At 40.7% G+C, this 71,149-nt stretch overlaps 3 protein-coding genes across 5 annotated transcripts in view; all 3 read left to right on the top strand.

Annotated features, from left to right (window-relative positions):
- The first annotated feature begins 3,796 nt into the window (after positions 1 to 3,796).
- On the top strand, positions 3,797 to 22,810 carry VPS4B (vacuolar protein sorting 4 homolog B). Its single transcript, XM_082044241.1, has 11 exons — positions 3,797 to 3,988; positions 6,732 to 6,843; positions 8,134 to 8,284; positions 9,562 to 9,629; positions 12,558 to 12,677; positions 12,919 to 13,075; positions 14,208 to 14,356; positions 14,532 to 14,613; positions 16,636 to 16,855; positions 19,552 to 19,689; positions 21,253 to 22,810. The coding sequence occupies exons 1-11, from the start codon at positions 3,962 to 3,964 to the stop codon at positions 21,352 to 21,354; spliced, it is 1,326 nt and encodes a 441-aa protein (XP_081900367.1). The 5' UTR covers positions 3,797 to 3,961; the 3' UTR covers positions 21,355 to 22,810.
- An 11,321-nt stretch (positions 22,811 to 34,131) lies between these two features.
- KDSR (3-ketodihydrosphingosine reductase) lies at positions 34,132 to 59,510 on the top strand. 3 transcript variants are annotated; one of them, XM_082046640.1, is made up of 10 exons: positions 34,132 to 34,431; positions 42,828 to 42,917; positions 44,009 to 44,065; positions 47,908 to 47,973; positions 48,129 to 48,224; positions 49,295 to 49,486; positions 51,257 to 51,340; positions 53,970 to 54,053; positions 55,710 to 55,811; positions 56,146 to 59,510. In XM_082046640.1, the coding sequence occupies exons 1-10, from the start codon at positions 34,324 to 34,326 to the stop codon at positions 56,263 to 56,265; spliced, it is 999 nt and encodes a 332-aa protein (XP_081902766.1). In that variant the 5' UTR covers positions 34,132 to 34,323; the 3' UTR covers positions 56,266 to 59,510. The 3 variants fall into 3 exon arrangements, with proteins under 3 accessions (XP_081902766.1, XP_081902767.1, XP_081902768.1); XM_082046641.1 differs by lacking the exon at positions 42,828 to 42,917; XM_082046642.1 differs by lacking the exons at positions 42,828 to 42,917; positions 44,009 to 44,065.
- An 8,647-nt stretch (positions 59,511 to 68,157) lies between these two features.
- The window catches only part of BCL2 (BCL2 apoptosis regulator), a 95,019-nt gene continuing 92,027 nt past the window's right edge, over positions 68,158 to 71,149 (top strand). Inside the window, exon 1 of the mRNA XM_082044170.1 lies at positions 68,158 to 69,519. Within this exon, the coding sequence (XP_081900296.1) occupies positions 68,941 to 69,519 (579 nt within the window). The 5' untranslated portion in view covers positions 68,158 to 68,940. The remainder of the gene's footprint in view (positions 69,520 to 71,149) is intronic.

Below are 71,149 nucleotides of genomic sequence, written 5' to 3'. Positions count from 1 at the left end.
AAGATGTTGTCATGGAACATTCACACCCGTCCCATGCCAACTGAGGAAAGAGGACAGAGCACAAAGTAGAGAATTGTAAGGGCAAACACTTTTCCACGTACAGGCTGTGCCCCAGCCCAGCTGACACATCCCAAATGGGGCTTTCCAGGGGGTACCGATGCCCTTCAGTCCCCCAGGTACAAGATGACTTCACTAATCACCAACACTCACCACCCATCACTGAGCACCATCCAACTTCGCAAAGCAACTCTAGTTTTGCAGCATTCGTTATTAAGGCTTTTGGCTATGACAACAGCCAACAAAATGTAAAGTTAAAACTACATTCCCTCCTTGATTGGCACCTCTTTCTCCATCAGTTTTTTGCATTTCTTTAGTTCCTCATTCAAAGAGAGGAGAGAGCGCAACCACAAGCCTTCAGAAAACCTCCCATTCACATGCACAATGCCCACACAGGAACAGCCTCAAGGCCCTGCAGACACACAAAAGTTTGAATTAAGGAATCATTTTCCTAAACAGGGAGAAATCTGAATCAACTGAATACAACCACCACTTGTCATTACTGTTGATGGCTAGGAAGTGTAAAGAATGAAGAATTAATTCTGTCCCATCAGGGACATGGGGACCATGAGGAAGCTGGTGTGACTTCCCACAAGTCCGTGAGAAGCTGTGGGACAAGACACCAAGGTTAGAGGGGTGAGGTGCCAGCAAGGACCCTTAGCCAGTGGCCCGGGGTCATGTTGGCCTCACTGGAGCACTTCTGGAGACTAACGGGGCTAAGCCAGGGGCTCCTGAGGTACCAGAGGCCAGAAGGGAAACACCAGTGAAATACTCCAAAGGAATTAAGGGATTGCCCACGACTCGTTTGTCCAGTCGTTGAAGGTCCAGTCTCGGGTGTATGAGCTCATTGTGTGTTGTGAATGCATACACAGGCACATTGCAAGAAGAGCCAGAGGCCACGAATGCATTGCAAAGAGCAAATCTTATTTTAGTTACCTCTCTACTGCGGGATCTCCGAAGCCACACCTGAGCTCCCAGGCAGAAGTGACAACAGCAGGGACACACAGGCACTGGTAAGTTCAGCCCTGCTGGAAGATCACTGGGCCTGCTGAGCTCACCTGTATTTCAAGGCTTCAGGCAGGCGCAGCCTCCTGCTCTTTCTCACAACAAAGCAGGAATCTCAGATATAGTGATACGGTGCCTAGAGTTTCTCACATGCCTATGTTATCTAACACAGAGGTTCTACTCATCAAGCACACAAGGTCAGTAAAACAATTAATGTGATGTATGTGCTTTTTCTGCAGACAGCTGCAAGTCACTTGAGCGTATTTACATTTAACCAACCTCCTCGCCAATCTTCCGGTATATTCCCATACAGTGTATACCAAACTGGATCAAAGCAATGCAATGGGATTTGGACAACCTGAATTTTACTTGCTAGTTTTGTTACTGACGGCCTTTGTTATCTAGGTCAGATTGATCTTTCTGCATGATTTCATCAGGTAGAAAAAATATAGAAGAATGTAAGTTATCTTTTCCTACCTTTCTTCTCTGCCTTGTCTATCTGCACTGTGATCACTCTGATACTAACATTAATGTCTAGATACCTCTCAGCTGCCATGGTGGAGGAAAATCACAGATATGAGTCACGGCTGTGCTGTAGACGTGAATTGTTTTATTGGTGTGCCCATCTGTTCTTGGCCCAAGGTATTCACACAGCATGCAGTGTGGACGCGTTCCTTCCATGCCAAGGCAGTACCAGGAAGCATTCTCCACAACAGCTTGCTCAGCCTTAAGGAACACTGGAGATCATATGTGCCTATGCCACCTAAGTCGTAGCAATGTGAGTAACAACGCCCCAGGCAACTAGGAGATGGGTTTATCTGAGGCCAATAGGTACCTATAATAATATCTTTATTATGTTTTATTTTCACTACACTTAGTTGTACACAATCACTGTGGTGTGGATTCTTGGAATATGGTTACACAGGAACTTGAGTACTGGGAAGTATTAGACAATGTGATTGTACTTGTCCATCAAATGGAAGTAATACCCTTGACGTGACTCTTCATTAGCTTCTCAGGAATTAATCTTGATGTCATTACTCAGCATTCAGCCTGTTGTTCCTCAGGCAAAACTAGCTGCAAGGTCAAATTATAGTAGGAATCCTGTATGAGTAAGACTTAAGTAAGGAATGCAAGATTTAGCCTGTTATCTGTAAAGACATGGGTGCCTTTTCAGATTTTTTTTTTTATTATTATTTTTTTTATCTCATTCATGTTTGAAGAAAACAGTTTTTTTTTTTTCAGGAGTTTCAGAAGCCAGTTCAGTGTGACTGGAGAGGCATTTACTACTTACACGCCTGTGACATACTTCTTTAGACCTAGGTCTAAAAGCTAAATATAACCTTATAGATTTGAAAATCACAAGTGCAGGTGACACAGCCAGAAATATTAGTGACAGGAACTTACTCTGTTACACTTATCAGAATGAGAAAGTAAAGACAGAAGGGAAATTATATCCCTAACTAAGTAGTGTGTTTTAAATAAAATTGAGGTTAAAAGTAGGCCAAAGGCTCCATGATGGCATAATCAATGGTGAAAGGGTAAAAAGGATGGTTTTGCCTCATGCGTTGAAGATGGAACAAGAAAGAAATGGATATGTGATTTAACACACAGAGTTTTCTTGAGCATTTTGCACCATTGATGCTATGTTTGAATCCTGATGACAACACAGCTATAAGGTTCCTTTAGAAATCATTAGCTTTCCCATCACTTGGCCAATTTCAGTTGTCTTTTGTGATAAACTCAACAAACCCCACTTTCTCCACCAACTCTCTTTACCACCTCATTTCCCAAAGCCTGATAACATGAGTTAATCTTTGGTACGTCGTGTATTTTCATGTTTGCAGTTGATCCAAGGAGAACAGCTGTTACTGACCATCCCTAAAAATCAACCAAAGTGCCCTCCAGCATGTGGATATATGAGAACACTTATGAAAATAAACTGCCAACTAGATGACTTGACTATACTTCCCAGGTATAGGGGTGACTGTGGGTGCACTTTTTACGCTCTGGACAGAACAGGCAGTCTACTGACAGTTTTGAAAAGGTTCATTGAACTATTACAAAATAGAACAAAGAAGTGGCACTGAAATTAAGTCAATCTTGCACTGTGGTTACTTGGTGGTAGCTGGAAGAAGGTTCATGAATCTAGTGAAGCTTCCCACACATTCATTTCGGCCCTGAGGGAGTTACAGCAGCACAGGGAAGGATATGGCACTAATTTAGCAGACGTTCATAAATCCACAGAGCAAGTTTACAAAACAGGTTTATAATTCGCTGTGTTCTGAGTCACTTCCTCCTTCACACGCATCACCCGTGTTGTATTACTAATCCGCAGGTGAGCAACGCTTGGCTGCTCATGACTGTGTCCCAACGTATTAAGAGCTGTTCCTGTGAATAAAACACAGTGCACTCGTGCCAGGTTATGCAAAGATGGTGCCCTGACAGCAACCAGACGCTGGGAAGCGGTGTAAGAAATGTAAGAAAATTTCTCGCGCTGAGCGTGAGAGGGGAAAAAAATAATGTCACCCCAAACCCCAGCAGTGACCTTTGAACACTTCAGAGAAGCAATGTAAAACCAGGACAGCATTCTCCAGTTAGAGCCGGCCGTGAACACAGCACGCATGCGCACAGCGCCCTGCTGCGCCGCGGCGTGGCGGCGCGAGGCGCGTGGCGTGACGTCAGGCGAGGCGCGTGGCGTGACGTCAGGCGAGGCGCGCGGGGCGGTGCCCGGAAGCGGAAGCGAGTCGGTCGGCGTTTGGGCTGCGGAAGCGGCGGGCGGAGGCCGCGGTGTCGGTTCTGAGGGGGACGGCGAAGGGAAGGGAGCGGAGCTGAGCTCCACCGCCGGCAGCCGCGGGCCCACGCTCTCTCCTGCGGTTTCCTTCCCCCCCGCTCCGCTATGGCGAGCATCTCCAACAACCTGCAGGTAGAGCGGCACCGGCCCTGCGCGGGGCGGAGCCGGCAGGCGGCAGCCGTCAGGGGGGTGTCCTGGGCCGGGCCTGGGGGCGGAGAGGGGACTCAGCTTGGGACTAGGGAGTTGAATTCTCGCATCCCCACTGGGCTCTTCTGACGGAGGCCCTGATTCCCTGGGGAGGGGGCAGGGAGGGGGAGCTGCCGGGCAAGCGGTCTCACCAGCCCCTCGGGACGCTGGAGCGGCGGGTCCCGGTGTCTGCCTGGACAGCGCTGTTACGTCTTGTGGTCTGAACGCGTAGTTTGGCTTAGGTTTTTTCTAAGACTCCTCGCCTGTTCCGTTTTTCTATTTGCATTAACCTCGGTTGGGGCAGTATAATCGGTTCTGTGGGCGGTTGGTGAAACAGGTTTGGAAACTACCTAAGTTAAAAATACACATTTTTCTCTGTGGTTGTTTTAAACTATTATCATATCTGTAAACTTATTATGGCCATGTAATGCTTGTACTGACAACGTTGGGGGAGATATCACAGAGAATAAGAAGGAGAATTAAACCTGTTTAAGCTGATCACAGAATCATTTCTGTCAGAAGAGACCTTGAGGATCATCAAGCCCAACCATAACCTAACTCTAGCACTAAATCATGGCCCTACGAACCTCATCTAAACGCCTTTTAAACACCTCAAGGGATGGTGACTCCACCACTTCCCTGGGCAGCCTGTTCCTAATGCCTGACAACCCCTTCCATGAAGAATTTTTTCCTAGTATCCAATCTAAACCTCCCCTGGCACAACTGTTCTTTCTGAGGGTGATGTTCATCAAACTATCAAGCCATAGCCTGATAAATACAACTTGTGCCTCATGGATAGTTAGAGCGGGTCATCTATGCCCTAGTTTGTACAATTTTCTAAGAAATTATATCCTGTTAGATAGCAGTGCTCTTCATCACAGTAACAGGCCAAGATGCCTGCCGGTGTAATGAAGTGTTAGGGCTGAGAATCTAATACCCAAGTAATAGTCTTCTGGGTGTTTACAAAAATAGAATATACCAAAAGCAGTCAATACATGATCTAGACTTTTTTTCTATTTCAGAGGATCAGGGCCGCAACATGCTCTGTTTTCTCCAGTTCCATTTTAGCAGGTGGCCTTTGCCATTTATTCTTTGGATTTATTCTCACATGCATCACTGTCTTTGTACTGTATCCTGGAATAATTTGACTGTTATATGGTAATTTAAGTCGCTAAAGGGACTTAAGAACTTTAAGAAGAAAGTAACTTCTTTTGGGGCTTAGTTTTTGCTCTTTTCCTGGATTCAAATGGTGCATAGAGAGGCCTAACAGAGCCAGCACAAGATGAAGATGAACAGCAAGGAGGGGACTGCTCATTTGTATGTGGTAAACTGCTTATCAGCTCAAATCTTCTTCCAAAAAGAAAGGCTAAGTTCTGTTTCAAAGAAACAGATGCTTAAAGTGTCCCAACACTTGCCACAAACAAGCTGTGGAGTCTGCTTTATTGGATCATTGTTTTTATAGAAAGTACTCTTTGATTTCAGGTAGATCCAGTGAGATGATCTTTGCTTCCAAGACACCAACACAAAGCAGCAGAATGGGAGATTTTGGTGTTTCTTCTCTCATGCCTATGGTTTACTATCTTTGGTTTGCCTGAAATACATCAGAGTATCCAGATCATGGCAAGAGTATTTGTACTGGAATGTCTGATGAAAGCTCCTTGCTGCAGTTGAAGCTCTCCACCTTGCTCCCTGGCATTACCATAACGATCCTGAGCATACTAACAATGTTTAGGAAAAGAAATTGACATAAAGTGGAAAAGCAGGTGTGGGGCTATAGAAGATTTAGTTACTGTTGGTTAACTCTGGCTAATCAGTTGCCTTTTTTAAGCTTACATGAGCTAGTCATTCAAACTGACACTTTTAATTGTCCTGAAATGGTATAGGCATTCGAAGGAGCAAAGTGTAATAAAAAGTAATAAGCACTTAAGAGCAAAGGAGTAACAGTGATAGCAACAAATCCACAGGCCAATGTATGCAATACGATGGCTTAAGTCACAGTCAGTTTTATTTGAAACTAGCTCAGCAAACAAATTAAAAATCCATCTATAACTTCTAGAACTTTTCTTGATGCTCATTGAGTTGGGTATGTTTTCTGTCTAGTGGGGTTTTTTCTCCCTTCCTACTGGAGTGGTAACTAGAATTTCTCACTTGAATATCAAGAACCTAAATCCTTCTGGAGAAGCCAAACAAACAGTCAGTCTTTGAAGATGTCTCCCAGCATAGGGTTGGACAAGAGATAGTAGTAGTTTCAGTGCATTGTAATCATGTACTTCCTGCATTGACTCTGCTGTTGACAGGGTTTTCTGGTGTTACAACTCGATTCAAAGTGTTTGTGTCTGCAATGAAAAAAACTTAAAATGGGTTTCCAACTCTTTCCATAATAAATGCAAGAGATTAGTAAGAAAAACTGCATAGACAAACCAGTAGTAGTTCCAGCTTTGTACACAGAAGCTTATTCTTCTCACTTAGACTTTTGTGTGTGCTAGTTTCATCAGTTTGTTAATCACTGTTCATAAAAGGACAGAAATATTGTGTCATGCACCACCTAAGACCTACAATCAGTTGCCTTCAACTTTTTGGAGTAGATGTTGAAGAGCAGAAGAACTGGCCATCAAAAAACAGCTTAAAAAGTCTCTTTAATCGTGCAAAATGCTTTCGCGCAGCAGGTAATTATTTGCTTGTGTTACAGAAAGCAATAGACCTCGCTAACAAGGCAGCGCAAGAAGATACAGCAGGAAATTATGAGGAAGCCTTCCGCTTGTACCAACATGCTGTGCAGTATTTTCTCCATGTTGTTAAATGTAAGTCTAATGTATTGGATGATTAAGTAGAGTTTAGTGGTCAAATTACCCAGAGTAATCTCTTATGTTGACATCAGTATTTAAATTTTTACTTTCATCAGTTGATACTTGCTCATTGTAGTTTGATTGAGGTCATATATTTAAGACAGGGGTTTGCTATCTCTCATTTGAACTTTGTAGCAATGTTTCAGGCTGGCCACTGCACATGAAGAAATGTGACAATAAGTCACATAAGGGATCCCTATATTTCTGTTGTGCTGAAAACCACTTGTTACGCAATAAACTTTTGTTGTATCTACGGAGTGGTTTTTTTTCCTCCTCAACTCATGCTGCTTGCCTTTCTACAGTGTCTCTGCTGGCATTTTTTGCTTAATCTCATAGTCTTGCTGTTCATCGTGGCCAAAAAAATGTATGAGATGGATTTGTATGTTGTAATTCTTCTTCAGTTCCCATATTCTCATTATTATTATTTTATGCCTTTGTTTTCCCACTTCTGTGTACCTTTTGCATCACATCCACTGTTTGTATGCAAGGAGTGGGCTTTCTTTATGTAGGTGCAGCCATAATCTAAGTGGACTTGCTTGCCTGACATAAGTGACTTGAAAAAAACGCAACTATTTTCTTTATAGACACTTAGGATGATCTGTGTTTATCACTTCCTATCCATTTATATCTTATAGACGTTAACAGATTATCACTTTCTATGCTTTTAGCAATATTGATGCACTTCTGGAAACTTAACACATAAACCTAACATGTTAAATTTTGATTGCTGATTTGAAATACTGTAATAGTGACTAAGAAAACAGTGAGGCTGTTGAACCACACCTAACTCTTTCAGATATTTTATATAATTTTCTTTATCATGTGAACATCTTTTACAATTAGCAGGCTATGGAAAAATAAAGTATGTTTCTAAATAAATGTTCCCTGACACACAGAGCTTCTTGATGATCTATTTTATAAAAGGAGTTATTAAGACAATGTATAGCTGCTTGAAAGGCTGACAGAAAAGCTTCCAGTGCCATTGTCCTTAATCCTTTACAGTCAAATTTTAAGCCAAAGCAATGTTCAAGCATGTATTGGATTTCTGGTAGGTGATGGCATCCTTCCTGTCACTTCTTTACATGGTATAGTGGAAAATAAGTAATTGAGGTGTTTGGTTATGTGGTGAGCCCTGAGAGAGATATATTGATAAGTTATAAAGGAGACAGAGATTTAGTCTTGCTTTCTGATTGATGTACACGTGTTTTGCTGTTAACAAATTATTGTTTCTCTTCAAACTCTTAGATGAAGCACAGGGTGATAAAGCAAAACAGAGCATTAGAGTGAAATGTGCAGAATACTTGGACAGAGCAGAAAAGCTGAAAGAATATCTGAAAAAGAGACAAAAAACTGCACCAAAACCAGTTAAAGAGTCTGGTCCTACTGATGGAAAAGGGTATGTTTTTGGATAAGGTAAAGCAAAATACTTCCTGAACTAAGCTTATTAAAAAATTCAGCTCTTCAAAGATCATTTTAACTAGTGTTTTTGAAATGCTTTACATGACTTACTAATCCTGAAATACAGTGGGTTAATAAAACAAATAAGCAAACAAACAAACATGAATTAGCATCACAGGCATTTGTGCTTATTTGCTAAAATGTGTGAACAGTTGCACAGGAAATTCACTGAAGAATTAAAGCTGCTTCAGACTAACACATACTTATTGGATTTAATGGAAATGAGCCCGATGACCCTTAAAATTTTTCTACATGTGAACGCTTACTAACTAGAAAATAAATTCAGACTGATGATTACTGTGGCCCAAGTTTGATCTGTCTTGCACTTGGTGAGAGGTGCAAAGCTCTATGCAGGATGAAGTTCTGTAAGATGGACTGAATTGCTCTGATGCCTTGCTGCTGCCTAGTCTCTCCACTGCTTTCTTTTTATTGTTTTTTTTTTTTTCATTTTGCATTTTGGAGAGCTGAACAAGCAGTGCCTCTTTTGCATTTGCTACTACCTTTATTGGGATAGGAGAGAGGAAGGGTTCAGGATGATACCTTCTGTTGGGATTGCTCTTTTTTAGCAGTCCTGAACAGCTAGAGTTGCTCAGTTGTCTCTTGAAACTTCACATGATTTTTTGGTCTCCTTTGTTGTCTACTCGTCTCATCAGTTTTATTTTTGGAGCTGTACTGTGTTCTGCTTGTTTATAATAGAAGGAGTTGGTGATATCACAGAGGCAACCTGTATTTTCATGACCTTCACCCCAGTTGTTCACTAACTCTTTTTTTTCCTTCTTTAACTTCCACTTTCCTGTGCTCTGAGAAGAGGAGAGTGTAGAGTTTCACAGTAGTAAATGACATTGACCATGTCCTGTTGCAGCTCCAGATAGGGAATAAGTGCCAGTGTCTACAAATAAACTGTTTTAGTGCTTCCCTGTTGCTCAGTACAAGGGCTTTTGTTTCATACAGCTGGCTCAAAGCATGTAGAAGTGTGTTAATAGAGCTCAGACCCATAAGAGGAAGTTGAGATGCTGACGAGACTGAATTAGAAAGAATGTCACGTAGAAAAGCAGGAGTACAATGTTGTAAACTTGTAGAAATCTGAAAGCATCTCAAGGTTTCTTTCATTCCTCAGACTGGTGTTTTTTCTGCTTTTTGCTTTCTGATTTTTATTCTAAGACAGCAGTCTCTTTAATTGTATTTCAACTGTTTTTTTTCTTGTTTCCAAATTAGGAATGACAGTGATGGTGAAGAAGAGTCAGAGGATCCTGAAAAAAAGAAGCTACAGAATCAACTTCAAGGTAATTTTGAAGCATCTTTTTCTTTAAATAGGTGTGGCTTCAGTCAGGCAAATTCCTGTATTTTTGCAATTGAAATGTTATGGATTCACTTACTGTCTGTAAGTTACTCAACTACTAGTATGTACTCTTCACATACGCAAGCATGGTCTTTATGGAAGGATGGGTTTGTATGCCATGAAGTTATACAGTGACTATGTTGAAATTTATCTCATGTACCCTATGCTTCATGTTAAAATTGTACCATTTATCAGGATAGCATTTTCCAAAGGTAGAAGTTGCAAGATCCCAGGTAGCTATTGGCTAGACTGAATCAGTATTTTTTTACTCTTAAGTGTATTAGATTGTTGCCTGAGGTACCAGACATCATACAAATGCTTAGTGTAAGCAAGATTATTTTCACCAAAAATCTTGTGATCAAGTGTAGGAATTGCGAATATGGATTCTTACTTGTTTATATAGTAATGGGCACCATTTTTTCATATGTGGTGATGATGCTCTCCCAGTTGAGTAAGATAATAGTCTGGGTTTTTGAACTCAAATGCCGAATATAGTCAGTGATGCAATGTGTAGCAGCTACCAGCAAGTTTTGTGCACAGTAAAACAAGAGGGTTTGCTTGATATTTATTACCCTTTAATGGTGAAGAATTGTTAAGGTCTTCCCTGCCAGAAGGTGCTTATGTATCTGAAGGAACTTCATTGTTCTCCCCCTGTTTTTCAGCGTAACAAAGATTGAATGTATTTACCAGATTTCTGATTGTGCAATTTCAGGAGCTATTGTACCATATTTGGAAACTGCACCATCCTTTTTCTACTGCTCTACACGTTTATTTAATCCTATGCACAGTTCTGTGGAACAATTTTCTGTATTTTAAAATAACAGAAAAATGAAGAGCATTGAACTCTTATCCTGTCTCTCACTCTTCATTTCTTCCCACATGAATCTGAACTTCAATTCTTTCTTCAAGAAACCATTTCTTGCACCCACCACTTCTTTGATACTTTCTATAAAATCACAGCATTCTTGCTTATATATTTGATTGCTTGGAAGTCTGAGGTGAGAGATTCTTGGTACCTTTAAACTTAACACAGGAGTCTGTTATTCAGATAATACAAGCTCTGGGCAGTCTTCAAATTACTCATCTTCATTTTGCTTCACACAACAGCCACAGAAATTTTTCATGTTTGATTTTGCTGTCTTATTACTCTTAGCTGACTTTGCCTTGCAGAACTTTCCCAAATCTGTGGGTATTTATCAAGATTTTAATTATAATGGCAACTTGGTGTATTGTGGGAGAAGTGACTGGATAGTAGTTGTGGGTCTATTGCCATGTACTCTTGTTTAGAATTTTAAAGGCCTTTGGCACTTTATTGCTTAATCTTCCAGCTATTAACATACACCTACAAAATTAGGAACCTTGCAATTCCAGTTCTATTTGTCTCCGGGTATAGGTGATCTCTTACACTGCAGTAATTTCAGTTACCATGGTATGTCTGGTGCAGTTAACTCTGGTATTTCAACTTTGAAATTATCTCCTGTTCCTATGTGAACTGTTACCTGTTCTGCTGATTATTTTAGTGATGGAGCACATAGTTCTGTTTACTTTAAGAAAATCCGAGATGTAATCAACGTGCCGAAGGAATTAAATGCACTGGAAGTGGGTGGTTGAATTAATTCCAGTATATAGATTGCAAGCTAAGACAGTTGGCAATTAACCTCCTCTATAACATTTTAAACATTTTTAACAATATGATGTTGCTTTTGGACTCTAAATTCCAATTTTTTAACAATTGCAATTGTAAACAGAAATTGTTCATTTCAATCTGATGGAAAATGAATGCAGCAAAAGAAAAAATCTCAAAGGAAGTACTTAAAAAGGAAGCATTATTTGCTTTATTCGTTAGGCAGTGAGTAACAGTACATTTTCAATCCTGTAAAAGGAAAAAAAAGCCTTAAATTATGTCAGAGCTCTGAAGGCATAAGGTGAAAGTGTCAAGAAAATAGCTGGTGAGAGCCAATTGTGAAATTATGGAAAACCCCCTGTAGAGAAATAGGGCAACTGAAACTTTCAGTGTGTTTGAGTATTTAGGTAAGCATTGGGTTGGCTGACATTTGTTCACCTGAGAAAATTTCTCTTACCCTTTGAATTTGCCTTGGCTAGGTTTATGAGATCTAATGTTCAGTCACCAGCTCAGATCCAGTTTGTTCCATTTAAAAGCAGTCAACAAATAATTTTTAGCATGTCAGACTAAGCAATCTGAAGTCTGAAGAGAAAGCTAAATTACAGCTTGGTTGGCGAAAATCAAGCTGAACTTCTTGATTGAGCAAAATGAGACTTGGTGTGATAAACTTTGAGGGATCATACCTTGGCTAAGAACATACTTCTGCAGCTAAGCAGGCTCCATATAACTTTTCTGATAGTTTCAGCCCTAGTTCTCAAAGCTCTTTGGCATTAGATGGTCTCATTGTTTGCTGCATGTCTGGAGATACCAAAATAATTACTTCATCTGCTGGTAAATCTTCTAAGTCCTGGGCTAGTGCAGCTACATTTGAATTCTTCAAGAAGTACAATGGTGGTTTAGTGAGGACATGGTGCTTGGGTACCTATTAGTGAAGGTACTCATCTGTGACTACTAAATGCACATTTGCTGGTCAGTTATGGACTAGCTTTGACGACTGCAGGAGTATAACTGTTAAGTATTCTGGTTACCTATGGTTTCTTGTGGTAAAACAATGTGACAGGTTTCTGTAGCAATAACATCAATTTAACTAACAGTATTTGGTGTTTGTATCTACTTAGAAATGCCTCTGTTTTATTCAGTATGGACATGCACATAGATCTCTTAACTATTTCTTTTTTTCCAAAATGGAATTTATTGAAGCTGTGAAAAGATATGTGCAATTCTGATTTATACCATATTTTCTTAAAGGAGCAATTGTTATGGAGCGACCAAACGTCAAATGGAGTGATGTTGCTGGTCTCGAAGGTGCCAAAGAAGCACTTAAAGAAGCAGTCATCTTGCCTATTAAGTTTCCACACCTGTTTACAGGTAAGAATTACAGCATTTATTTGCTTTTGGCCAGTCAGGACCAGCGCTGGGGTCTGAGGAAAGTGTTATGCCAGTGTGTCAGAGACTTAAGCTGAGCTCTTAACAAAAAGATTGTGATCCATCCGACAGAAATTTCATGGGTTGAGGCGGAAAACCTCTGAGTAAATTAGGGGGACATCATCAGAAAAATAGGTTCAGTCTTTCTACCATATTTTGAAGACTGCTGTTTTCTCTCTTGCAGGAAAGAGAACACCCTGGAGAGGGATTCTCCTGTTTGGACCACCAGGAACAGGAAAGTCTTACTTAGCAAAAGCTGTGGCAACAGAAGCAAACAACTCTACCTTCTTCTCCGTATCTTCCTCTGACCTTGTCTCAAAGTGGTTGGGTGAAAGTGAAAAGTAAGTTGGAGTTGTCAGAGGTCCAGGAAAACATTGGCAAGAAGAAATTAATATAGATAAGTTGCTGTAAAGAAAAACAACCTTCAGGTGTTTCTATACTTCATCCTGCAGTGCCATGTGAAGATATCATTATGTACTGCCTTTTGTGCTGAAAAAAAAAAAAATAGCTCAGAAAGGCTTTGGGAACACCATGGAGCTCATCCCCTTCTAAATTCAGCTGTGATTGCACACTGCATTGGTCTGAAGTGTTGGGGTACTTTGCCTCTTGGCATCTCCTCACTCATCTGTCCCAGCAGCTCTGCTGCTACCGTGTGGCATTTCTTTATCCATACAGAGGTGTTTTTTCTTTATCCTGATTTGAAATAAAATCTGGGATACATAAGAGACTTCCAGAAATAGGTTGAAGGAAAGAAAATTTTGTTGTTCCCCATGCTAACTCTTTGTTTGTTACTATGTGATATGTGTAGAAGACCAGGAAGCCTGAAGTGACATGTTGGCTGAAGTCTAGAAGTGCAGGCATCTGTCCATCTAGGCTTCCAATGAAGATTTGCTGAATTAAGAAAAAGCTCTGGGTTGTTTGTACAGAAAAGACTTTGATGATGAAGATACTTGTCGAAACCATGCTTTAATAATTTGAAGTGTGGGTCAACTGAGCAACACTATTTAAAGTTGATAGGATGAAAAAGAAAGGCCCTTAGAGAGTGTTTGAACTGAGACTTTTTTCCCAAAAGCTGGGAACCTTAAGCTGCTTTTCTTCTGTTGCGAAAGGAATAAAGAACTTGAGTCCAGCTTGGCTTTTTTTCTGTGACTTCATTTGAGACTGTTGCCTGAGATGTAGTGCTGATAATGTGAAGAATTTCCCAGCATGTTCCTGTTTATTTTCCTTTTTAGCTTAGTAAAATGTGTTAATAAGATACAGCTAAGTTTTGGGTTTGTTTTTTCAAATCAACTTTTCTTGTCATATAAAAAGTGTTTAGTAAAGTTGTATAATGTAAATGTATGTGTTATTTCTTACAAAGTCTCTAGAATTAATCTGATTAAGTTAAGAGGAAGTGGCTGTATCATAATCTTAAAAGTATCTGTTTATATTTGTGTAATCATTAAGATAACTGAATCTGTTTCCTTTTTTAAGATTAGTGAAAAACTTGTTCCAGCTTGCCAGAGAAAACAAGCCTTCTATTATCTTCATTGATGAGATAGATTCCCTCTGTGGATCAAGAAGTGAAAATGAAAGTGAGGCGGCTAGACGGATAAAAACAGAGTTTCTAGTCCAGATGCAAGGTAAGTTTATTTGGTTTTCAGAGCCAGTCAAAGGAATTAAGATAAGTATTTTAAGCATAGCTTGCATGAGAACACTAAAAAGATCTGCAGTTCCACTGTGTTAAATTTTGATGACATTTTAGAACACTGTCCTGTTTATTATCTAAACAATGAAGTTATTTCTTCCCTGATATAGGGGTTGGTGTTGACAATGAAGGAATCTTGGTGTTAGGCGCGACAAACATACCCTGGGTTTTGGATTCAGCTATCAGGAGAAGGTATGATGGCATTTTTTTCATGGTATGAAATTCTCAACTGTTGTGAGGGTTTGGTGTGAGACTACCCGAGGCAGTAATCTAGCTCAAGTTTTCAGACATGGCTAATGTTCTACAACTCAGTTCCATGAGGTGGACTGAGCTAAACAAATGGCCTCTTGCCCTTTCAAAGAGGTAGGTTCTTCACTCTTATACCAGCCCTGTATTTTCTTTGATCTGTCGGTTAGCTGATTGTGCTTGAGCAAGCAAAAAACTATCCTGTTTCCTTGTTGGTTGGTTTTCTGGCGGTCTTGGGTGGCAGGTTACAAAATATGCACCTCAGAAGGGTAAGAGAGGGTAGAGCTTTCCTTTTCAGCTGTTACCAAACTGTTGAATACCTTGAGATATTTCAGGGATTAACCTTACATTACAGAGAAACACTGTGTTTTTCTAATAGTCAGGCATAATTTGTCAACTTTTAGTGCATGTTTTTATGCTTTTTTGTAGATAAAAAGGCTTCAATACAGGTATCTGATTAGCTGGAGCATTCTTTCAGCTGCAGAGCAACAGAGGACAAATACAGCTATGTGACACGTATAATTATGTTGTGATGAGGATGCAGCTTGCATAATGGCCATTTTTGTAGGCTGAAGAAACAACTCTTTTGTGTGACTGTCACTGGCTTTTATTTACTTAATTCAAGCTCACCATACTTTGGGGGTTGGACCAGGTCATCTCCAGAGGCTGTTTCCAACCTGTATGACTATAGTTCTGTGTGAGACAGATTTAGAGGTGAACGTGTTACTTAAAATTTGAAGTCATTCTTGAAATTCCAGTTCTGGGGTCCACAGTACAAGACAGATATGAACCTGATAGAGTAAGTCCAGAAGGAGACCATGAAAATGGATCAGAGAGCTGGAACACCTCTCCTGTGAAGAAAGGCTGAGGAGGCTGGGGTTGTTCAGCCTGGAGAAGAGAAAGCTCCAGGGAGACTTTATTGCAGCCTGTCAATATATAAAGCAGGTTTATAAGAAAGATGGATAGATGTTTTTGTTTTGTTGGTTTTTTACCAAGGCCAGTAGTGACAGGACAAGAGGCAACAGTTTTAAACTGAAAGAGGGTAAGTTTAGGTTGGCCATAAGGAAGAAATATTTTACGATGAAGGTGCTGAGACAGTGGAACAGGTTACCCAGCAAAGCTGTGGATGTCCCATCATTGGAAGTGTTCAAGGCCAGGCTGGATGGGGCTTTGAGCATCCTGATCTAGTTCAAGATGTCCCTGCACACAGCAGGGGGCTTGGACTAGGTGACCTTTGAAGGTCCCTTCCAACCCAAACTATTCTATGATTCTCTGCAGTGTGAAAAAGTAGTTCTTTAACTCTTGTCCATAAGACATAAAGGAACTTGTACAACAATGCCAGTAATCAAATTAATTTTTCATGGGTTTGTCCCACTTTGTCATGTGTGCCAAGTTAATTGTGTTCTACAGAATTTGGACTTGCTCTTATTTTGTTGGTGGGAGATAATCCCCACTGTGAGAACAGATGCTGCTCCAAAGGAAGAACTGTACTTACCAACATTTTCTTCTGACAACTGTATTGGGAATGACTTCGAATTTGCTTCCAACTGTGAAGTTTAATTTAGGTGAAGACAGTAGAAGGCGGTTATGTTAGCTTGTAATCAGGCAGTTGAGTGTGCAGATTGTTCAGATATACTTTCAAGACTTTTTCCCGTCATTTTTTTCTTTTAAACCACAAACTCTGCTGAAGAGAATCTGGAAGAACTCCAGTCTGAAGAGAAAATCTTTGTTATGAAAAGGAAGTAAATGTTATATTCTGGATGTTAGCTTATGCTAGCTATGATATTATTTATGAGAATGGCTTGTTGAATATTTTCTTTAGATTTTTAAGGTTTATAATACTGAAACTGTTTCTTTCTAATATTGTTAGGAAATAACTATATACTTATTTGCATAAGCTTCTTTCCACTATGCACCTGCACAAGCTAGCATCTGTGTAACGTTTTGCTTTCTCTTTTTTTAAACTAGGTTTGAGAAGCGTATTTATATTCCTTTACCTGAAGACCATGCCAGGGCTGCAATGTTCAAGCTTCACCTTGGTTCAACTCCAAATCTCCTAACAGAATCAGATTATCGAGAGCTTGGAAAGAGAACTGATGGCTATTCCGGTGCAGATATAAGTATCATTGTACGTGATGCGCTGATGCAGCCTGTAAGAAAAGTGCAATCAGCTACTCACTTTAAAAAAGTAAGTAGAAATCAGAAATTTTTCAAGTTACTTCATCTCTGAGAACTATCTTTATTTGAAAATGCCTTGCAAGTAAACTGAATTTGGGTTTAGGTAATACTGCATGTTACGAATGTTCTTTTTATCTACTGAGGGACAACTTGGGAATTCCCCCCCTTTTCTTTTCTTTCCTTCTTCTTCCTCCATCCCTCCCCAGTCCTGCTATAAGAGTGGTGAGGCTTCTTTCTGGTTATCCATGCTGTGTAATCCAAGATTTAATGACTCTTCATGACTCTAGGTAGTATTAAAAGCATTCCGTTCAAAGTTTGACTTAAATAGGAATGTTACAGAGGTTCTCGTTTTCTGTATCAAGTTACTTGGTGCTTCATGTTTTTCTAGCATGTTTAAATTTATTACTTATCCATATGGATTTTAATTAAGCACATTCTGCTTACTTGGCATATTTTTCAAACTGAAAATTTAAGGTTCTTGTAAAGTTCTTGTAAAAACATTGAATCAATGCTACTTGCAAGAGTAGTAAAGAAGCAAGGCAACTGAGTTTTATTTTTTGGGCAGCATGCATCATCCTGTGAATTCTGCTGCAATGTGAATACTAGTTTACCGTTACTTAAGTGCACTTTAAAGAGACTTTTGAAACGATATTGTTTGGCTTATCTTGCAGTTACCTCTACGTACTATGTGCTGACTTAAACATTTATTTGGAGTGTTTGGATCTCAAAAACTTTATTTGACAAAGAACCAACTAGAGTCCTTTAGCACCAATCTATATCCATTAAATCTGGGAAGACTTGTTTTCCCGTGGAGAATTTGCACATATGAGTCATGTTCAGTCAAATTAATTGTTCTTTATAAACCCTTAAGCTCTTAAATTGAAAAAAAATAGAAGTGTGATAATGTCATCAGTGATACAAACAGAGCTCCAAATACATACAATATGTATCAGTTAAATAAAACTATGTTTTTTCCTGTGTAGTAGTTTTTTTTTTAGAGCAGACCCTAAAGGGCCCTAAACCAAACAGCTACAGTTATTTTGAATTGAAGATGTACTCCATGTACTCCATGTACTTTCTTCCAAGGAACACATAGAGTTTAAGATTCAAAGAGGACGGAACACTTAAATCCATTATGGTCCAGAATGTGGGAGGACTATTTAAGTTTCCAGATTCTGCATTAAGGAAACCTTTGCCAACTTTGTAGTTATTAAAATAGACCTGCGTCCTGTCTTTTGAGGGGGAAATCCACACTGCCACCATGATGGAAACAAACAAAAAAAAAACAACAGCATTTTAAAGGGTTTTTGAGGAGCTTTTCACAGTTAAAAAACAAAATGAGTATTTTAAAACACTTTAAGTTTCTTCTGGGGGCAACTCAGCAGTAACACTGTGATGTAAACTGTATTTGTTTAAAAATAAGCAGCTGTTTTGATATATCAAGGACTTTCTAGATGCTTGCTGCCCTTAAGCAGTGATTGCCTGAAGTATTTATCCACTGTTGACTTTAAATGACAATGACATTTCTGGGTAAAGGCTGTTACCTTTTAGCCTTTTGTTCAAATTTGGAAGAATCTGAGGAATGTCTGACTGCTGTGGAGCAATGAAATAACCTCAGTTGTCACAGTTTGCAGAGCAACCCAGAAGCAATTCTTACCTCTTATCTCCTTTTGTCCCAAAAAAAAAGGATGGGGAAAAAACCCACAACTACAGTACTTTGAGGGCTCTGACATAAGTCAAGTTGATTCCACCTGTGTTTTTAGCACTTTCAGTGGATGTGATTTCCTGTTTTTATAAGCAAAATCTTAGCTTTATGAATTATTTTAATCATAACAGACAACCTGCCCCAGCTAAATAGTGCTTTCCTCAGTTTATTACTAATTCATTGTAAACCATTCCTTGCTCTCTATCATAACGCAGGTTTGAACATTACAATATGTGTTTTTCAGCATTGTGCTTGAAATGCAGTTTAGAATAGCAAATCCAGTTCTGTGCTGTTAAAAATAGCCAGTTACTGTGTTGTCTTTCAATCTTTGCATATGGTTTGAGTTCCCATGGATGTGTGATGCTTCAGGTAATGATGAAAGAAAAGTGTGGATCCCAGATAATGTGTTGCAGAAAGGGAAGAGGCACCTGGTGCAGCTTTTTTGGGTCTTCCCTTGTGTGTCTGGAAAAATAAAAAAGGGTGGTTTCTGTTCTCCCACTAGATGGCCCTGTTTTCTACTGAGTGCTGCTGTGGTGGCATCAGAAAAGGTGCTCAGAACTTTGTAGTGCAGTGTGTCAAAGACTGAAAATCCAACTCTGGCTTCCTGACTTGAGAGCCTAAAGGATAATTACTCTAAAGTGTTTAGGAGGCTGTTAACCACTGATGAATGAACTCACAAAGTGTCCAGGGACTAGGAAGAGTGGTCTTCTCCAACTACATTTCCTGGCTTGCTGTTTTTCTGGAAAAATACTCAACTTAAGGAAGAAGTGGCTCCTGGGATTTGATCTTATGTGAACTTCAGTATCTGGCTACAGCTGCATGTTTTCAAAGTGAATGATGCCAGTGCTTTTGTACCCTTTCTCTTCACAGGACATGTCTTTTCAGTGGGTGGGACATCTGCTGAAATGAAGGAATGTTTTTGCTCTAAAGATACTGTTCTGCTTCTGGTTTTTGTCCTTAAAATTATAACTCCTATAAACTGAGTATTTTCTTATTTTTAGGTAAAAGGACCATCACTGTCTAATCCAAATATGATGGTAGATTTGTTCACGCCTTGCTCTCCAGGTGATCCTGAAGCCATAGAAATGACATGGATGGAGGTTCCAGGTGATAAATTACTGGAGCCTCAGGTTTCCATGGTAGGTATGCTTTTGTAGCATTTCTTTCTTGCGTTGCAGAACTCTGAAGAGACTTACAGGTAAAGACTCTTTCGAATGGTAATGCAAGGCACTGGCATGCAGCTGCTGTCCTTCATCCATAGACAGCATCTGGCTCTTCCACTGTTCTTCCACTTGTCTTCTATTCTTTTAAAACCTTTGGAATCCTTGCCCCAAGATATACTTCCCTCCCACCACTCTGTAGCATTAATATTGATACTGGGAAATGGGAAGTAATATTCAGTGTAAATTGGGAAGTGGTCTGCTGTAGGCAAATATTGTCCATGAAATCAATACAGGCATAAACAATAAAATGTAAAAAGATGGTGGATGTAACAGTAGTCGTGGTTAAATTTAATCACAGGTGATACAGCTCTTTATCTGTTTTCTTTGTCCGTGTTAAAATATTTGCTTTGGTCTAGAGAATAAAATACAGAATTTTAAGACTAATTAAAATTTTAATTTACTGTTTAAAAAATGCTGTACACTCATTCTATATTTTTCCCCAAGAGCAACAAAAGAAGATTCTGAATTTAAGTACAATGCTTGAGGGAAGGCTGTGCTGCTGTCACTTCTTATGTGTAAACAGTCCTGTAATGAATGCAAGATGTCAGTGTATTTCATGGGGCTCACAAGCCTTTAAAACAGTAGGCAGTGCTTTGCAGATATAACTGTCACTATATTTCAGAAAATACTTTTCTGTGCATAATTACATACTGAGGAAGGACAAAAGGATGTATGCAGGTGTAAGCCTGCCCTAAAACTTCCACCGACATGGTCTAAGCAGATTCTTAATCCGTCTTTCCTGGAATAAAACATAACAATTCCTGTGTGCTAGTATTAGTACCTGGGCTCTGATGCAATGTAGTTGCATAGGCAGTTATTTCAGTGTCCAAAGTTAGTTCTTGTACTTAAAAAGAGCAGGTTTTAATTCTTTCTAAGCAGGGTATCTCTAGTCTGATGAGACAAATATCAAGTCTAGAAAATAATGATGTTAACATTTGGGTTTATCTGTAATTTTATAGTAATATGCAGTGTTAGGCATCTACTTGTTTCAGTTGCTTTTGGCTACAACTTGGTTTGTTTTCTTCCTCCTTTTTATTCATGGGGTGATTTAACTGCTGCTTTCAACTCCACAGATCTGTGATTTTTCTGAACTCCATTTTCTTGTGTCCAAATATTTATCTAGGAAATTGACTGAATTGAAGAGCCAGAAATTACCAGTCGTGAATAGTAAAACTTTGCTAGAGATGAATCACAAGCTATTGTTCTATGTTGCTGGACTATGAAGAGTACATGGGAACTTCTGATTATGTTCCACTTTAAACTGCTGTAGTTAAAGATGGGATGGAAAATAGTAACTGACAGAAAAAAAAAAAAAAAAGGAAGTTTAAGCTTAATTAAAGTTTTGTGTAAATAGGAGTTCCTATGGTCATGTTGTTTTAATAGGCTTTTTAATGCGTATTTGTCTTGGCAACAAGATTGTTAGCAGTAGTATTATACTTGTTTCCGAAAACACTTGTTTTCTTCTTTTTTTCCCAACAGGCCGATATGCTACGGTCACTATCAAGTACAAAACCAACAGTTAATGAACAGGACCTGGAGAAGTTAAAGAAGTTTACAGAAGACTTTGGTCAGGAAGGCTAAACCAAAGATATATGTGGCGCATTAGAACTTTTCATGCTTTCTTAAGTATTCTTGTCTCTTTATTGATGGCAGTTCAAATAAATGCCAATAAAATCACTCCTTTCTTACTTTGCAGAAAGGAACAGAAGATACCTTTGCAAAGCCCCTTAAGCTTTTGTATTGTATTGTTTTCCTCAGATGTCTATTAAATGTCTTCTATTGAAAAATAATAGGAAAATACAATTTTAGGGTGAGACACAAAGTGATGTGGTAACGTCTGTTAAATACTAGAAAACTTCAAATTATTAGTTCAGTTTTAGGTGTTATATAAGAGCCGGGTACAAGTGAGTTTTAAACTCCCAGTAGCCTCAAAAAACGCTTTTTTGAGGAGTGGAAGAGAATATATTTGTCGGGTGTTTTCAGTGTCAGTCAGCCTCCATATTAATTGTTCTCATTTTATTCAGAAAAAATGCAACAAAATTTGCTAATCAAGCATACTGCAAGTGTGGGTTTGCTATTAAAGTAAGAAAGAAAACTCTGAGGATAAGCCTACATGGGCCAGTACTTTGTTTAAATACTGATGAAACTGGTATTTGGCTTTTTCTGCTATGCTGTGTTAAAATTTTGCCTTAAACAGCAAGCTTTTAACTCTTTACTAGCTGATGCACACGTGTCGCTATGCAATCGAGCAAAGGTTTGTTAAATACAAGTATCTCTGAAGGTTTTTGCTGGTTTTTCTTGTTTCTTTTAAATTTGCATTTACTTTCTGCAGGAGTTTAACTCAATTTAGAAACAAAAACGTTAGTAATGTTCTGTTAGATTCCACATGTCAAGGCTGGCAAGGTAGTCTATGGAGAATGTATGGGAGGTGTTTTAAGAAATGAACTTTCACATGTGAGGAGAGTATAACATGTTTTAGCCACACACTTCCCAGTGATTAATTAACTCAGAACCCCACTGATAACAACTGCATATAGGTTACATCAATTTAGTGCTTAAACTTGGGGAGAAGGCTGGCACTTTAGCACAGAAGTACCCTGTTTCCCCGAAAATAAGACAGGGTCTCATTAATTTTTGCTTCAAAAGATGCTTACTTTTTTACATGTGTAGCTGCCTGGACACTATTTAAATTGACTTTTTAATGAACTGTAACTAGGGCTTATTTTTGGAGTAGGGCTTATATTTCGAGCATCCTGAAAAATCATGCTAGGGCTTATTTTCGGGGTAGGTCTTATTTCTGGGGAAACAGGATAGCACTTCCATTGATCTTCTTCTGAAGAACAACAGATTGAGATGTGCCTGAATGTAACTTGCAACACTACAGTGTCAGCGTTGAGTTTGTGCCTTGTAAGTTTGCACTGGCTGTAGATAGAAAACATCATTAGGAAACCTAGAATACTTCATGTTCCATTATCATTGTACAACCCTATCCTGCATATGCTTTGTTTAACTTGCATTAAAAGAAATTTGCACATTTTGTGTGTGTATGTTATATGTACATATGCACATATATAATCATCCTTTAATGGGGTTCAGTTTCCTTTATGTACATATTTTGTGTACTTTATAAATCATAGGATGGGTGAAATTTGCTGTACTTAAATGAAGTAAAATGTTATAGTACAACATCAGCTATGTTCTTTGAGTATTTCTTCAGTGTTATGTTCAAGAATTTACTGCTTGATTTTTTTTTTTACTTTGGTTTCTAGTTGAACAGCAAAACAAAATATTTAGTTAGAGATTCTTTGATCTGCAAGGTGCTGAGCTTTTGTTTACTAACATGATGAAACATTCTTTCCAAAATCATTCAGTTACACACAGTTTTACCTTTGTCTTACATTGGAACGTGTAAATGTGAATCAGTGGACTGCAACTCTTTTTGTGGACCTTTGTGGGGGCCAAGGAGGCATAGAAATTCCAGTTTAGGTGCAGGCAACTATGGTTAGTAAATTTAATCCTCATTGCAACGGGATTGCTTTTTCTTAGTTGTCTCTTGTTAATGCTTAGAAGTGAGCCACATAACTGGCAGGGCTTTCTTTCAGAGGTTCGAAGCTACTCTCTGAAATACTTGTCTCGTGACCTCTTTGGAATGAGAGTCCTTACTGCAATCTTAAAATTCTCAGGAACCTGTTTTTTTTGTGGTATGGGTTTCCATAAGCTTAACTGTAATCCTTTAATGTAGAAGAAAAGTATACTGTATGTTTTAAATTTACATCTTCCTGCTTGTTCAGTTGTGGGATGACACCTGTAACAGAAGCATTAATGTTTGATGTTTAAAGTTGTTTTTAGAAATATATTCCAAATAAACATTGCTGCTTAAGATTGCAGCTACAAGAGCAAATTTTGGTTTGCTGTCTTTGTAAAATGGGAATCAATTAATATATATCACAGAGCTTCCTAGCTAAGTTATCCCAGAACAGATGAGAGCCAAGTGGGGGGTGAGGGAGCTGTGAAATCACTTCTAGTATTCAGTGTTAATTGAGAATATTCTAAATTAAGGGTCATAGTTGCTTAACATAATCAAAAAACTTTGTAAATACCAGATAAATTAGTTATGCATTTTTCATAAGGTCTGGTGAATGACTCATCTTTGGCTAATTAGCTTACCATTTTTTTTCTTGACTTCTGGTGTTATTGCTTATACTCTGACTGCAATATAAAAAAATGTCATTTTCTTTCCTTCCTGTGGGTAGTTTTTTCAATTAAATTAGTTGTATATATGCTTGTTATGTTTTTCACAGATGGTTTCTTCACACTGACATTAAACTTTGGATTTCCTGTCACTTGCGGTATACTTCTCAATGCATATACCCACAGACCTAGAAAAGCTCAGTAAATCAACTTTTTTCCATGTTGCCTGACTGACCTCAAATTCCAGAGTAGTTTTTTCCCTGATTTGTCTGTCAGCTTTGCGTTGCGATTCTCTAGCATAACAAAAACAGATTGTACAAACCTCCTTTGAGTTTTTTGTTTGATTTGTTTTTCAGTTTATCTGCTGGTCTTTGAGCATGCTTTAGTTTTAATTGGTGGAGCAGGACACAGGTAGCTGAGGCAGATACTCCTGAATCAGCTTTTGTTCACACTCCTGTCAGAGGTGTCTGATTATAGTTTGTCCTTTTTGTCAACTGAAGCAAAAAAGCTGCTGAATGTTCTCGGGTCAGACATTATGATCTACTTTCTGTGTTTTAGTTGTCTTCCTAATAATATGGCCTGATATCTTTTCATGTTATTGCTGAGGATTATCTTGACAGGAAGCTTTTTAATAGCTCTGAATTTGTTGAAATATGCAGGAACTCTTCATTTTGCTGTTTACTCTTTTCTTCCTCCAGAACGACAAGCTTGTTTCGTGACTGGCTTCCACACATGTTTTTGGTCTTAACCAGCTTCATCCTAGTAATCATGGCTGATTTAAAGCATTCTCATAACTTACGTAAATTATTGCAAGAACTTGGTAAATTCTTTCTTGCTGTGCCGCTTTTCCAACAGATACTTAATTCACAGCAAAACATTGTTCCTTTTATTATTAAGCAGGTGGGTTTTGTTGTAGCTCTTATGGCATAGCTCCAGTGCTTTCCCCTTTGATTTTTTTTCTTTAGCTTGTTATTACAAATACTTCAATCTAGTGATTTTTGTTCCACAAATCCTCTGTCACCATAATAAGCTGTGTAAAATCCTTAATTGTTTGTTTATCCTCTGTACTGACAGCCCAGGTATTAGATAAGCTTGTCTTCTTCTTTTGGTGCCTGTGACCTAATTACAATTCTTCCTCCCCACCTCTGCATACACCCACATGCCCTTCTGATGGTACTTTTTGTCTAGGTCACCGGTTTGTGCCATTTTCTGTTTACTCACCTTTGCACCCTTTATCCTGCCTAAGAGGCTCCAACTTGATGAATGAATGCTCAAGGATTCTTCTTCCCTTCGTCACATTAGCTCAGTGTTTGGGGACACCAGAGTCCATCTGTCCGTACCATCTGTGCGCAGTACCTGCTGTGTGTACAACCTGCTGGTCTTCTGCTGAAATACTTGACACTTTAGGGCTCATTTATTGAGACTTCTCAACCATTAGTCATGAAAACAAAATACGATGTTCTGTCTGCATCATAGTGGGAGCAAAGTTCTCTCCTAAACAGGCTTTGGTCATGTTTTAAGACATCTCCAGGAAATAAGTCACTGACACCTGAGCACGGGCCTGGTGTTAATAATGGAGCCGGGGTTTTCGTTGCTGCTTGGTGACCTATTACCAGGCACCGTGCCATGAATTGGCAAGACTTGCTTGCCCTCCCTCCTCTTCTGCTGCCTCAGCTAATTTAAATCTCAACTATTCAAGGCAGGGACTTTGCTTTCAAACATGCTCTGTGTCACATGTGTTCTGTAAACTATAAACAATAATTTCCTCTGACTCACTCTGTCAGCCAATGACCATCCACAGGTGATTTGTTACAAAAATCTCGTCTGGAGTAGTTGCAATCTGCTGCTGCTCTGTCAGTGTCTCAGCAGCAACGAATCAACTAGGTGAGGGACTGAGAAAGTTACTATAAATATCATCATCTGATAGAGGAAATATAGTGGCAAATGAAGACTGTTACTTATAGCTGTCACTTGGGCTCTGGAAGGGTCAAGTGAATTGTTTGCTCAATAGAAAGCTAGGGAAAAATGAAAATTCAAACTATATGAATTTAAATGATCATTTCTCCAACCTCCCTCCCTTGAAGGCTGGGACATAGGCTATAGCTGGGAGGGTCAGACCTGTCAAGGCTTTTTTGCCTTTTTTTTTTTTTTTTTGGGGGGGGGGGGGGGCGGGGAGGGGAGAGTTTGGAAGATCTGTTTTCAAATATGCTATTTAAAATGCCAGTTGAAATGCTCATGCTCTTGCCTGGCTAAGCCTGAGCTCACTCAGAGTTTTAACAATGTTTTAATTAATTAATCACAGCCATGATTTGCCCTCTACACAACTGAACAGCAAAGCAATTACTGGGTTTTTCTTAATCTTCACATCTGCTCTTGTTTTGGTATGGACTTGTGTGTTCACATCCAGCCTTGCTTTGTCTATATAACTTAAAAATGTTCTTCTGGTTTGTTTTTACCCACCCAAAAACCTCATGCCCGTGATGCCTGTGTCCACAGTGTGGAAACAAGCACATGGTTTGCCTGCCTGACAACAAGCCTTGTGTAGAGAGTAATAGGTTCCACCTGGCCTGCTGACAGATCCTAAAATCTTTTCTCTGCCCTCCATCTTCACTGTCCCTTCACCAGCTTCAGGACAGAGAAGACATGCCTGTATAAACATATAGTCATTGCCTATATGTACATGGAGGGCTGTGATGCATATGCATAGTCATATACGCAAACACTGCTAGCAAAAAAAGGTGTGTGCACCTGTGTGACGACCCATCAAATACACAACAGGTAGTTGGTTCATCCCCAGCACCTGTAGCACCGTGAGGTGCCTGCTTGCTTTGGGTTTAGATGGGCTCAGTCCAGACAGGAATGAACTTGTTGGAGCATTTGTGGTTGGTTTTGTTTTGGTTTCTGGGTGGGCATAGGGATGGTGTTCTTCCTGGGCAGTCTGAGGGTAAATGCCCAGGATAAATGCATCTACAGAGGCACACGCAGGGTGAGAGACACTGGTCTGTGCCTCTGATCTCCTCTCGCTGGCACAGGGTAGAAATCAACTGGTGAACAGGAGCAGTAATACCGATGTTCTGGGCTCCTATGGGGTTTTGTCCTAGTTGTCAGCTGTATAAAATGGTTTCCACAAGCTTTGCGGCCACCAGGCGTATTCTCTCAGGCCTTGTTTTGTGTAAAGCGTTCTTGCTTCACCATAGCAGATACCAGAAATGCTTCTTAGAAGAAGAAAAAGGTTTTGATCAGACTTTTCTTTTGATGTGGAATGTTAATTTGCAATCTATGCCTGTCTCTTTCCTGTTGCTTCTCAGTAGTGTTATCTTCTTTTTTTTTTTTTCCTGTTCTCTCTAATTTCAGTTTCTTTCTTGTTTTGTCTGACTTACCCTCTGTCCTTCACCCCATTTTTTTTTCTCAAGTGGAAGACAAGGCACGGATTCCTTTTAAAATCATATTTCAAAGCTCTTTATGTTCCTATTTCTCCCATGTTTATACCAAAGCAAACTTATATGCAGCAAAGCAAGAGCTGACAGAGTCTCTCTGATTTCCCTTTTTCCTTTCAAAGCAACAGGGCGCACCTGGATGTGCTGTCCTTTCCCTGGCTGATAGCAGGAAGGCAATGGGCTGCACTGTCAGAGGATGGAGACAAAGTTAGAAGAGTGCAAGCAACTCTGATTTATTTGATAGCGATGCAAGGGGGAGAAATGGCTGAAAGTGGAAGTTTTCTTGTTTTCAGCAAGCTATTTTGTGCTCATTTCTTGGGTTAGAGGAGAACTGAGCTACATACAAGAGGTCTTCTAAATTTCCATTGTGTAACAGTAGCTTCTCTGCAATGCGTGCCAAAGGTAATTTATCTGGGGCTGATAAGAAGGGCAGATGTTGAGTAATTGCATCCAAGAAATAAACACCAGCCTCTTGCTAGTGCTGTGTATATCCCGTGTGTTACCTGGAACTGGAAACAGGCTTAATTTGTGTTAAAAGATTGAGCAAACGAAGTTCTCTGAATTGCTTTGAAAGAGAACCAGGCACGAACCTGGAAGAGGTAATTTCAGTTCTTCCAGTATTTTTGAGTGTGGCAACAAAGCAAAGAGCAATGGGAGAACACGAGGCTCTCCCATACAGCAACGTGGGGAAGAGCAAGCAGCTCCACAAGCATGAAACCTTGACAACGAGAGGCATGAAGATCTCGAGAGCAAAGCGGTAGCTTTGCAAGCACAGAAACGACCTAAGATGATCACCTACCAAAGGTAAGTTTGTAAGAAACCAGAGGCCTTCCAAGACTGCAAATCATTAACTCAACCTTTTCTAGTTAAAATTGAGTCAGATGAATGTGTGTGCATTACAGCCATGGCTCGAATGAATGACTGGGGGTGGTACAACTGGTAGCTTAATTCCAAAAGAGAGCAAACTCACCAAAGTTTAGGACCTGCCAGTCTTTAAGGAGTACCTTGAGGTCCGTGTTTCTAATGGCACGACATAACACACAAAATTATGTCTGTTTTGGGAAAATGATAGTGGCTTGGGTGGGAGCAACTTCACCACCTAATTGCTGAGCAGAAGTCAGGTAAAGTGAAAAAAAATAGGCCAGAAGTTACTGGAAGTGTAATTACAAAAATGTTCCCTATCTGGCTAAAAAGTGAAAGCACGCATGAAAATACATATCCAGGAAAGTAATAATGACAGTAAGAGATGAAAGACTGCACCTGAGAGAAAGCAAAATGTGATACAAAGGCTGCTCAAGCAATGTGATAGCTTCAGTGGCAATTCCTAAATTACTTAACTGAAGAGAGCTGGGAAAGGCTTCCTGCCTTGCTGATGACCTAGAATTACTATCTGAAAACCTAAAACATAGTGACCAAGGAGGTAATTTCTCTACAGATTAAATTATGTATGAAAGCTCTTTGTTGCTGTATCAAACATCAGAGCTGGTAACTGCAAGCCACAGCAGCTGTGGGTTTCCTAGATAGGTAGGGAGCAAGGGCAGGTGAAACCATGGCAGTCTTACCTTACTATTCTCAGGAAGAAAGAAAAAAAATTACAATACTCACATGCACTTCAGGTTTGTTAAACAAGGGGTTATTTGCGTTTCTTCCTCTGCAGGACTCTTCCCTTTCTCTCATTATCCAGTTTTAAAGCGGGAGGTAGGTGCCACCCCACAGTAAGCACAGCACTGCCATCTCCTCTTCTTGCATCCCCTGAAGCAGAGATCCCCTGTCGAAGCACAACTTCTTCCCTCCCTTCAGGCAGCAGATCCTTGCTTTATGCACTCAGGAGTTCAGCCCTTCCCTAGGACACTGGAGAAAGGAGTTATGTGATCCACATGCACTGGCAAAGGAGGAAAGGCTCTACTGCAGTGCTGAGAAGTGGAAGGTTGCAGGGGGAAGGCATGGAAAGCCTAAGCAACTCCAGAGAAGACTGACGTGTGTCACATCTTGAAATACTCTTATTGTAAGAGAGGCTCTACACACCAATTTTAGGATGAAGACCTGCAAAATGCAAGGACTAAACTTTCTCCAATAAAGACTAGGGCATCTCTGCTGTTTCACAACCAACCACTTTTTATTATGAACCAAAAAAGCCTCTTACCTGGCATTCAAGGTAGAGTAAGTAGTGGAGAACACCATACTTCCCACACCTGAGAGGAATGATGTTTTGGTGGGACTGCATTTTCAACCTCACAAGTGTGTTGCTTCTACTTGTATAATGCATTTTCATGTTCAATTATGGTGGCCTGGCAGTGGGTTCCCAGGGGCTGGGTACGGTTGGACAGGTGGCGAGGCAATGTGGGTATTGTGCAGCCTGTCATGACTTCTGGGTCAGGCAAACACACACTTTGTGTCCCTGTTGCTTCATCGGGTCAGACAACTGTCGTTATCGATAATGTCACATGTACTGACTTGTAACATGAACTTCCATTGTAATCACCTGCTCAATTATAATTTTTGAGGCGGTAAGAACAATTCAGAATGGGTGCTCTTATGTCAAGAGACAAAGCGGATGTCCCTGTGAGAAAAGCTTGCGTTCACTTCTTACAGACACTTTAAAAAGTTTTAGCACTGAGCCTTTCGATGCAAAAGATGTCCCCAGCCTGTTCCCCCCTGTGGTCATTCCTGCCTGCTGCTTCCAGCAGCCTTTGCCTCACTGTGATTTTGGTGCAACCCCATGAGGGAAGCTGCTCAGCCTTCTCCTCCAGCTCACAGCAGCCCTAGGAATATTTAGCAAATTAAAGGAGTCCCTTATGTTCAAGTGTGAACAGCAAATTGTTCCAGTGTGAAGTGCGGTATAAGTAGGTGTACCAAATGAAAAAAACAAAACAAACCCACAGATACTAAATGAAATTCAAGATCATCTTGGTCCCAAGTTTAATTTATGCCTTTTGAAATGAGACACTGGAGATTTCCTTTTAGAACTCGGTTGTCATTAATTTTATTACTTTTATTTCAACAGATCTATTGCTTAATATGCAAAATATCAGTAAAGTGATTTCCTCAGCATAAAATAAAAAATAATAAAAAATGAACTCATTATTAACAGATAATGTTTCACAATTTAGAAGACAACCGCCAGGGACAGATGGTATGTTAGACAGATCCTTTTCTGATCAAGTACAGCAGCTCTGATGTTCCTGTTAGCTATTCTTCCCCAAAAGATAAGAGATTAAGAAAGCTGGATGACAGGAACCATCTATCTAGGTTGCCGTTATTCTGAAACCTGGAGCTTCACAGAATCCCAGCATTACTAACATGGCTCTAACCTCTTGTAACCATTCATGCTCACTTCTTAAGAGGGCTGTTGGATGCCAGACCTACGCTTGCTAGAGGAAAAAAAGGAGAAGGTTGGAAAAGCAAGCAAGTTAATTTGGAAGGACAGAAGGAAAAAGTTGGGGTTTATGGCCATGAAAATTACACTTTCAATGCTTTTTTTTTTTTTTCTAAATGTGACAGGCTGGATGGAAATCACATCAAGAAGTTGCCAGCGTTATCACAGAGTAGCCTATTGATCATGGCCTCCCCTCGTCCTTCCCAATATGCACACAGCACAACCAGAAATCCAGCAGGTGAACAGTCGGGCACAATACAAGTGACTCCAGAGGCTGGAGGCTGCAATCTTGCTACCTGCACTTATAAAACTTCATTCCTTTTCCTGAAGGCATTTAAAACCAAGATGTACTTCTTTTACATGTACCTAGTATGTTTGGAGAGCACTTATATTTTTAGAAGAAGATCAGAAGGACACTTGTAACATCAGCCATTTGTGCTGCAGTATTACCAATTCACAAATTTGTTTCCTTGCTTAAATGACTGTTGATTCTTTAGTTGCCACACTTTGGTTCATGCTGAATATTGCAACCCACAATATTGTTATTGCAAAAGTCTGTTAAAAGATTTAAATTAACAAAACTGAGGAAGCAGAAAACCACAGCCGCAACAGCTCTTGCAGCCTGGCTGCTTTCATCTACTTGTGTCATATTCCTTCTCCCTCTCTAAACACATCTCTGTTGTATTGAAGCTTCTTTGAAAGATTAATTAGCAAAGGAATGAGCATGTTTTATCTATTCTTTTTCCCTCCTCATCCTCAGGGCATATAAAGACATTGGTTAACTTGCTCTTTAAAATTATACGTTTTGTGATGTTATTTTTGAAGGTCAGATTAAGTAAGTATTGCTTTGTGTATAAACGGCAGTTCGGACTGGAGAGCAATGATGTTTATGTTAGCATTCAATTTCCAGTTCCACAGTCATTGAGAAAACAGTTTTAGAGTAAACAATTCCCTTGTGCCAGGAATGCATTTCCTCCATGAATGAGGTCATATGAGATGAATACAAACCAGGTAACTCGGGGAGAGTAAACTTCAGTTTCCACTGGCATACTTTAAAAGAATCAAAATAATCTTGCTTGGGAATTAATTGGTGAATTATACACAGTTCATAAGCTCTTCATCTTCTAATATATTTTTCACACAGAAATACATGGTATTTTACAATCCAGAGCACAAAACAAGAGCAGACATTATCCGACCTACTTTGTCAACCCCAAGGTAGTATGGTGGTCTCTTAGCCAGCAAAAAAAAGCAGTATGGATTTCTTGGTAAGATCTACTATAAGGGAACTCCATGTTAGTCTACAAGGGCCTTCAAAATGTGGTTAGTAAGATATGATCATAACTGTGACTGATCAGGAGCATATAATGTGTTCAAGGCTTTTAAAGGCCCCCTACCAACATGTTTAACCTTGATTTTACTAGGAATTCACTGCAGATGATTTCTTGCACCCATGCCCTCACCTCACCTTGATGTTGAGAAAAGATGTTGTGAAAGATGATTTATCTCCGCCTGCTTTCCTTTATCTCCATACTGCTGACATTTGAGCTTTGGAAGTCTCACAGTCTTCTGCGGTGGAAGTCTATAGTTATTATCTGATTAATCTCTTTTGTGTTCTTTTAATAGTGTTGGAAAGATAACACATAGAGACTGTCCTATATGTGAAAGAGGAAATGAACGTATTTGATTGCTGCTTTTTCTAGTCCACATCTTATTTTGACTTCTGCTAACGATATAACTAATATACTATTTTCTTGGATGGATCACTTATCAACTTCATTGTTGTCACTGCAGCAGCTCTTACTTTATTATGCACGATTTCTTCCTCTCACTTCCTCATACCTCTGCAGCACTGAACTCAAAATGTCACCAAAGACACATTCCAGGTCAATTCCATTTCAGGACTAATTCTTTGTTTCTCATCCTTTTACTGCATCAAATTCAGATTCTTTGTTCTCACCTTAAAAACTGCATAATCCCTGCCCACATCTCTGTTCCCATTCCCGCCTACTCACTACTTCTAATCTCCTCTCCAATATTATTTTCACACCCTCTTGCCTAAGGGCTTTTTGTTTGTGGTGGTTTTTGTTTTGTTTTTTTGTTCTTTTGTTTGTTTGGGTTTCCTTAACTATTTTGTACAAGACAATGACTGCATAATAACTAGTGAGAAAAAGTAATTTGAGAGTTTTTTTCAGTTACAAATAGTTATACCTTAAATTAGAAAAATACCAAATGCAGACGTTTATGGTAAATAAATATCTAAATATCTAAGTCCAGTGTATGGAATAACTTTATTTGGACTGCTCTGGAAGGGTTGTTTGTTTTAGTCTTTGTTCTACTACTATGCATTGAAGCTGAAAGCACTCTTTTAACTTTTTTTCATACAAATAACACGAAAAACCTGTAGTTTCACCCAGCAGGGAACAGCATGCTGAAGAAAAAAAAAAAAGGATTTAGATTTTCAAACAAGGGAGCAGCATTAACTGCAGCCAGCAGAAATCAGTGGAGCTCCACAGCTCGGAAAACAGAATCTACTTCTGTTCTTACTGGAGGCAATGGCCTAAAATAGGCTTTAAAGCCTTCCTGTGATAAAGTCAGTTATTATCTTTCATAAAACGTGTTTTCCACCTCACCAGGCACCAGCTGTTTCCCATCCCCACCATTTTAATCGCGCCAATCGGTAACCTCGGGCAATGCGTTAAAAGGTTTGTGTACAAACAGGTGCTTAATATTCCAGACATTTTTGGAAACACAGGAGGAAGCCACGATAAGTGCTTAAACAAGGTAGTTTTTTGGGTTTTTTTTCTTCCACTCCAAACACTGGCGTTTATCGCCCCACGAAAGGCGCACTCAGGGCCAACACTGAGCAGCCAGGCCTCGCCCAGGGGGAGGGGACGCCCCCAAGCAGGCCTCTCCCTACAAGCCGCTACCGTCCCGAGGGCTGAGCTTTTCAAGCTTTTCAGTCAAGAAGCTGCTCCAGATCAGCTTTTCCTCCACGCCCAGCACCGGCTGCCGCAGCGTTCCCCCCAGCGTTCCCGCCCCTGCTCCCCTCACCTCACGGAGCCGCAGGCCCGGCCCCGCCCTCTCCCTTTCGGCGGGAAGCGGCCGGCCGCCCCACGTGACGGCGCACAAGCCCCGCCCCCCGCGCAAAGACCCCTCCTCCAGAGACGTTTTCTATTCCCCGCCCGCCCTCGCCTCCAACGACGACCCTGAAAACACCCTCGGGCTCCAATCTCCGAGCTCCGTCCCGCCCCTCCGCCAATCCGCGGGCACCCTCCCTCCCTCGCCGGCCAATCCGAACGCGCAGGCCCGAGCTCCCTTCTCCAGCCAATCAGATCGCGGAGCGGCGGCCGGACTCTCCTCGCTCGCCCCGTACCAGCGTCGTCTCTCGTTCCCTCCCTCCCGCCGGCTGGCGCGGCGCAGGCGGGCGGCTCCTCCACTGGGGCTGCGCTCGGCGGTTCCCCCTCCCCGCAGCAGCTGCCGCCTGGCGGGCTACGCCCTGCGCCCCCTGCTCGCCGCTAGCCTTCCGCGAGCGCGGCCCGAGCCATGCTGCTCCTGGTGGTCGCCTTCATCGTGTTCTTCGTCCTCCTCCTCTATATGGTGTCACCGCTCATCAGCCCCAAGCCCCTCAAGTTGCCCGGCGCTCATGTCGTGGTGAGTGAGGTGCCCCGAGGAGGGGGGGGGTACACGCGGAGCGAGGAGGAGCTGCCCCCGCGCCGAAGGGAGCGGCCTTCCCCGCGGGGGCGGCGGGGTCTTCCGCGCGGGCCGCTCTCGGCCGTTTTGTCCGTTGGGGGGCAGGGAGGCCGCTCCCGCCGCGGTGGGAGGGAGCGTCCCGTTGCCAACCGGGCTGCACCCGGGGGTGCGGCGGCCGTGGGGGCCCCCGCGGGGAAGGCCCCGCTCTGGGGTGGGGGGGGCGAGCGGAGGAAGCCTCTCGATGACGGGAGCGGCGGGCTGCGGGGCGGCTCTGGCAGTGGCTCCCTCTGGGCTGGTGTTGAGCGGCACCCGGAGTGGAGCTGCTGGCAAAGGCCCGCGCTGGGGACGCTCAGCGTCAGGGGTGCCCGCTGGTTTACAAGGAATGTTGGCAGCTGGCTGTGGCACCCCAAGCTACCAAAACAAGGGAGCCGCAAGTCCGAGCGATAAGGAAATGACCTGTGCTGATGACTCTGACAACGGCTCTCTATTTCGGTTGGCTTAAGGCGATCTTCTGAGTCACCAGAAACACAAACCATCTTCGGTGTTCGTGTTGACTTTTTGAGACATTCCTTTTGTACTCTCTAAGTTACCGCTTGCCTTGAGTTTTGTTTTCTTTCAGCACCTCCCAATGTATTTAACTGGTGTGTGTGCTCACACAAAAAAAGGCAAAATCTATGGTTTCCATGGTCTAAAAACCAAGAGGCAAGGAAATGGGCAGACTAATACAAAGGAAGTTGTCAAGTGATGCTCATGCACCTTTTAGTCTTAAGGTACACAGATATCGATGTCCACAAGCAGTATTTTGTCTGTAGCTGAGATCGTAGAAGGAAGTCTTTAGAAGAAAAATCTTCAGAAGAAAGTACGGTTGAAACAGTTCATGAATAGTACACCGCTAGAAGTTACATGGGTGTGTGGCTTGGTGAGGGGAAGGGAAACAATACCCAGGTGCTTTCAGGTGGATCACAAAGCCGTGAATTTAGATGCCTGAGAGCAAATTAGTTAAGCAGTTGAAAGAATTGGGGTCCAATAATCAGCTCTCTTGACTTAGCTTTAAATCCCTAACCAATGCTCTGTGTAGTGAAGCTGTAGTTTACTCTTTGGTTACATTTGCTTTTAAGGAGTGAGTAGCACATTCAGGTGCTTTTATTAGGGTGGGAATTAGGGGTAATCTAGAAGTTAGACCTTTTAGGTGCAAGTGAATTTACAGCTACTCTTAAGTTTGGGGTTTTTTCTTATTTTGGTGGGGTTTTTTGTTTTGGTGGGGTTTTTTCCTTTTTTTTTTTTTTTAGCTCTGTATGATGCCTTTTTTGTTGTTTTTTTGGAGGGGTTTAATTGTTATTTTTGGAGCTCCTTTTTGGAGGATGGAGCTGTCCCCAGAATAATTTAGACCTGTTCAAGTTGCAACAGTATTCCCAGGTCACTTTATGCAATAGGTGTTGCTTGGATGCTGTAACTGGCTTTACAGCATCATATACTGTGTTAGGTGTGTTCTAGCTTGCATTAAGGTTCTTTGGTTGTGGCTCTACCCACAGAAGTAATGCTTGCTTTTACACAGTATCGAAGGCTTCTTCCATAACAAAGTTGAACGAGACTTTCCATAACTTTTGTGCAGAAATATAACAACAAACAATTAAAAGTTTAATGGATTTTATTCCAAAGTTTTGCTGTTTGTTTTTTATATATATCTTGATTATCCCAAGTTTTTTCTTTTTTCTTTCCCCTTCCCCATGATTAAACTCTAAAAGCTGCTGTGCTGGTTCTTCTAATCAAAATGGTTAATTTTTAAAAGTTCACATAGAAAGTTATGGGAATATTCTTGTTAGATAAACTTCCCTAAAACCAGTGCAGCTAATTATATTAGCACTTTAAGCTCAACTTGATACAAGCGGAAGTCTCAAAAACCATATTCCTGCAAGTGTTATAAAACTACAAGTCTAGCTACAGAAGTAACTATATAAATATATTGATGGAGGAAGATGTTGTGGGTATGTTTAACTTGATGATACAAATCAAAATATGCAGGTAAACAGTTTCATTGGTGTCACCACTGGCAGAACTATTTGTTTTATTTTGACTTTAGTTATGCTTTTAAAGTATTCATGCAAACTAATGAGAGATTGTTTCAGAGTTCACTAGCTCCTAGGTTTGTAGATGCTGTTAGTAACTCTGGACAGGTGTACATTTGGATACCAAATTTTCAAATGTAGTGCATAAGGAAAAATGTTGGATGATGGTACTGTAAATAAAAAAATTTTGTTCAGGGAGGCTTTCCACATTGTGTGTGTGGAGTTAATTCCTACATCGTATACTGGGACTAAGTATTATCTGCTACTGAAATGACCGAGACACTTCATGAAAATATTTAAGGACCTCTTTGAAGTCTTCTCACTGAAAAAAAAAATCAAGAAAACCCACATCAAAATTGTCATCAAAGTCATTTGCATGTTTAAATTCTTTTTAGGTTATGATAATTCAGATAAGACTGTAGATTAACATTTGCTAATATTTGCCAGGCCTCAGTTAAACTCAATTTTGAAATGAAGAATAAAAGAATAAAGGAGTAAAGAACTGGGAATTTCATTTATAGCTGGTTAAGCCCTCTCAAGAGGGCAAGTGATCACCATTGCACTGTAAATATAATTATTCAAGATATACTTGAAGAAATTGTTTGTCTGAAGCAGAAAAAATCAGTCTTATCCAGAAACTCTTTATTTCTGGGGGCTTGTCAAAAGTATCATGAAATACATATCTGTTATGTTTCTGAAGGCAGGCCATTGGCAACTTCAGATGCCAGTCACTGAATTTTCAACTTAAGCCAGTATTCTTTTCAGTCTTAATCCTTCATAAAAAGTATTTCTCTTCACTCTTAATGGTTACGATTGATTGATGTTTGAGTTATGGCTAAGTAACTGACTCTGGCTGCCTTTTGGGATAGAAGGTTGAAGCAGAAAGTTTGTGGGTTTTGTTGGTTTTGTTGTTTGTTTGTTTGTTTTTTCCTTTCTGTCCTCTCCCAGAGTCATTGGCGTGATGGAAGTGCTTGCTGTGTTTGGTGAGGCATGCTTTCTGGAGGAATCATGATCAGAGGAGTCTATTAGGAAAGAATAGAACTGTTACTCAGAGTGAGAGTCTACAGAACTCCAAATGACTAATGGTTTAAACTTGTGGGTTTTTTTTCCCCCATTCTTATCTGCTGTGTATTTTGGTGACCCCGGTGAGCACCATTAAATAAAAATGACTGCTATAAAATGGCTCAAGCATCAGGTTTAGCTTATTTAAAACAAAATGGTTTTAGGTGTTTAATACTACTTGCCTTGTTTCTAGCAAAACTAGGAAAATATTCTCAAATAAAGGGTGTAAAAATTCTTTTTGTTCTGTAAAGCTGATACTTCTTGTGCTGAACTTCTCCATGTATTGCAATCTGGAAGACTATTTTGTGCATCTTTTATTTTACCATTTGCTTTAACTTTCTCCTTGGGTCTCAAGCTATGTGCTAGCACACATCACCTATTCTGTGAGAATAAGCTACTATTTTGGTAGCTGATTGCAATGGTAGGCAGGAAAATATAATAGGATAAGGCAGTCCTTCATCACTGCTTCATGTGCATCATGCTCATTTGCATCCCTTTTTCAGCGATTTACACCTGCCCTACACACATCCTCTCTGCTCTTTCTTTCCATTGCTCTACAAAGGTGCTTTGCTTGATGGAACAGAATGCAACAAAAACTTGTTAGGGCAAAAAGCAGCCTTCTGTGCATTTAATGAGTGATGTTGCTGAAATGTCAATGCTAACCTTCCCCTCCTTGTTTCAGCCTTAACCTCTCTAGTACCAAGTTGAAATTTCTGCAAAAAAAACCCCTGATATCTCAGTGATACGAATGCAGTTTGTGGACTAACAATGTCAGGAAATGTAAGGATGTTCCCTGCTTGGGACTATCTCACATTCAGATTGGAAAAAGGCCTTTTGCCCACATCCACATGGGTAAGGGTCATCTCTGGTCTAGAAGTAGTTCTACCACTTCTGTGCAGAGCTCAACTTGATAACTGCAGTCAACTTTAAGGACAGCCAATCTTTGTCTCAGCATTGTAGCTCTTATGTTGGGAGTGATACGATCTGTGGTTTGGATGCATTTGAGTGGTTCAGCAAGAGGTTGTTTTGAGTCTTGTGAGGCATGCTAACCACTTAAGGGTAGGTTACAGGGATGTTCTGTTTCACTGTAATGAAATACCTTCTGTCAGAGCATTGTCTAAAAGCATGAAGCCAGCTTGTATCCAGTGCTAAGTGAAAGTTAGTAAGCACCAGACATACTGTATCAATCAAGTCTTGTTTTTCATCATTCCCTGGTGACAGTTCTGTTGATTTGGAGTTGGACTGTCTCATCAGTTGAATTTCCAGTATCTCCATTTTGAAAGTGAAACACAGCAATTCTCTGTACCTTGCCCAAAAATTTGCATTTATCAAGGGAGAAATGAACCCTATGATACATAGAAGCTGAACTCTGTTATCAAAGATCATAGCTTGAGAAGTTGGAGCCAGACCTTTTTTGGAATAGCTGGTTTGGTGCCTGTTCTTCTCAAACACAGAAACAGCTAAATAACACTCCTGAAGGGCTGCCGGTATTGCATTCTGAACATCTGAATTACTGCCAGGATTCAATTGTCTCTTTCTGTCAAGAAATTAGTCTGCTTTGAGTTGCTGTGACCAGATTTTAAGTTTTGCTACCTTGTCTGAGGCTGGGTTACAGTGACATTTAATAATGGGATCAGTGGCAATTCAAATGTCTCAAACGAATGAAATGCAGTAGCACTGTAAAACTATTGGCCACAAGGGTAAGTAACTGTAATAATGTCTTGTTTAGTGAAGTAGATGCGTGCTCTGCCTTTAATTCTGAGCATCAATATTAGTTACTTACCTACCTAACAGACTTCATTGATTTGCTTAGGCTAATTTCATTAGCACAAAGTTTTTAATGGTGTTAAGTTTGTGGTGTTTTTTTTTTTTCTTGCTACGTTCTGGTTACGTTCATGGTGAAGGTTCCCAAAATATGTGTGTATTAGTAACAATCTCCCACATTCCAGAAACAGCCTCCCACCTAAATGCTAAAGTTCCCAGCTAATTGAGATTGCCTTTTGTCACTCACGTGACATGAGCCCTATACAGTGCTCTCAGGTGTGACTGTGAATGAATTTTTTACTTTTTCTGTTTCTTGCATGACTTCAGACCTTGCCTTTCTAAAAGTAATGTTAGTGTTGTCTGACAAGCCTGAGGCTTGGTCCCAGTACCTTCACCTTCAAAGAATTCCTCAAGCACTGGTGTATTTGGCCTGTTCATGATACTCAGCAGTTTGTGCAGGTAATAAATGTCTGTCTCAGTGTTATGCCAAAAATTAGAATTGGAGCAGTCTTTCATGCACACCAATTAGTCCATGTGCTGGTGTACCTGCTGCTGTGGAACATCTGTAGAAGCAACTTGAGTGCTGTGGAGCTGAGATCTGCCTTAATGTATCAAACTGAATGCTTTTCAGACATGTGTTGAAATCTTGCAAGCTATTTTGGAAATACACTAAAATTCTTAACTTCTTTCCACCATGAAGCACTAAATTAATTCTAGGGTTCTGTTGAAGTCCCAAATCATGAACTAACACTCATGCTCTCATGGCCTTCATTTACTTTGAAAACAGTCATCCTTGGTTCAGAACACTACAGACCAGGTTTCACATTTCCAGAACAGGACATGCATCTTGGAGTTATCCTCAAAGGTTAGTGTAGTGTGAAGCCAGTCTTGCAGAGAGAGTCTGTTAGAAGGTAATCTGAAGCAGCTATCTCTAGTAATAGAGGAAGCCTAAAGAACTGAAGTTAGTCTTTGTGAATGTTATACCCATTCTTCACCCATTTGTGGCTGCAGATGAACCAGTCAGAAACCATGGACCACATTGTAAAACTTTGTTTGCTGGGATTATTTGACTCACACTAAGCTATTTTTGAAAGGCGGTGATAAAATACTCATGAAATAAGAGTTTAGTGACTCATGAGAATGTACTTATAACTCTTCTGACTTTAATGCCTCCAGCAGTGGAAACAATTTTAAGGATAATGAATCTCTGCAAATGCAACTCTGAGGCATTGGCAGATGAGGAGACAAAACAAGGCTTTTGATAACGTGTGTAGTTAGATTGGGGATCTTTGATGTTTCACTAATTAGCTCAATGCCTCCATTTTCTCATACTTAAAATGGAGTTGATTCCTTACTCTCTCTGCAGTCTTTTAAAAGGTTTTGATAAAGAACAAAAAATGTTGATTTGCAGAGGAATCTGAATCATATTTTCCAATTATGATGAAATTTGTATTTCAGAACTGTTTTCATCAACAGATTTTTTTTTTTTTTTACAATAAATGCTTCTAGGCATTTTTGTTCCTGTGTTTTCTCAATTATAGCCCTTTAATATGCTGTTAAAAGAAAATTCATATAATTTGGGTATGTAAGGAAGCTACTGGTGATTAAGGACCAAAGCCCATGCAGGCTGAGACTTGGCTTAAATGAACAAGTTGTCTAAAGACAGTGTCAGACAGGCAGACACTTTTATTTCAGTCAGAGATGTCAGAATTGCCATCCACATCTTGTTCAACATGGAGTTCGTAAGTAGGTTTATTGAGGGTAGAAAGAGAGGTGCTGAGGCAACTTTAACCTGCATGTCAGTATTATTTGGCAGTGTATGCCAACATATGATGCAGGGCTGTAGACACCACCCTGCATTTGTCTATAGGCCAACTATTAATTTTCTGTTCACCTATTCAGTGTTACAGTTTAGAGGAAGAATGGTAGTTCAGGTGCTGGCATCCCCACAAAACTGGACTTGCACAGACTGTTCAAGGTCCAGACTGGGAGACTGAGAAGTATTCTACAGTGGGCCAACTGTTGAATTATTTTTTTTTTTAATAATAATGTATTTTCCATTTATGTGATGATACCTTCAGCAGGCAATATCACAGTATCCCAGTATGTTTGGGATTGGAAGGGACCTCAAAAGATCATCTAGTCCAATCCCCCTGCTGGAGCAGGAACACCTAGGTGAGGTCACACAGGAACATGTCCAGGCGGGTTTTGAATGTCTCCAGAGAAGGAGACTCCACAACTTCCCTGGGCAGCCTGTTCCAGTGCTCTGTCACCCTTACTGAGAAGAAGTTTCTTCTCAAATTTAAGTGGAACCTCTTGTGTTCCAGCTTGATCCCATTACCCCTTGTCCTATCATTGTTTGCCACCGAGAAGAGCCTGGCTCCATCCCCATGGCACTCACCCTTTATATATTTATAAACATTAATAAGGTCCCCCCTTAGTCTCCTCTTCTCCAAACTAAAGAGACCCAGCTCCCTCAGCCTTTCTTCATAAGGGAGGTGCTCCACTCCCTTAATCATCTTCGTTGCCCTACGCTGGACCCTCTCCAGCAGTTCCCTGTCCTTCTTGAACTGAGGGGCCCAGAACTGGACACAATATTCCAGATGTGGTCTCACCAGGGCGGTGTAGAGGGGAATGAGGACCTCTCTCGATCTACTAACCACCCCCCTTCTAATACACCCCAGGATGCCATTGGCCTTCCTGGCCACAAGGGCACAGTGCTGGCTCATGGTCATCCTGTTGTCCACCAGGACCCCCAGGTCCCTTTCCCCTACACTGCTCTCTAATATGTAATCTCCCAACCTATACTGGAACCTGGGGTTGTTCCTGCCCAGATGCAGGACTCTACACTTTCCCTTGTTAAATTTCATTAGGTTATTCCCCGCCCAACTCTCCAGCCTGTCCAGGTCCCGCTGGATGGCAGCACAGCCCTCTGGCGTGTCAGCCACTCCTCCCAGCTTGGTGTCATCAGCAAACTTGCTGATAGTACACTCAATTCCCTCGTCCAAGTCGTTAATGAATATATTGAATAATATACAATTGTTAATTTTATGAATAATTTCTGCTGCAACTTGGTATGGAGAGGCAGTATGTAATTGTATTATTATGGCTGAGATTAATAGTGATTTCAAACTTTTAACTACTTCTGCTTTTAGAAATAACATACAGAACTTAATCAAAAGCATGTGAGAGCCTGTGTGGGAGTGGGTCTAAGTGTGCCTGATGTGAGAAATGAGAAAAAAATACAACTGAGGTAGAAACAAATGCTCATCGATCTATCCAGATCTTATTTTTCATTCGTAATCAATACGTAAACTATCTTTAGTTTATCTTCTGCATTCACACCTGATTGGGTGATATTTTAATCTCGGTATATTTTTAAATTTTTCATTTGATTTGTCTTATCATATGGGAGAAGGGATGAAAATAGTGGACTTACTCTGCCATTTTCAAATAACCTTTTAGGTAACTGGAGGCTCCAGTGGAATTGGAAAATGTATTGCTATTGAATGTTATAAGCAAGGTGCTTTTATAACACTGATTGCAAGGGATGAGGTAAGTGTACATGTATTTTTACTGGCTAAACTCCATTCACAAAATCTGTATGGGTGTGGAATAATTTTGAAATTGATAATTATTCATACTTTCTTCCATATATATTTTAAAAGGATCCTAAGTGTTTCAAATTACTCAAATTTGAATAGGAGAGGTGGCTGCCTTTTTAAGGAGTGTAGCCCAACATGCAATTTGTGATTAGCTTGCCTTAAAACTCTGCCAGTGTTATCTCTTCTGTTAGTGGCGTTCATTATTTCACTATCTAGATCTGTGCCAGAGAACAAAAGCAGGAAAAACCCTGTGTTTAAAACTGTGGTAGTTGTAGTCTTAACTACAGTAAGTGACAACTGGGGGATTAAAGAGAATTCTTAAAATTCACAGCATATTTTGGTGTATAATCAGCATTTTATCATGCTTTTACTAATGAAAAACTGTTCATCAAGACCCCTTCAGACGAAAAAGTGTAGTTTGTTTTTTTGTTTTTGGGGTTTTTTTGAACTAATCAAAATTTAGTTGAAAAGACTGTTTTCATAATGGCTTGTTCAGGAAATAAAGGCACTTTTTGGGGGGGGGGCCTCAGTCCCAGCTGTCTTTGATAATTTACTTACACTTGAGAACTTGTTTTGCATAACTTTGAATGCAGCCAGAATTAACACTTTTTTATTGAAAGGAACATGGCAATTTGAATTTACCAAATTTTAGCTTCATTTTTATGATAATTTTGTGACACTGGTTGTTCTTCAGAATAGTGTAATGTTACAGAAATATAAAATAGAACCAAAATACAGCAGAAAAATTAATACCTACAGTCTTAGATGCTCTGTGTAGTTGTATGAAAGAAAAGCCTTAGATCTATTCTAGAAGTTGTTACTGGCTTTAGAAAATGAAGTGAAAAACAGATAAGCAACTTCTGATAGCTTTATGGAGTTCCTGTTTTCATCATATATTTGTAAGTCCTGTAAAGTGTTGTAAGTAGCTGAGGATCTTTTTTTGGGGGGTTTTAGGTAATGTGTTTAAGCCTTATTGAAACACTGAAGACAAATATTGCTCTCAGAACTGCAATGCTATAGCTGTTCTTGTATCCATTTCAGAACAAGCTTTTGCAGACAAAGAAGGAAATAGAAAAGTATTCTGTTAATGACAAGCAGGTAAGATCACTGCTCACAGTGTGGCTGTTGTATGTTTTGTTTAAGATAGTCACTGCACCATAGTTCCTTAGCCCTGACTTTAAAACAAAGCTGTTTGACAAAAATGACTAAGGACTCGGAATTTCAATTAAAATATACCAATCTGCTTACATCCTATGTTCTGAACTCTGCTACATGGGATGTTGCCCAGCTAGTGCATTAGCCTGCTTTTCTTAGAAAAAAAGATTGATGTCTTCAGCTGTAGGTACAGTATGCTTTTTTGGATAGCTGCAATTTACTGTCACTCAATAAGCATTTGTATTCCTCAAGATCAAGTGGAAGAACAATTTTTTTTCTAATTTTTTGCTTTTTGCAATTCATAAATACAGTAATTGCCTTGGAAATAGATTTAGATACTTGTTTCCAGGTTTCGTTCACTACATCTTACTTGTGTTCCTCTTCCTGGCAAAGTACTGTAACATATACACAAGTTAAGTGTGTGTTCTAAGCACTGAAGCTGCTTCGGTGAAGAGATAGTGGATGCACACATAAAGACACTGTTTTAGAACTTGCAGAGGTACTAACTTAAAATAGGTAAACTTGCCATGTTCAAAATATGCAGCTTCAAGATGAAATACTAAAATTTTTTTCAGTGCTAACAATCAAAGGAAGAAGGGAAACAATATTGAGACTGTTAACATACTTGTATTCTCCTTTCTTGCGTACCAGAATTTTTTTGTTGCTTCCTTAATTACAAATTACAAGCAATTTTTATTTCTCTGCAAGGGGATTTTAATTGATAAATTGGATATTCTGTTGAAAAGAAGCAATGGAAAAAGCTATTTGGAGGCAATAGTGTTAGTACTAGCTGATACAAAATTTTCTTAATACCTCCATTTATCAGATAAGATTCTGTCTTCTTTACATTTTTGTCAAATGGCTCAAGCTGATTTTTTTTTTCTCTGCATGCTGCCTTACTCAGAGCAACTTTATTTGAAAAACTAAGCCATTTGAGGTGAGGAGAAACTGTATTCTGACCATAAAAAAAAAAAGTCCCGATAACTATTTTCTTTTAGCTGCTCTAGTAGTTTCCCAAGCTTAGCATTCCAGTTAATCCCTTCTTAAACACTGTGTCAAGATGTTCTTGTTAAAATCTGTCCAAGCTTGAATAGATGTAGACTTCTTAAACTAATATTACTTGATTCATGTTCATAAAGAGTTTCAGTTGAAGTCTCAGAACTTACCTTTGAGGTTGAGCAAGCTCCAGTGTGGGCTGAACAGGCCTGCTTTTGCAGAAGCAGCTTTAGACTTGCAGCCAGGTTAGGCTTAGGCAGTGGGAGTGATAGGTAGGCTGGCTCTCCTGTAGCTATTGTTGGGTTGTAGGCAACGTCACTGCCTGGTCTAAATGCAAAGAATATACTGGAAAAAGCAAGGAGACTGGAGCAGAGCTCACACTGGAACAGCAGATCAGAAGCTGGGAAGGTAGCTGAACCAAGAGAAGCTGTATGAAAGGATTGCTGAGAGAGTGTAGAGAAAGATGTCTGATATGGATCACTTACACAGGGACTTTCTCTCAGCTTAACATCTAGTAAATGTAACAAAGATCCACTGGAAGAGTTACTTATGTGAGCCTGTGCTGTCACCATTCAGCTCTTGGATACAGACATGAAACCAGGTTACGTGGACAACCAGGATCTGGCATCTACGTACATTTTAGTGCCCAGCTTGGCTCATGTTCTTTTAAAGATGTTTGCATGCATTTTATTTAGAGCGCTGACAGTGCAGCCTTTAGGGTATAGGTGTGCAATGGAACAAAATCCTTGCCCCTAAACTTTTTTTTTTTTCAATATTTTTTATAACTCCTTTTGTAATACAGAATATTCCCAGTTACTTCACTGGGAGTTGAATTGATCTTTCGTTGTGAAAGCTTTATTAATGACCCAACACCATGCAATATTTGGAACAAAGATGAGGAACAGGGCTGGGGATATTAGACTTCTGGCAGCATAGTCTGTGTCCTAGGCATGGATCTGTGTGTGCTCTGGAGTGAAGATAACCAGTATATTGTAGTAGAAGAAAGTATGATAGTGGAGGCAAAGGGGTGAGTTTATAACGTGAGAGATGTCAGTAAAAGCTATGGTAGTTGTCCACAGTATGAATGACTGCTCTATGCAATCTGATATATTAAGCAACTGCTACAATTTTAATACAGAACAATTATTTTTTTTTTTTAACCTCCTCACTGATCTTGCAGAGACATCCAGGTAACAAATCAATGTTGTTTTCATTCAACTGCTATTTTGTTCTCAAACTTATATAAAAGATAAATATTTTCAAAATGTAATAAATATCCTAAGGGGAGTTACATGCAGACCCACCAATAATAACTTGTGCCACAAGTTTATGCTGATGTCCAACTACACACAATGCTGGGAGGCAGGAATAGCCAACCTGCTGTACAGGAATGGCAAGCAGGTTCTGTTTATGCAGCTAAGAAGTGTTGCAGTCTGACCAGTGGCAGAACTGACAAATGACTGGCTGCCAAAGCAGTTAGTTACGCTGTGGTAAGCTTTTTTTGTGTGTGTGTCCACATGCCTTATGAGAAATGGTCATGATGGTACTTGTTACCAACTGGTGATTACTTTTATTTCACCTTGAGCTGAGTTTAAATGAATTGACCAAAGTAACAGAAAGGATAGAAATTGGAACAGGAATACAAGAGTTTCTCCTTTTATTGTGATACGAAATTGCTTCTCCTTTCAAGATGATGAATTACCAGATATGCTTTGTAAATAACTGGCCAATCTGGAGTTTGTAGCAATCTTAGAATCTGTAAGTAGCAACCCTAACACAGTGCCTCCTTTGGGCAGAAGTTGTTCTGAAGGTGCTTCCAAGTGTAGATTCTGAAATCATCTTGCCAAAGGTAATCAGGAACTTTAAAAAAACAGGGCTTAACTTTTAACTGCAACAAAACTCAGGTGTTGCTGTAATCTTCTTTTTGCCATCCTGTACTGCCTGCTGCCCACCCCCCAGGCCAAAGCCACCTTTCTGTCTTCTTCAAATTAAACCACATAATCTCTGGTTTCCAAACAAGGAGTAAATATACACATGTTACTTCAGTTTTTGCAACTTCAGTTACTTCAGTTTTTGCAACGTTACTGCAACTAATCAGTTTCTCATAGAAGTTTTATTTTAATCTTATCCTTGACATGTCCCCATTAAAGAGTATCCAACTAAGTTTACTACCATTCTTCAAAAAGAAGGTATCAAAAAAGTGGGTGGTGTGCATTGCCAGTACTAAAGTTATCAGGTTTTTAACACTTCATAAATTTTTGAAATGTTCTTTTTCAGTGCTGATGCAGTTTCAGAGGAACACTCTGCAACTGTGCCTTTCTATGATGTAGAAAAAATAGTTTTTTCTTAGAGATGAGCCTAAGCCATACAAATGGTTTAACTTGTGTTTAGTGCTGATGGAAGTTAAATGTAGCACTGTAGAATTTTGACTGCCTTAGTGAGAATAGTTTTTAGTAATCTTTAAGTAAGCTGAGTCATAGTGTGTCTTGATACAGTAAATTAGAAAATTATACTTTGCATGAGTAGCTGCTCTGAAGATCCTGAAGTGTTTATTCATTCTTAATGTAATCTTTATTATACTAGAATGTTTGTGTGTGAGGGGGAGGAGCTTGAGGGGACAGAGTTTGCTTTCTCCCATTTGGGGGAAGTGCAGACTGTCCTGTGAAGCAGATTTCTTGTTTTTCTGGAAAAGATATTACACTGGATTTTGTTACGTTTTGAAAGGTGCAGAATGAACAGGTACTGGCCTTGCAGTGTTGTAAAAATGTTTTTTCACTTTCCTTTTCTAGGTTGTACTATGTATTTCTGTTGATGTATCTAAAGACTATGAACAGGTGGAGAATGTTCTAAAACAGGTGAGGAAGTAACTGATTCACCTATGTATCCTAAGAAGCTTATCTACATCATGTCTTTCTAATGGAAATAGTTACTTATAATGACACTGTGCTGTAGGAAGGTGGTGGGTTTTTTCCCCGCTAAAGAACATCTTAACCTCTGTCCCCTCTTCCAGGCTCAGGAGAAGCTGGGACCAGTTGACATGCTTGTAAACTGTGCAGGAACATCAGTTACAGGAAAATTTGAGGAAATTGAAGTGAATTCTTTTGAAGTAAGTGAGCATACTTTTGTATTTTATGATGATTTCTTATTCAACTGTTCTGACAATTAGATTGCATTCCAGTGTGTTTGCAGACACTGTAGGAATACCTATACACTTGATTTGTGGTAGCTGTCAAAATTAGAATGTATGTTTAGGTTTGCAAGGATTGCCTCTAATTCTTCATCTAACTATCACTCTGTTGATTGCTCAGAACAGTGAGTTCGCCCTCTGGGATACAGAGAGTCCTCAAGATGGCAAAAGAGCTTGGCATGTATTTTTATAGTTAAATGCACTGTGAAAGGCACTAAGTTTCACATAGTCTCATTTGTTTTGTTTTGTTTTCTGGTGAAAATTATATATATACAAATATATATTAACCTGTTTAAGAAAAAATTTGCTGTTGTCAGTGTTCAACCCTGAGGTGCACAAACTGTTTGCAGAAAAGCAACTTTATGCTCACAGTCCTCAGGCCCCCGTCATATACAGGTAACATTGAATAATATGAAAATACTAAATAGGCATAATTCTGTAATATATTTGAGTCATCCCTTATATTGCTTGTATAAGGCATTCAGTTGGGGTTTAGGTCTTCCAGAGAGTGAAATTAAGGACTTCCTCTTATCCTGCCAAAACTCAAAAGCTCTGAAATGCATAACTGCATAGAATTTTTCCTGTTTCCTGTTTTGGAAAGCTCTTTAAACTTTTATTTCAGTATGTTTTCATACATGACGCATAAATTGATTGCTTCCTGGACACTGTTTAGGTTACGTTTTTCTGGCAAATATTCTTTTTTTCCTTGAAGGCCATATGGTTCACAATATTATCAGTATCTTGGATGCTATTAAGACTTGTAGATAGAATGGATTCCTTTTGGCTTGAAATGAACTTTTTAGCTATTAAGCAGTTTATGAAGCTGTAGAATAGAAAACAATTGTTTCTTTTGCCAGCTGATAAAACTACAAATCTAGTGAACTTCATTGGTAAAGCAGACTAAAATATGTAATTTTGATAAATAACACCAAACAGCTGAAGGATTCAAAGTCTGTGGCTGAAATACCTTATTAATATCATTTATACAGAGATTAATGGCAGTCAATTATCTGGGTAGCGTTTACCCGAGTCGAGCAGTAATCACTACCATGAAGGAACGAAGAATGGGAAGGATTGTGTTTGTGTCATCTCAGGCTGGGCAATTAGGCCTATTTGGTTATACAGCGTATTCTCCAACAAAGTTTGCTCTTCGAGGGTTGGCTGAAGCCCTGCAAATGGAGGTATGTGTGCAATAATTTAGGCAATTTTGATTATAAACATTTTTTCTAACTAGCAGAACAGCATATTTTCATTTCAATAGTTTTCTCTTTGTCTTGTGCGGCACTGCTGATACCTGTATGCTATGTTGGCCCTTTTTTTGGCAACACTACAATCATATTGCTCTGCATGGGATTGCAGAAACTAAGCTGATTTCAGTTGCCTAAGAGGGAATAGATTGAATCTGTTCCTAGAACTGAAGATGACCACATGTGCAGACATTTTTTTTCTTTCGTTTTTACTAAGAGGACTTGGGTTTTAAGTATTTTGAGTAAAAGTGTTTTTCAAGCCTCTAAGTGCGGAATTATATTGATGATCCCACAGATGCATGAGGGGCGGGCCAGTGATTCCAAGCTTGTTTGCGAGGCCGTGGCAGGTGGTTTGTGAACCCTATGAAACAGTAAAACTTGCAAGCTATAATCTGAGGATTGTCCACAAAAAAAAAATATTGACAGTGGTTCACCTTCTAAATTTTGGTATATATAAGCTTTTTATAGTGTAATGATCTAAGCTTATGCTTAAGTCAAGGCAAAAAAACAAACACTGTTTTCATTATTCAATGCAACAAGGTTGGTAAGTACATTGTAGTAAGGCAGGTAAAACTGATTAGAAAATTACTTCCCATATTATTCTGCTATGAATGTTGTACCTATTTTGTGTCTGTGTTTGGTTCTAGACCCTTGTATAGGCCCTGTTGTTACCCTGTTCTCTTCAATGTAGTTGTATGCCTTGATCAGGATAAGAATGAGTTGTAAAACTGCCTCTGGTCATTTCTGGCCTGCCAGATAGAACAATGTGACTGCAGGGTCTTTCTTCAGACTGGTGGCAGGTATTTTGGTGAAGACTGAGTTATTCAAAACTAAAAATAGGATGTTTAGGGACCTGTGATGTGGTATTTCAGTAAGTGTTTTCAATATAGAATATTTCATAATACAAATAAAAGTGCTTAGCACTTTACAACACTTTATCTTAGCCCTCTAAATATTTTAATTAAAAGCTTCTTTATTTGTATTGGAGTACAGATTTGCATTGGAGTGGTTTTTGAATAGTAGTGCAGTAAGTGAAGTAATTCTATGGCACATACATACAAATGTAACTAAATGCAATTCTTGACATAAGACCTTCCGTTTTTTCCTCACGTTTTCTACTTATTTTATTGTTTCCTTAGATTTTGACCCCTTGCAAGTTTATATCATGGGTTGAAAAGCCTTGTGACATGAGTATACCTCTTAAAGATATCAAATTTGAGTTTTACATTTTTGTTATTTTTCTCTCATATTTGTCCAGCAATGAAAAAATGTTGACATAACAACAAAGAAGCATTAGTGAAAGCCTTTTTGGCCTTGTGTTTCTGAATGCTTAGTACTGGTGTTTGGCAATGGTTTAGACTTTTTTTTTTTTAATTGAAATTGGTATTATTATAGAGCTAAAGTACTTTCATATCCCTTCAAATAGTTTAAAAAGCAGTAAGATTCATCAAATAATTTACATCAAATGCAAAGTTCTTAGGTATTTTTATTAAAACAACACAGGTGTCTCTAAGATCTTTGCTGTTTCGCTTTCTTGTTTGACAAAGCTCTGCGTCTTGTAAGAACTGAGTACGAGGGTGACTAAATGCTAGAAGCAATTTAAATTCATGTTTGCTTTATTTCTTCATTACTAGAGAAATTAAGCTATGAGGGATGTGTGAAAGTTGTCAGTATTAAGATAACACTTAATTGTTTAAAATACAGGTAAAACCTTATAATATCTACGTAACGGTGGCCTATCCTCCAGATACTGACACACCTGGCTTTGCAGAAGAAAGTAAAACAAAGGTAAACAGTTCTTCATTAATACTGTAATGTTTTTAAAGCTTCACTTTGTAGTATGCATTACATTTCAGATTTCTTTCATTTACATAGTACTTTTGAAATCTATGCATATTAAGATTTTTGAGATGTACTTTTAGACATTCCAATTTTATCATCTTAACTAGTCAGAGTTACATAGTCTGTAGGGTAATTTTGTGTATTTTATTGTTCTGGCTTCAAATGAGAAAACTACTTACCTTTATCTGAAACACTGTGAAGTCTTTCTGTACACAATGGAAATATTGTTGTGGAATGGTAAACTGTAAAACCACTATCTGTTTTGATATTAAAGTTTAACGAGCCAAAACCAGTATTCCGATTTTGCATCTTGAATTATTTGCAGCTGTTCTGATAGATGTGACAGATCAAAATAAACCTCAGTTCCTTCAGTGAAGTCTGCAAACTAACAATGCTGTATGAATATATGTAATGATACAATTCAGTAGTGGCAGTTGTCTAGTATTAAAGTAGGAAGAAAACTCTTGCATTGTGTTTGTAGTACAAATAACAGTATCACTTTTCAGAAGCGTAATTTAGTCACCGCTTGCCATTTGTTCCTGTATATGAAGTATAATTCTAAAAACCACATTCAGGCTCTCTGTTCAGACTGAAGTATCAGGTAACTAGAGAAAAATTTGTCTCTTTTTTTCATTTGCATACTGTGAACTGGAAACCTGGTATCTGAGGAGATCAGCCTTTTCAAGATGCCCCATCATTTATAATAGGAAATTTGGGTTGAATTGCATTTTATCTATTACCCTTTGCATAGGAGTCAGTAGGGATTGTATAACACAATTCTGACTTAATCACATCTTGATATAGATATTCTGTATTAAATATATACTCCCACACTTCCATATAAAGTGTGAGAATTAGACATCTGCAGATACTTGTATAGCTTTCATATTCTCTGGGACTTTTTTCTTTTCTTCATAATAGCCTGTTTCAGGGAAATATAGTCACCAGTACAGTGCACTGTTCATCTAAAATTTCTCTTTAAAAGAGATTCAGTGAGATTTATCCTATTTGTCAAAAAGGTGTGGTCTTTTAAGTGAAGACTAACGCTTTGTTTTAGCATACATGAAGTCTTTGGGTGACTTGCTCCTGTTGTGATAGTGCACCTTAAATCTGCAATATTGCATTGCTTTGACAGATCAGATATTCATTTGTTATTGTTGCGTTTATTTAATATCAGTTTAGAACATCTGTCCTTCTAGCTTGAATCTCTTTAAGACTGTGCTGTTTTTCTCTGTAATAATTTAATATAGTAAAAAAATGTCAGGAAGTAGGATACAGCTTTCCTGTGTTTAATCATTACACTTTTTTTTCTTTTAGTAACTGCCTTATAAATGACAACTGTGTCTTGGGTGCCTGAGTAGCCAGATATCAAGTATTTAATGGCTGATTTCTACCTGCCTTTTTCTTAACTTCATTAACTTTAGCTGTTGCTCCTGAACAGCAGTTAATTTTTTTTCCTGATCTTATACTATTTTTATTACTGTTGACATCCTTATATCTCTTTCAGATTTGGTTGATACTGGCCTGTAAACTCAAAAGTATATAGGGGTTATGAGATGGAGATCTGATAACATAACCTCTATCATTGTAGGAAGGCATGTAAAAGGTGTTTGTGTGGGATTTCTGCTGGCAAAGACAGTGATCCCTCTCCATCACCTCCCCTTAAAATACACATACTTGAAAAAAAGGAAGTTTTCAGTGAGCCTGGTCAGTGAAATCAGGATTCATAATTCTATGGATATTTGTAAATAGGCCTGTTTCTGTGAAATTTAATTTCTGTAGTACTTTGGATTGATAATGAGAGAAACCTGTAGTTACTCGGCTGTTCCCTAAAAGTGATTTTAAAAAATATTAATCTCAGAATTTAAGCTAGTCCAAATATTTGCCTAGGCTTGAATGCTTCAATTAAATTTTGTCAATAAATGTAACTGAATTAGCCAATACAAGTAGTCGACTTATGACCAAGTACTGTTTTCTCCCTAATGTAGTGCTGTTTTTTCTCCATCAACAGAACCATCTATATTAACATACTGAACATTTAAATAGTTTGCTGTGCAGTTAGCTCCATCATTGTTTTATTTGTTAAAAGGACATGAATGACGAATGTGCTTCTAAATACTTGGAAGCGTATTTTTGCTGGGTTTTTTTGTAATAGATCAGACTTTTTTTTGTGAAAGGCATTGTGATTGCTAAAATAACTGTCATCATTACTTTCTTCTAGTAAGGTAAAGTGGCATAAAAGCTCTGAAACACAAAGAAATTAAATGCAGTTACAGATTTAGGTGGATACCAGTGTGTGGAGTTTGAGAAATTAAAAAAAAAACCTACATATTTTATTAGTGATAAACTATTAAAGTAACTACTCCAGGAAAAGTTGGCATTTCCTTTCGTAAATTAGACTATTATTTATGAAGGTGCTTTTTACCTTTAAGTGGATGTTTTAGGTGATAATATGTTACCACTTGGTAACAGTGATGTCATCCATGACAAAAAACCCCAAACCAAAATTTGGCCTTCATATTTTTCTCTCCTGTGTGTTGTTAGTTAAACTTATATTAGTGTTTTTCTATTAAAGCCCTTAGAGACAAAGCTAATTTCTGAAACCTCATCTGTTTGCCAAGCAGAACAAGTCGCCAGAGTTATAGTCAAAGATGCCATAGTAAGTAAATTATCTTTTTGAAGTATGTTCTTCGTTGGAGAGACTGGGATTGCATGTAATACTTGTTTAAGACTGTAAGACAATGACTAAGTAAAATGAAAAAGCAGTTTACATGAAATAGACCTCTCTGCTGGTTAGTTTGAACAGGAAGCATTTTCTTTATTATTTTTCTGCCGTTGTGCCCACAAATGATTTTATACAGTCTCTTGGAGCTAAAAGGTATCTGGAGTTGTACATTAGACAGAACAAACGTATGAATCAGAATGATGCAATGTCTCAAAGGCAGATTATAACTGACTTTACAGCAGTAAACTACTGAATTTTTATGAATCAAATACCATTTGTCAACCTCAAAAGCTTGTTGGACTATCTTATTTTTCTTGAAAATGAGTTCATACAAAATAATTTTACAATAAGTGAAGGCAGTCTAGCCTTTTTGGCTTTTAATGCCTTAAATATGTGATTTATGAGTGATTAAAGTACATTAAATGCTTCTCTTAGTGCTTAAATGTGTATTGCCGTTCTGAGGAATTATTTTTGATGTTTTGTGCTATGGAATGCTTGAATGCTTAATGAAGTACCTCAGAATGGAAGCAAACATGAAATTTCATGTTCATAAAGCACAGTGATTGAATCCTAAAATATGTGATTATTTTTCATTCAGGAACACCACCACCTCCTTTCACTTCTGCCTTCCATGAGTTTAGACCTGCAGTGCTTTAGCAAGTGTTTTCCAGCATAAAGTCTGCTGGAAACAAATGGGAGAAGCCCAAGCCAGAGCTATAGATCTGCAGTTTTTCTGATGAGCAGTCAAAAACCAACCAACCAAACCAATGAAAACAACTTTTTCCTGGTGTCTGTCCCACCCTCTTCTGCCAGCTGAATTGTGTAGAGCAGAGGTGTCAACCTTATTTTCACTGGAGGCCACTTCAGCCTCGCGGTTGCCTTCAAAGGGCCCAATGCAATTTTAGGAATGTGTAGATGTAGCAGTAGTTAGTCCTAAAATTACATTCGGCCCTTTGAAGGCAACCGCGAAGCTGATGTGGCCCATGGTGAATATTAGCTTGACACCCCTGGCGTAGAGGCTGTGTCTTGTGGTTTTGAGGAGGCAAGTTAAAAATCCTTGATGCAGATGAGGAAGACCTGTTACCTAGCATTTGAAATAACACCCTCATTCCAAATCTCATGTGATAGCAAACTGATTTTAACAAAAGGAAAGCAGTATTATATTCTACAATTACAGTAGTGATTGATGATCTGACAGAGTTAGGGTGTAATTTTGTCTCTGAAATACATTTACAGACAGGGAGACCATCATGCATTTTCTCCAGCAATAAGAGTGCTTCAAAAAGACGTTTAGAACCTTTCTATCTTGTAAAGAAATCTGCAGTAATTTAGCATGCCTCTCTCTAAAGAGAAGTTACCTTCCTTGTCCATTTTAAGTGAATGCCTTTTGAAATGCTGCTGTGTAGCATAAAGTATTTTTGAATAGTTTTAAAAGTCTTAATTGTGTTAGGTTTTTTTACATAAAAAATAGCTGATTGATGTCACTAACAACAAATATGTTCACCAAGAATAGCAGTTGAAATAAGACATCATGATTTGTCACAACTGGGTAAATTACTTTTTCATAATTGCTGTTTTCCTTCCATCCAGCAAGGGAACTTTAACAGCTCTGTTGGATCAGATGGTTACATGCTGTCAATATTGACAAGTGGAATGTCACCAGTCACTTCTATTACTGAAGGGCTTCAGCAGGTGAGATTTGGAAAGGCCCCGTAGTTGCAATTTTATAGTTTAAAATACTATAAAATGTAGAACATTATGCAAACCTTTGTTTTGTTTTCCTCCATCAAATGGCTGTTCATACTGGAGAGACTTGGGTTTAAGGGACTGGAGTAGTGTTTTCAAGCTGAAACATCAAGCTGGCAAGAATGCTGAGATTCCTACCTGCTGTTGCATAGTTGTTATGGTTTTTATGAGTTTTTCTTGACATTTACAACATGCCTGCCTAGAAGCTTTTTTATTTCACAAATAAATAACATGTTGCAATCCAGCATCTTAAACTGAAAAATTCTCTCTCTCTTTCCAGGTTGTTTGCATGGGCATTTTTCGCATCGTTGGCCTGTTTTACCTGGGAAGTTTTGACAGCATAGTTCGTCGCTGCATGATGCAAAGAGAAAAATCTGAAAGTGCAGATAAAACTGAGTAATCTTTACTTTGAATTGAAAGACGAGTGTCTAACAGTCCTGGACAGCTTGCTGCTCAAGTGGGACTCTTTTTTTCTCTTGAAGGATTTAGACTGGAAGTACTCGCATATGTGACAGATGAGTCCCCTTAAAAGCTATGAAAGAAAACAGAAGTACAACTCCAGAAGATGCCCAACTATGCAAAAGTGTGAATGAGGATTAGATTTTTTTTTTTTTTTTGGTTATTTGAGTTGGAAAGAATTGAGGGAGCCTGTAGGTGACCTGCAGAACAGAGTTTGGGAGTGGACTAGATGTGGTAATTCTGGACAAATGCTTAAGTTTTCTCACTTTGGTGCTTATGGACAAAATAAGTACCACGGCAGACTGGGCTGAAGTAGAATGAAGTCCCCTGAACAAGTTGGTACTTTTTGCCAACGTTTTGGGACAGATTTAATTTAGAATGTTAACTTTGGCCAGTCTACAGATCCTTCTGTCAATGATGGCTTTCCTTATTCTGTCCAACATGCAACTGTGGAAAACCTTAAGATGGCAGATACATTTGTATGATCCAAGCTTTCTCAGTCTGGGAGTAATTAAAAAGTATGGTTTAATATATGCATACTTTCTAAAGGGAGACGAAGAACCCATTCCCACAGAGAAATGCTAGGAGATGTGACTGGGTCTGTAGCTCTTCTGGCCCTCGAAGTATGTTGTGAACAACAACAATAAAGTCAAACCAGTATCATGTGTGTTGATTGACTTTCAGCATTTTAAGCCATTGAAATAATGTACAATTTTTATAGATACTTTGTCTGCCAGTTTTTGCTCTGGAAAGTAGCTTAATGCTACTGATATGAACATTATTTTTCAAAGCTGCAAATGATGAGCCAAACCAGTAGTTGATTATAGAGTCAATTGTAATTAAAATGCCAGGTTCTTACAGTAGCAGGAATGTAGCTGCTTTAGGCAAGGGGGGTTGGGGGAGGAGCAGCGTGTGTCAGAATGGGATTCCACCTAATTTTATCACTACACGCAAGAACTTTCACATGACAAGAAGTGCTTTAAAGTACTCTCCTTCTATGCCCCGCTTCTAATTTGCTTCACTTACATTATACGAAACAAGGATGCTCAATAGCTGCTGTAGAATACACAGAATCCAGTGGTCTTAACACTGAAAAAGCTTGATGCATAACAACGATGTTTTAAGGGTGCACTATATATACTGTTTATTTAATGGACCACTATAGTAAGTGCCTTGTGAGCTGGGTGTTTTGTTTTTTTTCCAAATGCTGCATATTTTGTATTTGTTAGCACTGCTGTGTTTTCAATGTCATATTTTTGATTTTCAGTCCGTAATCTGAATCTAAATCTACTTGTAAAACCTGGACACTTTCACTTCCTTGAGAGTAGAGTTTAACAACAAAACAGGCAAAATTGATTTTGTTAAAATATTTTCTACATCTATTTAAGAAGTTATTCAATTAAACTGAGATGAAAAATAATAGGCGGTTAACTAGAAAATCTCTACAGTGTAATTTATTGAGGCTATTTATTTGCCATCTCTGAGTTCGGTAGATCACTTTTCAAATTTTGTTCACATAGGCTAAACTTGCTTGAATACTTGGTTTACAAACATATTTTTGGGGGAGGGTCACATTGGCACTTTCACTTTAAATAGTTAGACTTTGATTAGATTGCAAAATGTTGGTGCATTTTTTACTTCTTCACAAAGCCTGTGTTTTAGGCCCTGCCTCCTGATTTTGTTTAGATATGTGAAGTTGCGCATGCCTGTAATCTAATATTAATTTTGAGAATAGAGTTTATTCCTGCATTTTTAAACAGCTGGGCTTCAGTGCAAAGAAATGTAGTGTGCATATGTGTTTCCTGTGCTGCTGACTGTGGATGACATAATGGAACTTTTATCATACATCCATTGTCAATATTGCTGCGTTTCTTAAAGCAACATAACAATGGTATTTGGACCCTATTATCTATGTTAATTCTTGATGCGAATCAAATATTACTTTGACGGCCTGCAAAAGATCCCAAAGTGGGTAAATCACTTGTGCTGTAGTTTGAAAGAAATGCTTATGTAGATGACTTGATGTCAACGTGAGCTTGAAGGTCAGAACTTAAAATCAGTAAGACTTTAAATACTTGAATTTTTGGATCTTCAACTTAGAACTTTGAAGGGTTTGCATTTAAGAAGCATAATCCAGAAGGTCAGAGCACACACAAGACGCTATGGCAGCTGGGCCTCTTTGAAATATTTCAGGTTGGACATCTTTGGTCACTAATTACTCTTTTTGACTGGAGAGTCCTCTAAATAGTAACTGATATAATTCAGTTCAGGTGTCTATGAAGGAGGAATAAGAAATATTGGGTGAAAAATTCTGGCCATGATTCGTAGAGACTTCAGTTCACATGTGATTTTGCATAGTGGTTGTATTGACAGTGAAACTATAGGTTGAACCCCTTGGCAATTCTGGAAATTAGGAGGCGGCAAGTTGTTTGAAGGAACAAGTAAAGAATAATATTTTTAAATGTTCTACTTTCTGCTGTTGCAAGTTAATGCGGTTAATTTTAACTGATATATTGTCAAATCATAGTATGTTGTCAACTACAGCAAACTTTGGTGTAAATTTTGTTTTCTTAATGCACATTATCTACCAATGTACTTATTTTAAGGTCCAATATTAAGTGAAGGAGATGCCTTGTAAACTTATGGAAAACATTTAGCAGCCAAAAAATGTTTTGCCAGTTTAAATGTTACAAAACCTCTGTGTTGAATTGTTTTAGCATTGTATTAGATCTGTGAAGAACCTCAAATAGGCTTGATTACATTTTGTCAGATTGTCAATAATTTAATCACTTGTGCCATATCAGTCCATGTCTTGTCTCTTGTTTTCTTGATCAATCCTTATGATTCCATGTAGGCTTTGATAGTCTTCTCCATTCCATATACTTCCTAATGACTGTCCGCTTTAAATACAGATCTATTGTAACTTTACATATAGTTTACTTCACCAAGGTGTTCATGTGCAATTTAAAAAGATTTAATATTTTACTAAGAAAAAATATATAGGTAAATAAACTTTTATTTGCTGTGAAAAACTCTAGGCACTTTTAAATGCTAAACATATATAGTGTTATTTGTAAAAAAAACTTTGTGCTTATTGCTTCATCATTTTTGTGCCAGAACTGTAAACTAGTTTTCATATTTTATATTTCTCAAAATAAATGGAGAATCAACAAAGCTTGTAACTAAGTTCTCTGAGAGGATGAAGAGCAATTTATTTGCAGGGCTTGGTGTTTTGTTGGGATGGTGGTGGTGGTGGTTGTGTGTGTGTGTTTTGTTTTGTTAAGTCTGGGATTCATTCATTCAGCAGGATCCTCTGAATTTTGTAGGACAGCAGAGGGGGCAATATATCCCTCTGTTGTGGTAGCTTAGGGCAGAGGCGTCCAGCAGATGAAAGAAGTAAAGAATTCAACTGAATATTGTCAGCAAACCCAACATCATCAAACCAAAATGAAAGTGGGATTAAACTGACCCAATCTGCCCTTATTGCAGGAGGTGCTGTGCCAGTATAACTAGTGCTTGTAAACCCTGGTGAGACCAGTGATGCGCATCCTTCCTAGTGGAAAACAATAGAAATAATGGTTTCAGTGGCTGTCTTTCTGCACCACCACTGAGCATGCAGCTGTATAGAAAATTACTGTATTATATTTCAGCTCTGTGGTAGGAGGGCTTGAATGGATGGCTAGCGCCAAGATAATAGCAGGGGGGAAGGAGCCCTAAGATACTTATTCTCAAAGTCAATCCAAAATTGCAAAAGTTCAATCTTTTAGAAAGACCTTCTGTTATCAGAGAGCCAAAACCAAAGATGGATTGAGGAAAGTATATGCTATCTAAAATGTGTTTTAAAGCCGAGGGGCAGATGTTAATCTTGGAGTGTTGGAGAATTAGAAGTTTTTAAATTGAAGAAAGCCACGTTGCAACTGGAGCTGCTGATTTTTTTCCTTTTCAGTAAAAGCAGCAGGCTGAAGTAGAGTGCTCTTCATTCCTTCTCCTAATTGGATTCCAGCTGCAAGGCTAAATTATCTGAGAGTTGATGTTTTCTGTATACACAGCCAGTCCCGAGCACACTGAAGGATAGCTGCGTGTTGGACTGTCAAAGCTGGTGGTGAAACCTCATTAAGTCATTTCCTTCCTCCTGTCGCTGGGGGGAGACTCTCACAAGAGACAAAGACCTTTAAATGAGGTGTCTGTCGTGCCACACCTCCCATCCTCTCATTTCCTTTCTTTCAACTTATCCGCACTACATTGGTGAAAAAGAAGACCGTGCTAATCTTCTGCTGGTGGTCTGCAGGGGGGGAAGTAATACTGTTGTTAAGCTTTTGGACTGGAACTCGATGAAGGATTATAGTGCCCAACTGCCTCTGTGGCAGAATGCCACCAAAGCAGTCTGAAGTTTTATTTTTCTGAGTTGAAAACAAGTTTGTTTTCAGCTTGGAGGGGAATCCCCATGTTAATTTTAAACTGTTCCAGTTCTAACTATGAAGTTCATTCTGTAGCAGTGCTGCTAGAGCAATGTAAATAAACACAAAGGGTGAAAGCAAAACGTATGTCACTAACTAAATTATGCTACGGAGCGCTGAGAATCAACTCCCTTGGCCAAAATGAGGTGTTAAATCTACAAAGATGCCAGCTGTAGATAATCTATATAAAAATAAGTCTGAAACCATATTTTGAGTGTTCTAGGTAACCTGCAGCTGATGGGAATATCCTTTTCAAAGCTAAAAGTGTTTCAAATGAAGTAGTTAAAATGAGGTGTGTCAGTCTTTATTTCAAAGCATTTACTCGAAAAACGCTTTCCCCCCTTTTTACTGTGAGAGATTTTAACAGGTGTAATAAAAGTTTATGGCTCAGAGGTAGATGTTCCTGTTTGTCCAGCAGCCTCTTCCCTTATCCTGTTCCTCCAAGCTGAAGCTGCCTCCTTCGCTCTTCTGCTCTTTCAGCTGGGAAGCTGGTCTCTGATTCCTTTTTTTGTGGCATCAGCAGCACTGCCCAGGTCACAGGAGCAGCTCAGGAGCTTCTGGGAGGTGGTGATGGTTGAGGGGTGAGTACGGTAAAAGGGGCCTGAAAGTCAGGAGCTGTTTGCTGTGTTGGACCCTAAGGATATTATCTGAGCTGCCTGTCCTGATGGGCACAATTAAGCCCCATGAAATAAGCAGTAATTGCAGGCTGACCATGCATTAAGCATTTTACAGTCGCATTCTTCTGCTCTGCAAGTGCTTCCAGCCAGATGGATCCACTCCACACCTGTAGTATTTGCAACACCGGCAGGATGAAAGGCAATCTCCCATTTCAAGAATGCACTCTGAAGAAGTGAAGTTTGTTCAGGTCAACCTGCCACCATCCCAGTTAACAATGGGAAAAATATGCATCCAGGCTTCACAGGTGCTGCTTTTCCCTATACTTTTTATATGCAGAAAACTGGGTTTTAAAGCGTTTTTTACAACAGACCCTAGCTTCTGCCTAAATAGCAATGTTGGGTAACACGCTGAGGAAAATACATGAGACAGTCTTAGCAATAAATGGTGGTGTGCACTTGATAGCAGAGAGTTATATGCACACACGGAAGTCTCTAGAAGAGCTCTGTTTTTGACACATTTCATGGAGCTTGGTAGAGGTACCATGGGTCTGTGGGTATCGTGGTCTCATTACCAGAAACAAAGTATCACAGTATCACAGAATCACAGTATGTTTGGGATTGGAAGGGACCTCAAAAGATCATCCAGTCCAATCCCCCTGCCGGAGCAGGAACGCCTAGGTGAGGTCGCGCAGGAACATGTCCAGGTGGGTTTGGAATGTCTCCAGAGAAGGAGACTCCACACCCTCCCTGGGCAGCCTGTTCCAGTGCTCTGTCACCCTCACTGAGAAGAAGTTTCTTCTCAAATTTCAGTGGAACCTCTTGTGTTCCAGCTTGATCCCATTACCCCTTGTCCTATCATTGTTTGCCACCGAGAAGAGCCTGGCTCTGTCCTCGTGGCACTCACCCTTTATATATTTATAAATATTAATAAGGTCACCCCTCAGTCTCCTCCAAACTAAAGACCCAGCTCCCTCAGCCTTTCCTCATAAGGGAGGTGCTCTGGACCCTCTCCAGCAGTTCCCTGTCCTTCTTGAACTGAGGGGCCCAGAACTGGACACAATATTCCAGATGTGGTCTCACCAGGGCAGAGTAGAGGGGAAGGAGGACCTCTCTCGATCTACTAACCACCCCCCTTCTAATACACCCCAGGATGCCATTGGCCTTCCTGGCCACAAGGGCACAGTGCTGGCTCATGGTCATCCTGTTGTCCACCAGGACCCCCAGGTCCCTTTCCCCTACACTGCTCTCTAATATGTAATCTCCCAACCTATACTGGAACCTGGGGTTGTTCCTGCCCAGATGCAGGACTCTACACTTTCCCTTGTTAAATTTCATTAGGTTATTCCCCGCCCAACTCTCCAGCCTGTCCAGGTCTCGCTGGATGGCAGCACAGCCTTCTGGCAAGTCAGCCACTCCTCCCAGCTTGGTGTCATCAGCAAACTTGCTGATAGTACACTCTATTCCCTCGTCTAAATCGTTAATGAATATATTGAATAATACTGGCCCCAGTACTGACCCCTGAGGTACTCCACTAGATACAGGCCTCCAACTAGACTCCGCACCATTGACTACCACTGAAAGGTGAAAGATCATGCAGTTGGTGGTTAGTTTTAGTGAGGGCAAGTTAGAAAGCTCTCGTAGGCACAAAGGCACGCAGGGCAAATACGTGGTGACTTGGAAAGGAGAAGCACCGAATGCCTGGAACAGAGGAACCCAGATGAAGCATGGCCGTGGGTGGCACAGGCAGGTGCAGCAGTGGACACAGCACCAACAAGCACTGACAGTGCCACTGGCTGCTGATTTTCATATGTGCAAATTCCCCACCCACGGGGAAGATCTGAGGGGACTCTTTTAATAAACCCAGTATTTAAACTGTGTTAGAACATCGTAAGGCAAAAGACTTTTGTTGGTTGTCATAACTGTATTTACCTGTACCCCTGTAAATAATTACTTGTGGGTTACTAAAAGTTGTTTGTAGTTTGGTTTTTTCTTTCGCTTTGATTTGTCGTACAATAGAAAATCTCTGCAGATTTACAGAAAAAAAATGTGGCAATGTGCTTGATCACTTTGAGTGCTGTCACATGGTGCAAACATACACCCCACTTGTTTCATACCTGCTCAGGCAGGGCTTTAAACAATCGCTTGCTTCCCTCCAACTTGCCTGCTCATGAGCCAAGGAAAAGGTCACCAGGAACCAGGGTTGCTGTTGAAATCCTGTTGATGTTAATACAAAGGTACAGGGAAAAGGTGTCCACTTTCAGATCATCAAGAAGTTAGGCATTGCCAGGCATAAAGCACTTCTCTAGAACATTCAGGAGTAATGTATCCACTGTACATCAGGCATCTGGGAAGCTATCAAAGAAACAGCAGGCACTGCAGAATCCTGCCTGTTCAGTCAGTTGCCCAAGTATGGCTAAGAAAGCCATTTCACAAAAATAATCTGTCCTTTACACTGCCAGACCTGAGCGATGCCTACTGTCAATGCTCCTACCTCTGTAATTGTCCAGGGAGCTTTTATCATGTGAGCTTCTAGTTGTACTCCTGAGTTCCAATTCTTTACACAGCTAATTATTCTTATTAGTCTGATTAACTTTGGTGGGCCAGCTCACATAAAGGTAAATGTGTGTGCAGAAGGATTTGCAGGATCAGAGCTTGAGTAGTCAGCATGTTATTCTGCTACGTAAAAGCACCGTAATGATTTCTTAGCTGACTTTATGTGCTCATTCCAGGTTCCTTGATAAATCCTGAGCCTTTCTTGCTGTTTTTTTTTCTATCTGCCACCAAAAGCATATTGCCTTTGTTTTGGATGTCTTTTTAACTATCATTTTATCTCACTGAGCTCAAACAAACAAGCAAGGTAAAAAGCAGCACTGTGATGTAAACTCATGACACTTTAATAGATGCTCATTACCCACTCTGGTAGCATTATAATTGGTTTTAAGATGCCACTCCTTTCAATTATAGACATAAATGCAGGTCAGGTGCAATGCATTGGACACATTAAGTTAAGAACAATAAAGACTGTGTAAATCCACATAAAATTGTTTTGCTTTTTTACAGAGTCCCAATCTGTCATTCTTCAAGGCACAGCTTTTGTTTCCCATGACTCATCCTAATACCCTTGCTTAAAGCAAACAGTTCCTAGCATTTTCTCTCGTTTTCCTTTTTTTTTTTGTACAGTCTCAGCTGTGTTGGGTATTAACAAGCTTTCTTGTGAACCACGAACACTGTTTTCTTATTAAACTTTTTAAAAGGCTAGGTTCTATAATTTCTATATGCTGAATGGAGAGCTGGCGGGGGAAAAAGCATCATTACTAAATCTATTCTGAAGAGAATACCTCATAAAGTTTTAGCATACCTGTTTCTATTAGCAATGCATTATGAATTCTGAAACTATTTAATTTTACTGATTACATGCCCTCAGGACACTCTGTTTGTTGAGTTCGTCTTCCATTTCCACATACAAAATACATGTAAATACCCTAAGCTAATTCAGTGATATTCTCCATTTCTCCTTACAAACGTCCATCCATTTTATATGTATCTTTGTTTTCTGCATCAGTCCTGCATTGATTTACCTCCTGGGCTTTAAAGCCAATCCTGCTATGACATTGTTGTGCAGCTTATCCAGACAGTTTTTCTGTGTTACTTAACATCTGTATCTGATGTATGTTCGCTTGCACGTCCAACTATATTAGTTTTAGTCACTAGCACAGTGACAGACTGAACCAACAGCCTGGTTGGTTGTGGCTGTTCTGATTTTCTGTATCATTTGTTCCATTTAAACCATAGCATGTTACATGGAAAAGTCAGATTACTTTCCATATTCCGACAAAACTTTTTTCTTTCTCTTTTGGTTCAAGAATATAAAGGCAGTGATTTTGCTCTGTTGACAGATCTTGTCTACATTTCTGCTGTCGGAAGCGATCCCTCAGCTCATCACAAACAACTTAATTTTTGAAGGCTTTTAGACAGACAGAGATCAGCCGTGTTTGCACTCCAGCATTTATACTCCACCATAACCATGCCGTGAATTAAATGCGTGCCCTGGTGGGGTACAGCCTTTAGCCCACGTCTGCGTAGGGCATCATCCATCTTCTTTTGACCTCATTCCACCTGCTATCCCGCAACCTCTGTCCCTCTCAGTCCCTGGAACCGCAAACAGCCCCTCAAACATCAGCAGGCGGGAGCGAAGACGCGAAGCAGCGGAGGGGGCACGGCGTTTACTCTCCCCGTTTCCCAGGCGTGTTATGAGGCGGGTGAGCCCTTTGTCTTCTTCCAGCCCGCAGGGACGGGTCGGGGGATCCCGGCTGCCACGGCCGAGCCACAGGCGAGCAGCGGCCGCTGGGTGGCAACAGCCGCCCGCCGGGGAGGCGCGGCCGGCGGAGAACGGCGCTGGCGGCCCCGCTCCGCACCGCCTGCCGCCACCGGAGCCCCGGCCAGCGGGACCATCGCTCCTTTCCGGTCTGCATGTGCTCGGCTCCCGGCGGGGAGGGGAGAGGAGGAGCCGGCAGGGAGGTGGAAAATGCTGGCACTAGGTATGGTGCCGAGCGCCTTGCCGTGCGCACCTGAAATAACAGGCCAGAACGATTAAACACCCTGAACGCCTCTTCAGGTACCTGGAAAGGTGCTGTTTTGCACACGCTAGAGACGAATTCATTGCTGCGGCCTCCAAACAAATCCCTGGATCACCCAGGACACAAGCGAGCTCTGTTAGCATAAGGGGGATCCTTCCTCACCTTCTTCTGGACGGAGCAAAAGCTGATCACCCTCCCCACACCAGGGCGTTTTCCTCAATCAGGGGAGCTGCCAGCCAGTGAGCCACGCGTGATGGGTCAACATGTCAAGGAAAAGTGACCCTGAAAATGGAGACTTGGAGGGCAGCGTACATTAATTCCCTATGTCCCCTGTCAAAAAAAAAAAAAAAACAGCTTCACAGTTTTATGCATATTATCCCTTTTAGGTTCTGGGTAGTGTATGTAAGAGATTATCATCCCAGTCACCTTCACATCGACACAAATTGGCAGAATTTATCAGACGTCTCTTTCCTCTCTCATAGGAAGCAGAGAAAGGTGTCGAATATCTCCTGCTGCCGTTTCACTTGGGCTGGGCTGGCTCCCCATTTCAGCTGAGGTTGTCCCAGCATCATTCATCCCTGCCCTGATGTCACCTGTCGGGTTAGCAGCGCCGCTGAGCCACCACTATTTCCCACCGCTGTGGATTTAAACTACTTTGAAGGTTAACTCTGCTTCTTTGGTCAACCTCCAGATTAATCTAATCTCCAAAAAAAAAAAAAATACATCTCCAGGCCGGCGCAGGGACAAATCTGAGTCCAATTTCTGCAAAAAGTCCTAAAATCCAAGTCCCCGCCTGTCCCACGGGCACACCTGAAAACCCACGGGGTAGCACAGATGTGCGGGACCCCACACCACAGGGGTGCTCGCAGAGGCGGCCCGCGGGCCCGGCCTCCGGTCCCGCACGGGCTCCGCGGCCGCGCAGAGGCCACCCCGCATGAAGCCTCTGTCCGCCCACCTCGGGACATTTTTTCTTTATAAAAAGGCCATTTTAAAAAATTACTTTAATTTTTTTTTAATAAATCCGCAGCTACGGCCACCGCATCCCCCCCCGCGCGGGGCGCTGCAGGCCCAGCGGGGCGGCCGAGGCGCGGAGCGGGGCGCGCTCCCCCGCGGAGGGCCGGCAGCCCGCGGCAGCCCGCAGCCACCCGCCGCGCCGCCTCCACGCCCGCCTGCCTGCTCGCCGCCTCCGCCGCCCGCTTCCTCGGCGCGGGCGGAGGCGGCGGAGGGCGGGCGGCCGCCAGCACCACCCGCGGCCCCGAGTGCCGCCCCTCCGCGCCGCTCCGCGCCGCTCCGCCCCGCCGCCGGCCCCAAGCCCGCGCCGCGATGGAGGGCGGGCCCGGGCTGCGAGGGGCTGCTCGCCTCCCCCCGCTGCCTTTTTTTTTTAGCACCCCCCCTCCCCATTTCCCCCTTTGCTTGAATGAAGCGTGAGGCGGAGCTCTAGGAAACCACCGCGGCCGGCTGCGCCGCGCGGGGCCGAGGCTGGAGCCTCCCCCTCGGGCTCCGCTCCTCCCTGCCTCTCCCCGCCCCCGCCGCTCCGCTCCGCTCCCCCCGCCACCGCCACCGCCGGGAGAGCTCCCCGCCCGCGCCCGCCGCCGCCGCTCGGAGCCGCCGCCCGGAGCCGCCGCCGCCGGCAGCAGCAGCGCGGAGCGCCCGGAGGAGCCGCCCGGAGCCGGCGGGGTGCGCGGGGCTGCGCGGGCGGGCGGGCGGGCGGGCAGCGGCGCCGCGGCCGCGGTCCCCATCGGCACCGGTCACACCGCACACACGTCCCGTCCGCGCCCCTGCTCGGCAGCGCCGGGGGCTCTTCCTCCTCTGATACAAAGCTGCTCGGGAAATGGCATTTCTCCCCGGAGCCACAGTCAAAAGCAATTTTCCTTCTTTATATTTTTTTTATTATTTTTTACGCTCTTTCTTGTGAAAAAGAATTAATTTCTTAAATACCTAGAATTTTTTTTTTTTTTTGGTGTGTGCGTGCATGTGTGTGGCAGCACCGGGCTCCTGCGATCGGTGTCTGAATGAAACTACGTAAATGCATATGTCTGTACGTTGCACTGGAGGGCAAAACGGAACACTTCTGCGAGAGCTTGGATTCAAATGTGGTTCATCTGGTCTCCAGGATTTTCCGTCTCTTTGGGGTTGTTCGCCTTACCGGGCTGCGAGGCGGGATTTTCTGAGTGAGCTTTGACACATCTTTGGAGATGTCTGTTAAACAGGAGTCTGGGAAAAAACATTCGAAATCGTAGAGAGATTTTTTTTTTGTCCCTTTCCCATCCCCTTGTTGACTTGAAGCATCAAAGCAGCCAGAACTTAACGTTTCTGAAGACTTGTGATGTTTGGGTTTTGTTGTTGCTATTTTTTTTTTTAGAGGAAACTTGACAGAGGAACATATTTATAGTCCAAGTAAGTACTTTACAGAGGAAATTTAGTTTGTGTAACTTAACCAAAAAAACAAAAAAAAAACCCAACAGTGTTGAGGTTTCTAGTTTAAAGTGCGTTGGATTAACGTTCATCCAAGGCTTTTTAGCAAATCGTATTGAATTGCAGTTTTTACAGTGTGCGTTCGTCCGCTCCTTCATGTCCGTGGTAGTTCAGCACCTAAGGGAAAATGCACCTGATTTTGAATCGGTATAATGTTTTTTAAGATCTATTTCAACACCGAGGAGGAAATGGTCCTAAAGTAAATTTATAATAAGTAATAAATGTGCACCTGGAAGTAAAGTATTTACAGCATTTTAATCCCTATTTATACCGTGCATCTCAAACTGAGGAGGAAACACTGAGAAGACAAAAGTACCTCCGAGACCCTGAGAACTCCCCCACACCACCATGAATGAAACCGTGCCCGATACAGTAACTGGATTATAATTTTTTGTGTTATTAATTTTATTATTATTGGCTGCTTTACTTTTTTGGGTTCATCCTACTCCTCTTCTTCCTCTCTCCCTCTTGCTGCTTCCTCTTGGGAATAATGGCTCACCCGGGGAGAAGAGGCTACGATAACCGGGAGATAGTGCTGAAGTACATCCACTATAAACTCTCGCAGAGGGGATACGACTGGGCTGCCGGCGAGGACAGGGCTCCCCTGCCTCCGGGTCTCTCTCCTGCTGCTGCTGCTGCTGCTGCTGCTGGGACTTCCTCTGATCACACTGGGCTGGTGTCTCCGCACCCCGAGCCCCCCGGCTCGGCTGCTGCTAGCCACGCGCCCCCGGCCGAGGGGCTGCGCCCCGCGCCCCAGGTCGTCCACCTCACCCTGCGCCAGGCAGGGGACGAGTTCTCCCGCCGCTACCAGAGGGACTTTGCCCAAATGTCTGGCCAGCTGCACCTGACGCCCTTCACGGCCAGGGGCCGCTTCGTGGCGGTGGTGGAGGAGCTCTTCCGAGACGGGGTTAACTGGGGCAGGATTGTGGCCTTCTTCGAGTTTGGTGGTGTGATGTGCGTGGAGAGCGTCAACCGGGAGATGTCTCCCCTCGTGGACAGCATCGCCGCCTGGATGACTGAGTACCTGAACCGGCACCTGCACAACTGGATCCAGGACAACGGAGGCTGGGTACGTCCCCCGATTGCTCGTTCCCTCTCCTGGCTCTGGCTCATGGCCAGCGGGGCTCTGGGGTCGGCAGTTCCTCAAGGGGGTTGCACTCGCGTTCTGGGGAGCAAAAGTTCTGACTGGGAGGCCTCTACACTGGTGTGTCTCAAAGCTCATAGGCCTTTCATCAGCTGTTGAGTTTCACCTCGTTGTGGGATTACAGTGGAGTGGTTTGGGATGGGGGGAGCAGGTACAGCTCAGGAGTGAGAAGGATGAGCACAGCACCCTCTTCAGCAGCAGTCTCTGCTCTCCTACCCTGGTCCACCCTTGCCTGCTGGCAGCACCAGCCCTGGCCAAGGCAAGGTCCTGCAGTGGGGTGGAAAGGGGCAGCAGAGGCGCCCGTGTAGGCAGGTCACAGAAGGGACCATGTGTGTGTGTGTGTGCGCGCATGTGTGTGTGTGTGCAGGCATCCCTGCCCTTCAGGGGTGACGCACCAGGCGAGCACATGACAAACACGGGATCCCAGTGCTACGGGCGGGCAGGTGTCCATCAGTACCAGTGTCTACAGCTGCGCTGGCAACGGGGTTTTACAGTGTAGGATGTGTCTAGTGTGAAAAATCTGTCTTTGTCTCAAGATGAAACAAAGGTGCCAGGAACTGTGCCTGTGGGAGTGTTCTGGAAAATGAGTATTTGTTGTGATCCAGTGGGTGTTTCTGGGGTAGCGATCATCTCTGGTCGGGGCTGGCTTCAGCGTCATCCAGACAGGGAAGATTTCCAGTTGTGGAAAATGGTCAGCTTTTACACTGGTAGTCAATCAAAAGCCTTTTTACTTTTTGTCCCTCTCTCTTTCAAGAAATAAATAACTGCATTTAAATTGAAAGGGTACCTCTTTCCCCTTTTTCCTGTATTAATTGATATACTGTAACAAAATGTGTTCCCAGCTGCTCTCCCACAAACCAAACCTGTGGCACGTGTAAAGCTTATGATGTTCATGCATTGAAGGAAGAAACAGCAAGAGTTACACTGAAGAAGAAACTTTACATGTGGGCTGAGAGCTGGCGTAAGTCACCTGGAAATGGAGGTCTGCTAGGTAGGAGACCAGCTATTTCGGGTCCAGTCCCCTGTGAAATGCACTCAGAGAGCTGGCTCAGTTACACAGCACACCTTTAAGAGGCGTGTGTAAACAAATGTGAAGTACAATATATGTTTCTCAGTTAACATCTTTTGCAAGCCACATGTTTGTGAAGCGTTAACACATTAAGTTCTCAGCATTTGGTCTCTTGCTAAGTCAGTGTTAGGCTCAGTAATGTGCCTAACACCCGCATTGACCATCTCTGTTAAAAAGTGAAGATGTTGCCTTCCTGCTGCTGAACCCACCTGGCTAAAGGGTATACATGTCCAGGGATCCAGAGGACATCTACGTGCTGCCGTAAAAGAGAGAGTAAGGCTTTGGGGTCCGTTTCTCAGCAGTAATCCACATTGTTCACCTCCTAGAGGATTGCTGCAGGTCCCTGGCTACAAGTCTTGTTGGAGACAGGATCATTCTCCTGCTTTCCTCTGTTTCCCTCAGGAAGAAAAAAAATTCAAGATTCGTGGGGCCAGAAGGGGGAGCAAAAAATGTGTGTGTGTGCATGTGTCTGTGTGTTTATATACG

Source organism: Streptopelia decaocto (assembly GCF_964273445.1).
Source record: "Streptopelia decaocto genome assembly, chromosome: 2".
NCBI classification, from domain to species: domain Eukaryota; kingdom Metazoa; phylum Chordata; class Aves; order Columbiformes; family Columbidae; genus Streptopelia; species Streptopelia decaocto.
Note: the sequence above shows the minus strand (reverse complement) of the source record. Positions and strands in the feature narration are given on the sequence as shown.

What these genes read in the sequence shown, in the direction of transcription:
- VPS4B (XM_082044241.1), top strand. Translation starts at nt 3,962, where the DNA reads ATGGCGAGCATCTCCAACAACCTGCAG. An exon ending in TTTTCTCCATGTTGTTAAAT is followed by an intron (nt 6,844 to 8,133) that starts GTAAGTCTAATG and finishes TCAAACTCTTAG; the next exon opens with ATGAAGCACAGGGTGATAAA. An exon ending in CAGCTACTCACTTTAAAAAA is followed by an intron (nt 16,856 to 19,551) that starts GTAAGTAGAAAT and finishes TCTTATTTTTAG; the next exon opens with GTAAAAGGACCATCACTGTC.
- KDSR (XM_082046640.1), top strand. Translation starts at nt 34,324, where the DNA reads ATGCTGCTCCTGGTGGTCGCCTTCATCGTGTTCTTCGTCCTCCTCCTC. An exon ending in TGCCCGGCGCTCATGTCGTG is followed by an intron (nt 34,432 to 42,827) that starts GTGAGTGAGGTG and finishes ATAACCTTTTAG; the next exon opens with GTAACTGGAGGCTCCAGTGG. An exon ending in ATTCTGTTAATGACAAGCAG is followed by an intron (nt 44,066 to 47,907) that starts GTAAGATCACTG and finishes TTCCTTTTCTAG; the next exon opens with GTTGTACTATGTATTTCTGT.